Here is a 66,608-nt window from a genome sequence, read left to right on the forward strand (position 1 = left end):
TGTCTCTTTTTTGAGCAGTGTACAATGAGGACAAAACTAACAGGACATTGAACGGAGTAATTATCTAAGTTGGAGCAGGTGTGCAGAGAAAAACTAAAAAAAAAAACGGAAGGAAGGTGACAATAGGGGGCAAAAGAGAGTGACAGGAAAATAAAAGGGCTGTGGCCAAAACACAGAACTATCACACTTTTCTACTTGTTGTAGTAGCTCATGCTCATCACGCTCATACTTGACAGGCTGTTGTTTTTCTTACTTTTTTCACCTTACCTGGAGTTGGAATGGTGTCTGAGTTGAGCCAGATGCCGATCACTTCCACAAAATCCATCTTGAATATAAAGCTTCAATTTGCTAGGTGCACAATATGGCGGCCACTAACTTCCAGTCACAGGGTGTGATGCTTGGGACTAACTGTTGCTTCCCGGTCCTGCCAATCAACCTGGAATGTTGTCAGAGAAAGCTAGCAAGTGGAGAGAAAATGTTTGTGCGGTGTCCAAAAAAAGAGATTTGGCAATCAATGGATTGGAGTATCATAACTACACTGTGTCATACCGAAATATACGTGTTCTCCACGGTACGATTCATATGTCTTATATCTTTGATGCTACTGAAGTGCATCCAGTAGTGTCTACAGATGCGTCTGATGCTTGTGTTGCTGCTATGTCCGATGGCAGAGTGGCTCTGTTATATTTGCTGTGATGTAAAAAGTAGTTTTAATATATTTTTATGCAAGAAAGTGCACCTAAAACATAATCTGTGCAATCAGTTCATCAAGATTACGATCCTGCCTTTAAATATTTTGCTGTCGGAGCCGCGTAGACCCCCATATACTGGTGGTAGGCTGTCACTTGGAAGCCACAGCAGCAGCCTCCTTAGGCCTCCTTACAGGCCAGGTGACCTATTGGGTTTTTCCCTAACTGTTTGTCGTGGCTGGAATGTATGTAATAAAAAGTGCAGGCACCAGAATAATAAAATCAAGCATATTTTGCTTCCAGGTTTCAACATGTTAAGTTAATTCAGACATTAATAAAATGTTTCAGAGGAGTGATCATAGCAATCTGAATCAGGAGTGCTGTGTCTGTCTCCCTGCTAGCTCCCAGATCAGCTTCTATGATTTGTTGATGTGGTGTGTCAAACAGTAAAAGTTCAATTTTTCCAACTTTTGCAGCTGCTGTTTGTGAAGCATGTCACGCACCTCAGATTCTCAGAAGTTCATGAGGCCCTGCTTCAGCTGCTCAGATGCATCAAGATGCCTTTATGCGTGTCAGCCATTGACCATGATTATTGTGTTTCAGCAGCAACTGGGGAAAGAAAAAAAATGAGTCCCTGCAGTGATAAGTTGAGTCGGCTCACATTTAAATCGAGCCGCTGCAACTCAGGACGTGTTTTTGTCTGGGGCGCTTTACCAGCTCAGATGACCAGATTCGCCACTATACCAGTTAAGCTTGTATTTTGTATTCTGTATTTAGCTAAAATAACAAGTACATTTAGTATTCAAAGTTAAGTCAGTGTTTTCAACCAAAACTATGCATATCGTTTTGTTTTTTTGTAATGAGCGCACAGCTAAGTTGCTCTTCAGGGGTGTGAGATTCATTCAAATCAAAGTTGTGTGGTGGGATAATAAAGCCCCAATCAAGCGAATAATGTTGTTAATAGATACTTTATGCAGGTCCTGAAGACAGGGGGTGTAAAACTGTGGTTTTGTTTTTCAGCCAGTGAACAAAAGACATAAGATTGGGGAAGTACATGTACAGTGCATGGTGCAACCTTGTTGTAAAAAAAAATAAATGAAAAATAAGCAAGAAAGTGTTTTACAAATAGTAATATTTTATTGAGCAGGGGAAAAAACTTCTGACATTCTTGAAAGTATTTATGTATTGTATCTGATTAGGTTCTATTAGATACAGGTAAACAATGTGATACCAGTGGAATGTCAAAGAAAAAAATGGATCCATAGACAAGGAACAAAAATAATGAGTATAAAGGTATGCATGGTTAAGGTTAAGAAATCTAACTAAAATCACCAATCTAATAATTCTCACCATAAACCATTGTCTATGTTCTTAGCTTCCTAGCTAGATACTAGATTTACAACAACTAAGTCTTCCATTTACAAAACTCACTCTTCTGTCTGCAAATCCTAAAATCTTTAATCTTTCAATGTTAGTTCTGTCTGCTTTTTGATGTGATTGTATCTGGTCTCACCAAGCCAAGACTTGATAATGAGTTTCCTTAAAGTCAAATATGAAAGAAAACATTTTGAGGCATTTGAAAACAAGTATGCAGTGTGAGTTGGGACTTTCAGCTTAGATACTCTTCAGAGGAAAGTCGTTACTTGATCTCAACACTGTGGATGCGAGCTTCTCCATCAAAGCTGATGACTGAGTACTTCTCAGCACCCATGCGGTTGGGGAAGTTGATCGTTGAGCCATCTGATAAGGTCACAACAAACCCAGCTGAGGTGAATTCAATGATGATCTAAGTTTCAAAGGGAAAATAAAATAAAGGTTAGCATCAAAATTAAGTGAACAGATTTATTTTTTTTGCAGCCATAATGCAAACCTTAAACTCCTCTCCCTGCTGGAAAGGAAAGCCTCCATCCCGAACCTCCTCACACCAGTTGCCTCCTTCATAAGAGTTGCAGACAACAGCATTCTCGTCTCCATGGGCGTTAAAACGAGCATTTATATGCATGGTGACGTCCTGCTCATCAGGACCGATATTCACGGCGAAACTACAGGTTCGGGAAAAAAAAGGCATGCATGAAATTTTACCATCATAATAAGTTGTGTACATGAATATGTCAACTTTTGAGACTAAACTTTCATTTTTGAAAAAGCATACAGCCGAAGTCGCTTTGAACTTTTCTGAGTCAGGTCTTTAGGTATGCTGATATGCAGTAGGCTTATAGTGCAGAATGATTAATCAACCGCTTTTCTCTTCCACCACTTCCATTGCGCTACTTTGAACATATGCAAACTTTAGCATACTGTAAATGCTGTCAGTCACATTTTTCCAGCTTTTTTTTTTTGTTAAATATAGTCCTGTTCATATTTAAATTTGCATCTTTCCTAACGAAGCTATGAACAACTCTCTCATAAAACTTGATTTCTTTGCTTTGTGTATCTATAGGCACACTTTCAATAGAAAAGCCTGAGATCAGGGCTTTTATTGTAGATGCATCCTTCCTGGACAGATGCACCAACAGCACTATTGCCACTTTTTAATTTCTCTCCTTTCTGTAAGTTCAACAAAATGCAAAATGCTTGTGCCCTTTTGTATTTAACCTTGTCTTTGTGATCGACTGCACTATTTTTTTAAATGTATTCTTTATATTAAAAATAAACTAGTGGCCTAGTGTTTAGGGCATATAGCTTGGAACCCTGAGGTTGTGAGTTTGAAACCTAGTCTCACGTACTGCCACTTTTGGTCCCCGGGCGCCCCACATTGGCAGCCCACTGCTCCCCAATGCAGAGGTAAATTGAGATCAATAAAGTTCAATTATTATTATGAATATATCCGTTTCCGCAGCAGCTGAATGGTTCCTTTTTCACTCTGTTTAGAGGCTTTATTAAGATAAGGGATTAATACATGGTCACTCATGATAGAGTTGAATTATCTTGTTACTTGTCAGATTATGATCAAATAAATCTGACAGTACTGTGCAAGCATTTGAATAGACTGTTTCTCATTAGATCAGAATCTTCTTAATAAACTGTAGCAGAATGAACCAGATTAAGTTAAATTGAATGTTAATAAGATTAAATAGTAGAAAAACTGGACATAAATCACTATGTTTTCCCTGAACAGAGCAAAACATTAAATTTGTTGTATTTATCAGAAAGGAGTATTTGTGTCTCTATATTTTCCCCTGATGTATCTGAAACAACAAGACCCAGAATCCAAGTGGATGGGAGTGATTGTGTAAGTCTCATAAGTCCCTTTGTGGTGTGGTAGGCCTCATCTTTAAATGGGGTAACCTGGGATTGAATCCTAGTAGCAGAAGGGCATCCTAAGTAATATCTCTGCCAAGTCTATGTTCAAGTTGGTCACTTGCCTAAAGGAGCATCTACCTCCCTCACTTCAGTCTTAAGACTTCATTGCAGTCGGGATAATCACATGATACTGCAACTTTTTAAAATCCCATGACAATAACTTTTTTTGCAAATGTTAAGCAAATTTTTAATGTTATATGAATTTGATATTGATAACATGAGTCTTAGACACAGCAGCATAGGTAAATGTATTTAAATACTTACTTTGTAGAATCAGGTTTAGCTACTCCAACAATAGTCAACGTTTGTCCGACTTTGAAGGACATATTCTTGATGATCATTCCCTGCGCACAATTGGAAAGGAAGGGTAGTTAGACATTATTTTGTTCCATAGTAATACTGCACAGGCCTACGTTTCTGCCTCCACATATCTGAGGCAAAAAAGTAGGCCTGAGGTTGTTCCAATCCACCTCTCCACATGTGTCTTCAATTACAATCCCATCAACTGGCTGGACAAAGACCTCAATGTTCTTTGGCTTCACTGTTGCCAAGGAAAGTTTTGCATACTGCCAGCTCGGACAGAAACAGTAGGTGCTGCAAATCAATAAGCCCTGACTGCTGTTATTCTCAGTTATACTTTCCTCTGGAGGAAACCGCAGTAGAATGCTAACTGCACAGTAGAACAAAAAACCAAATATACAATTTAGTTGTAGTTGTTGCGACTGGGATGAGCCACAATCAGGAACGTATACTTTGTTCCTTTCATGTTGGTGTTTATTTACTCTGAGGTCTTTAAGATTTATCCACATGGAACTGACTTAAAGTATACTTTCAACAAGGATAAATTATGACATGTTACATATAGGTAATATGTGATACATATAGTATGGCATTAAAGATCTAGACATAGCTTTTCTAGTTGATTCTGTGCCGTTTCAGCTTAGAGGGAGGAATTTCTTTACAAGGAAAGATTGCTGAATCCATCGCAATCATAATATATTGCGTAAATTGGTTACTCGTTATCTCAGAGTTAACGTAATAAACTTAAAAGGACAAAAACTCATCTTAAATACGAAAACAAGATTTATTAGTAAACTGACTGGTCATTTGTATAGCAAGGGCTATACATTCTCTTAACATGACAGGGCCTCTGTTAGGCATGTGTCATAATTATCACTGAGGTTTGAATGATATGAGATTAGTTTTGGATAGGTATTAGACTGATGTCATCCCCCTGTAATCTGCAACCTGCTAGTGTTTATTACTTTATATGGCTTCATTAGTTTCAGAAATTACACAAGTAGAAGATGTGACTGAAAATGTAAAACTTTTAACATATTTAGGGGGACAAATATTTAAGGGTTTCACTTTAGAAACTCTTTAATTCCACTAAAAAAGCAAAGCTATACAGTGCCTTACAAAATGAACACCACTTGAGCTATTTACATTTAATCATATTACAGCCATAAACTTTAGTTTTATGGACCACAAGTAGGAAATAGTTTTATAAGTTAAAGGAAACAGTAGATGACTTTCAGTGTTTCACTAAAACAATTCTGAAAAGTGTAAAAGGCCATTGTGGTTGAACATTTTCCTCCATGATTATTATTATTTTATCAAGTTTTGCTCAAAAGGTTTTTGCATTATCAATATTTTGTCTTATGCCAAAGTGCATGCTGCCCTTTGGCATCTTTTTAAATCTTTCTCAACTGATTGTGTTTAATAAATTTTAGTCAGAGGATAATTACAATCTACTTCTACCAAGGCCAGCTAATGTTGATAATGGACTGGTTTAGGCTAGAAACAGCTTACTGTCTCTAGAGCGTATGTACCTCTACTCTGTGGTGTATTAATTTATGTTCACACCCTCCTTTGACGTTTTTTGCTTTTGCAAACAGGATCTGACCTGCCAGAATGAATCTGTGATGCAGCTGAAGGACACTTGGTCAGCTTGAAGACTGCTTTAGTACACCTATGTTGAAAAAAGGAGAGTCCTGATACCTCATGACTTCCACCCAATCCGATCTGAACCGAAATAATAGGTGTTACAGATTCTCTGAACCCTTTAAGGCTCATTAACCATTATCTCCTAACGCTTATTTTATTTTGCAGGGTTTGTGGAGTGGGAGCATCAGCCTTACCATGTTAGAAAGGGACAGTGGGCTATTGTTGGTCTATTTGCAACAATATGACCAAGTAGGATTAGGTCTGTTGGTAATAATAGGACTGTAAGTAATGCAAAAAAGGCGATGGAAAAATAAGTCATGTAAATATGCCAGTAGCCACACTGGAAAAACGATCTAGAAATAAGTAAAAATATCCTAAATATAGTGTATTTATCCTTTATTTGAGTAGGTAAATGTGATGGTTTGCCAATGGAATGATTATTTGTACTCTTAAAATTAGATAATTAGATATTATGCACTTGGAATAAGACAATACAATTGTTTTTTCTTATTTTAAGTGTAAATTGTCCTGTTCCATTGGCAAAATGTCTCTTTTACCTCCTAAATCCAAGAAAAATTCACTTATTTTAAGAAAAAATTACTTATCTAGATTTCAATTTTTTTCCAGTGCAAAATTCCGATCAAATTTAGCAGGGTTGTTAAAAAAATTGTAATCTGACTGAATCGGGTGGTATATGCCAGGGGACATCCAATAGGCATGCAACACTTGTAAGGATCGAGTTATTCTGGGTGAGGCAAGCTGACCTAAGTCTGCATGTATGCTCCATGTGCGCTTTGAGAGGCTGCATTCTATTGAGAATTATCCATCTGGTATGTTTACATGACATATTTTTAGGTTGATCTGACATTTTATTTCAATTATTTATGTCAACATACATTGCAGTCTTATTTAGTTTTGAGTCTGTATCATCATCATTATCGCTAACTTAATTTATAAAGCAGTTCAACAACAGCCAAAGCTGAAACAAAGAGCTGTAGATCAAAGATAAAAGAACAATGAAATAGAGAAACCTTACAATCAGTTGATAAGCTAAACATACATATGTACATACGTAGAATAAAATAATCAAATATGACAGCAACAAATAGATGAAATTAATAAAAGGTGATATAAGAGAAATTAAAAGAAAAATAAAAGTAAAATCAAGTCTGGGGTTGGGTTGAAAGCCAATTTGTAAAGATGTTTTAAAGTTTTTAGATGGGTTTTAAAAATGGATTGTGAAGAACACAATAAATGCAGTTTATTTTGGCAGCTAACGACTGATTTTCAATTCCATGTCACAGTTAGGACAGAAGCCTCATTCTGCCAACATAAAGTCCTGATGAAAATATATTAAAATCTGAGGCTGTAATGTCACAGTATGGACAAAAATAAGTTTTAAATATCACGTACCCAAGTTCCAGTAAGCATACATTTTTGATAAGATTTTCTTTAACATTATTTTATCCAGATCATCACCAAAATAATCAATAATGAAAAAGCCTTCCTTTATATCTGCTTATTTAGAAGACACCTGAGTTAATAAAAAGGTTAATGCTATTAAAACTATTTTATCATTAAGTATGTCATACCACCATATATTGCATCATCATTATCATTATTAGAGGAACTATATGAGAATATTAACACCAGACTTTTTTTTGAAGGTGTAATTGCATAGCAGGATCCATAATTTGGTTGCAGGGACTGAAGTGAATATTTTGCCCATAAAAGGTAGATAAAGAGAAACCACCATCGTTCAAAAGGTGAATGCAGTAGAAGATTCAATGCAAGGATCAATCGTTAGATTATAGATTTGCAAGACTCAGTTACATGAGCTGACAAAAAAAGGCAAACATCAGCTAATATGCCATTAACATCACTTAAGACTGCGGCACTTATTAAGTACAGCTGTGTTACAGTTGCATGAGTTCATAAATGTTGGTAAAATATACTTACTTTCATCATCTTTGCAGATAAAGTCAGTCAGATAGAGCTGAGAAAAAGGGAGAGTGCTGCAGGGCAGTGGCTCAGTGTCTCTGCACTCAGACAGATGACTATGTACAATGCAGAGTGGGAGGTCCCTCCCACTGAGTGACGCCCTGCTCAGAATACACACTGCTGCCCCTGGTCACCAGCAGGCCTGCTTAACCTTCAAAATAGCAGTTTAAAGATTACTGCAAGCCTGAGTAAAGTTCAGTAAATTAATAGATAAGCTGCTGATTTTAAGTTAGTACTTTAAAAGTGGTGGAGTTCAGAATGCCTGTGTAAGAGGGAACACTGCCCAGTCATGGACAAAAATAGAAAAGCATTTGTCACCAGGGAGACTGCTAAATATTTAGAACAAGCAGCTGCCTTGATAATCACTAACTTACAGTATGATCACATGGCAAGTAGAATTTCCAAAAAAGTTTTTTTTCTATTCCTTCACAGAAAAGTAAGAGGGAGTTTGCATATATGAGTTGCAAGCGGTTGTATGCATTTTCAGCTGAATGACTGAAACTGCCATCATTACTCCAACATGGCAAAAGACACACATGGCTCACAGAATATTACAACCTGACATTTTCCTGTTAATATGAAGAAAAGAAGAAACTTGTGAAATTAAGCATTTTCTTCTTCTTATGCAACTCACCCACCCCACATTTTCCTGTTTCAATTCTTAAAGGTTGGGCTTATCTTTGACATAGTCATGTGCCTTATGTGCAAAAACATTCATTCTATTTCTAAAATATTTAAAGTCGAAGGGAAGCGGCTGTTCCAAACTTTGCAGGTCCGAATCCTCCTGAGTGATGCCCGACTTTACACGAGTGAATAAAGTGAATATGATTGGTTAATTATCAAGGTGGCAGGATTGTTGTGTCGGAAGGTTCGCAAGCATGCACCTACGATGACACTTTAAGACCCCCCACCCCCCGCATGATTTCTAAGTAGGAGAACTCGCAACATAACAGGGTGTTCAAATACTTATTTTCCTCACTGTATATATCATAAGTTGACAGATGAGATGCACAAGTGTAAAGAAAAAAACATATTTTTTATACAAACTTTTAAAAGACATATATTGGACAAAAGGCATTGCCTCTATATTGATTCATGTACATTATATGAAAGCCAAAGATTTGTGTACAATAATATTGCAATAACATTTAAAAAGAGATCAATTATATTCCGTTATTGTCCTTATTTTAATACTGAACTTTTGAAATAAACAGTTGATTCCAGCTGAACATAAAAATTCTCTCCAATTATCTTTTCTTTTTCTATTTTAATGCAGCAACTGCATCCATAACTGGAAAAAAGGTAACAGAGACTGAAGATTTGTTGAAAACAATTTTATTTTTCTGAAGCCAGATTTGAATGATATCTATATCTGCTTCCAACAAGTTATACATTTATGTATAACTTATGATTCCATTATAAGCATTGAAAGCCAGCAGCAGTTGCAGAAAACATTTGGCAATATGTGTATGAGGTCAGCATTTCTAACTGACTTATGGTTTACTTGACCTCAATGCTAATAATGTGAGCGTCCTCCGTAAAGCTGAAAAAGGTGTACTTGTTTGCACCCAGATGGTTTGGGAAGTTAATTGTAGAACTGTCGCATAGTTTCATCATGAACCCCGTCTGTGTGAACTGAATGACGATCTGAGGTAGTGAGAAGAGCAGTAATATAAAAATAAAAATTTGGGATCACAGTAAGAATTTTACATAAAATGACAAGCCTCTCACACCTTGAATTCTTTTCCCTGCTGGAAAGGGAAACACTCATGATTCTGCTCATCACTCCAAGTGCCGTCACGGTAACAGTTGCAGACAATGGCATTTCTCTTTCCTTCCCAGTTAAAACGCGGGTTGAGGTGGATAGCCAAGTTCTCTGCATCCAGCCCTATGTTAACTGCAAAGCTATAGAGAAAAACATAGACAGTAAAAAATAAATAAATAAATAAATGACCACAAAAAACAAAGAAAGTCATATTTCGTGCATTAAAAGTAAAATAGTCACTTCTTCATGCTTAGAAACAACATTCCACTTCTGACTCAAGATGATCATTAGCCAGCAGTTATATAGTGCCTTTTTTAAGTCAGGGGACACTAAAGCACTTCACACTATATTCGGTCCTTCACTCACACATACACACTATTGGTCGCAAGTTACTGGAGCCTTGGGGTCCACTGCCATACAGAGGTACAATCAGTAGGAAATGCAGGAGAAGTGTCACAACGACACAGAGCCGGTGCTGAGGTTAGACCCCGGTAAGCTCCTGCATTCAGCACCCTGATATCTACAGTGATGACACTAATTCTCCTGATCTGCTGCTAAGGATGAGAAAAATGTAAGAATTAAAAAATAATTAAATTCAATCTTTCCAGTTATTTCTTCATTCATGCTCTTTGATGTTAATTTAGAAGAAAAAATAGAAAAAAAAAGGAGAGAGCTTAAGGAGAAAATGTGCAGACTTGATGATCGAAGAGTCAAAGAAAACTTTACTTACGTTCCGGCTTCAGGTTTGCAGACACCGGTAACAGTCATGGTTTGTCCAACTTTAAAAGACATGTTCCTTACTTCCATACCCTATGAAAATGGAGATATGTCAATTATGGGGATGATCACAATCTTACTTTATAATGTGGCATTACAAATTCAACTTAAGGCAGCATCACATAAACACTTCAATATCCTTTCTCTTTTTAATCAGAAAAGCCTTAAGTGTTACTAAAATTAACACTTTTTGGGAACTAATGCAACTGTTTGCCTTAAAAAAAATTCTGCCATAGCAATACATTTCTAATTCAAAACATGACTAAACACTGAATTTAACAAATTAAATTAACCATTTTTAAGAATACCCACCTTACTCATCTTTCCAGATGTGGAATATAAAACTAGATAGTACTGTGAAAAACTGAGTACTGTGCACAGCTATTGTGTTTCTGCCTCAGCTTCTCTAGGTAAATATACAGTAGAGTATGGGAGGAGCCAATAAACTGGTTAGCATTTCAAACACAAAGACAAATTCAAACAGATCCCAACAGAATTTTTTTTTTCCATCATTCTGAATACTTTACTGTAGCGGTAAACAAATTCTATGTATTCAACCTTATCTAAATGTAAGACACAAAAAAATTATACCGTACCTTTAAGAACTCTAATCAGTTCATGCAACAGTCACTGAAAATCAAAAATAATTAAAAGTCTAGCTTTAGAAAGTGCATGACATTTATTGAAGGTTTGGGAATAAAACACTGTTAGGCTTGATTACACTGACTAGCCATTTTGTGGAGAGAAAAAGCTAAAATAAGCTTTTTCTTATTTGCATACAAAATATTTGACTGATAATATTTTAAAAAGGGTGGCACAGATTTCACTCTCTCCTTTTTGTTTTTCTTGGGAGAAATGTGCCAAAAGCTGCTCTATCATCATCTGCATTAAAATCTGTTGTCTTGTTTTTCACTGAACATACAGCGGTCATTATCTACTAGTGTTTGGATAACAAATCACATCAGGTAACTTGTCAAACTTTATCTAAGGGAGATACAAACTTTCTCAGAAGTCCCATACTTTGGCTGTAACAGTTTCTAAAACAGATCCCTGGCTGTTTTAGACATTTTTCACATTTATTGCTTCACATGTTGTTCCAATAAGGTCGGGCTTATTTTTTGCATTACACAAAATAGGCTTTTAGAAATAATCTGGAATTTATGTACTCCCAAATTATTTTATTAAGATTAGTCCTAAACCTACAGTTTCAAAAACCTATAGGATTTGCAGATCATAATTTAATCTCTATTTCTTTGGTATAATTTGAGAGGACTTTTCTCTGGGCTGAGAAAGACAGACAGATAGACAGACAGAGCTTTATTTCATGGGTTTAAAAATGTAATTATCCTGTGACCCTTGGCTGATTCAAAATGCAGTTTCTTTTCTTGTGAGGCAATAAGTATAAAATAAATTGGTTTTATTGAATCTCTTTGAATAAAGATCCAAAAAACATTCTATGATGCATTTAGATGTAAAATGTGATGCCTGTTTGCTTTAAAAAAATACACTGAAAGCAACGGCAAAAAATGTGTCCTTTTTTTTCTATAGATTTTCTTGGCTTTTGAAAATACCTTACAAAAAAATTAGAATCCAAAATACTTTTGATGACAATGGTCCATGCTTCGAAGTTAAGCTAAGTACATTTTGAAGAATTTCAGAACAGTTGTGCAGTTTGTAGTACTGTTTCCTTGCAGTAAGCAGGTTCCAGGTTTGATTCCTGGCCAGGGGTCTTGCTGTATGGAGTTTGTTCTCCCTGTGCATGGATTCTCTCTGGGTACTCTGGCTTCCTCCTACAGTCCAAAAACATGACTGTTGGATTAATTTGCATCTCTAAATTGTCCTTAGGCGTGAGTGTCTGTGCATGGTTGTACGGCTGTGTTGCCCTCCAACAGACTGGCGTCCAGGGTGTACCCCACCTCTCACCCATAGACTGCCAGAGAAACACAGCGAGCTTGATGGAACAAGCAAAAAAAAAGATTAGATTTCAGCAAGATATATGACCTGACATAAAAAGCCTGCATGTGTAGATATGGATCTCTAAAAAATGTTCACATAACAATGGTTTGTTGAGTCTGGAAGATAGGGTTGTTTGAAAGATTTTCAAATGTTATCTGATTCCACTATTGTACACACAGTTTTTTTTTTTGTCCTAACATATGGGGACATTTCATTTACATACATTAATTTAGCCTTAACCTAAAGTGAATGACCTTAGCCCTAAACCTAACCCCGACTTAAAGAAGAGGACTTAACCAACTGGGGACCAGTTGACTGATCCCATATTGGAAAAAAATGTTGAGTCATTAGTTATAGCAATATTTTAACCTACCAGTGAAATTAATTTCTCATATTGAAGGAACAACCCTACTACAAATTGTGGAAAGATGGATCTGATAGTGGAAATGACTACATGAAATAATTTTTAACAAGAGCTTAGAATTGAGGTTTTGTCTGCGTGAATATCTCAGAAGTACAGTACCATTATAAAAGTGTTGGCCCCTTTACATACTTCTGTTTTCTTCTTTTAGTCAAAGTTTGTTGTTTAAGATAATAAAATTACTTATGTTCAATCCAAGAGACCTTACAAAAAACAAGGGCAATGACGTTTTGAATAGGTTTCATCTTCAGACAAGTTTTATGTATTTAATCATTTAAATTATCCTGTTAACCTTGGCTGGGAAAGTCCTTGAGAAAGTCTTTATTTGTAATGCATTTGCTTTACTAAATGACAATAAATGTCAAATAAATTGATCGAATTAATAGTATTTCATAAAACATACTTGGATGCATTTAGAGAATGCATTTAAAGAAAATATATGACCTGACATGAAAGCCTGCATGTGTAGATATAGATCTCTAAAAAAAATATTTATATACAAATGATTTGTTGAGTCTGGAAGTCTAGAGTCTGGAAGATAGGGTTCTTTAAATAGATTTTTAAACTGTATCTTATCTCATTGATCATAATGCAGACACACGCAAGCATTCTTATCTTGGTATGACAACCGTGTGTTGTTTCCTATTGACTTTAACTGATTTTCTATAACCTAACCCTGACAATAACCCTAAACCTAATTTCAACTCAATTCACACCTCAGTCCTAAACCTAACCATTACCAAAAAGCAAAGTAAAAATGGGCAAAAGGCCCTCGCTTTACTACAAACTCTCCTCACTTAATGGAAATACACAAATACAAATATGTGAGCTGCATATTGAACAAAATTAAACAGTAATCTCAGATTTCAAAATCTAATACTAGTGCTGTGATAAACTGATTGTTTGACTGTAGTCATATATATGACAGACAATGCAGTGAATCTGGAGACAAAAAAAAATGCAGTCCCATGTTGGAAAGAAATAATTGTTGAGTGGTTATTTATCTGGTTTATCCCAGTGATGTTCTAACTTATGGGTAAAATTAACTGCTCATATTTAAGGAAAATCCCTGTCATACTGTGGCAAGATGGATCTTATTATGGATTTATCCACATGAAATAACCATAAAAAAGAACCTAAAATTGAGGTTCTTTCAGCGGGAAAATTTCAGAAGTACAATTCTATGATGTAAGTATTGGTAAGTAATGCCTTCAAAGTGACAAACGTTGACAAAAGCACACAGAAAAAGGTCCACACGTGAGTTGGAGGGAGGCTGTGTGCATGTGACGTTCACCTGCCTATATGAACTCTCTAAAACACCTGAGCATGCTTCTGATGAGGTGGCAGATTTTGTCCTGAGGGATTTCTTCCCAGACCTGGACTAAAGCATCCACCACCTGCTGGACAGTCTGTGATGGATCATGACACCAGATGTACTCAATACGATTCAGGTCTAGGGAACAGGCGGGCCAGTCCATTGCTTCAATGCCTTCATCTTGAAAGAACTACTGACAAACTTCGGCCACATGAGGTCTAGCATTGTCCTGCACCAGGAGGATCCCAGGGCCCAACACACCAGCACAATACCTAATCACAGTCATGCTACCTCTGGCGAGCACATGGGGGGGTTTGTGTCCCTCCAAAGAAATTCCATCCCACACAATTACTCACCCACTGCCAAAATGGTCATGCTGAAGGATGTTTTAGGCAAAAAACAACTCTCTAAGGTGTCTCAAGACTCTTTCACTTGTGCACACTGTGAACCTGCTTTCATCTGTGAAGAGCACAGGAAGTTAAAGGACGATGTTGTCTGCTAAATTTTCCACCTTCTTGTTAGGGCCTGAGGATGATGAAAGTGAGATGGTCGACAAAACTCGTGCCCCACTATAATGATTCCTGAGAATCCTATCTTGAATAAAATTGTACAGGCTAATGAATAACAAACCTGGTTGGGCTGAGTCTGCTGAGGCCAAGCTGTAAACTTAAGACATGTGCATGTGTCTGTAAATATGCAATGTAAAGACATGCACATTTTTGGCCCGCTGGAGGTCATTTTGCAGGTCTCTGGCATTGCTCCTCCTCTTGCACAAAAGTGGAAGTAGCGGTCCTGCGGCTGGGTTGTTGCCCTCCTACGGCCTCCTCCACGTCTCCTGGTTGTGCCTATGGCCTCTAGACACTATGTTAATACAGAAAACCTTCTTGCCCCAGCTTGCATTAATATACCATCCTGGACGAGCAGCACTACCTGAGCCACTTGTGTCCTTTGTGGAGACTGTCTCATTCTACCACGAGTACGAACGCCGGATCGGACCCCCAACCACTGCGATGAAAGGGAAGCCGGTTAGAGGGCGGAGGACCACAAGGAAAACGAGCCAAGGAACGCAGGCTCCTTCCGTCCTTCCCCTCAGACCAGGGAAGGAGGGAAGGACTCAGCATGCTGTGGTGTTGGTGGCAGGAGATCAGAGACCGCCGATTAGGGGCAGCAGCAGGAACCAGAAAGACTCGGGGAGGATGGAGAGCTCGAGAGGAGGACTCAGCTTGGGGGTTGTTCGGGAGGAACCTTCAGGAAGGCAGCTTGAGCACCCGGAAGGCAACTTGGGAGACACAGAGGTAAGCGGTTAGCTTGGAGGTAACTTATCTCGAGAAGGAGACAGTGGCCTGCAGTCATACCACGACTGGTAACACTCTGGCGTCCTCCTGCTGTCCGCACGCCGTACTTGTAGTGCGGCTAGGTGCTGCTGAACCGGGTGTGCGTGCCCCGCCCACCAGTCAACTGGAAACACCTGCGGAGGAAGCACACAGAGGCAGAGCCAGAAACAGCATGGCTCTGCTGACTGAGTCCTGAGGTCGAGTTTCTTGCTAATTGCCATTTCATAGAAGTTTGATTTAATAAAAGTGGATTTTGGGTGGGTGGGGCGACAACCTAGCGCCCTCTACTGGCCAGCCGCAAATGCGCTAAGCTATCCCTATTCTTTCTCTCTCTCCTCTCATGCTTGCAGGTTGACAGTTACCTTGACAATAAAAGCCTTTCACCCTCATCTCACCACTTGGTTCCATATCCATTTTAATGCTGTCACATCAAATATATTCTGTTTTATTGGTAATTGTCTATTGTTGGATAAAGTGAAACTTAATTAATCTGAATCTTGCAGATCCTGCACATCTGCTGTTTTACATTACCTTCACTGTTAACCCAATGGATAGCTTTCAATGTATTAGTGAAGCCAACCTAATTAATGGAATACTATCAAATATTGTATCTCGCTGACTCATTGATTTTTCTATTTTACACTGGTTCTTTAATGTATCCACTGTTTATTTCAGTAGGTTGTAGGGTTCCTGTAGTTTATTAAGCAGAGTATTAGGTTAATAAAGAGCCCCTAGCTAAACTGTGGTATTCTTAGATAATTTTTATAACAGTGACCGATTGTCTCTAAGAGCTGAAATATCACCATTTTGAGTTAACAACCTCAACAGCTAAAATACTTCCCATGTGTTTAATGATTAATAACTCTGCTTGAAATTATAATCCAGGTTATTAACATTTACTGGTGATGAAGACAAGCTGGGTTTCAATAGCCAATCCAGATGTTCAACCTCAAAGGTAATTGCGTTAACAACACCCCGTAACTGAACAAATGGGCAGTTATGATCATTTGACCAAGAATCCCATTATTGCTTACCCAAGATTGTAATAATTAATTAATTAACTATAACCCCCAGTTATAGATATCAATACGTTTATTATTTACAATGAGGTAGTACCCTTCCTTAAAAGTTTACAGACCAGAGACTTGACTTCGACAGTCTTTTCAAAGCAGAGCTAAGTAAGCATTATCATTCGTCTCCTCCTCTTTTTCAGTATCTGCTGCTGACTTAATGCAGTTTTAGGGTTAGGGTAAAATCAATGTGGATTATAATGAATTGTGTAAAACTGAATATGAATCACAACTTGTAAATGTTATTAAACCTTTGTTACCTTTGTTTTGCATTGGTGCTGTGTAAATAAACTCAATTAAAATGAATACTCAAATTGAAACATTTTACTACCTGAACAAAGGCAGAATACATTTTTGACTGTCCTGGTTTTAGTGGTACCGGTAATGTCTTTCTGGATTTTTTCTTGATGTATCTGAAACAATTCAGAATATTGTATTCAATCTGAAAACCAGTAGTTTTCCTTCAGATTGTCCCTCTGAGCTGTGTGAGCTAAGTCGTACCGAGGTTCAGGTCCCACTTGAGTCAGCAAGGGCATCCAGTGCAAAACGTCTGCCAACTCTGTGTTAAGTTGTTACCACTTGTTATGGTGACCCCTGCATAAGGGAGCAGGCAAAAGGACTCACTTCAGTCTTATGACTTTAATGGAGCAGGAATATGCACGTCACCGCAACTTTTTCATTTATATATATATATATATATATATATACATATATAATTTTTTTTTTTCATTTAGTTGAATTGAATTGGGGTTTTGAAAAACACAGTGGATTTTTTATTGTATTTATTGTTTATATTAAAGCTCTTCTAGGGTGGGGTGCTCTGGGCCAGTAATTTCTATTTACACTGTGATGCAGCCATCAGATTATTTGAAGTGTTGATCTATGCTTATTGTGTATGTTCCACCCCAATAAAAATAAAAAAGATAAAATGACATGGCAGACATAAAAGCGTACAAACATGCAGAGACAAATGTATTTTAAATACTCACTTTAAAGCATTGGGTTTAGCTACTCCAACAATAATTATTGTTTTCCAACTTTGAAAGACATGTTTGTGATGATCTTTTCCTTCACACGATTGGAGGAGAAGAATAGTCATAGATCATCTTGAGACAAAGTAAAATAGCAGAGTTCTTGTGCCAGAGGCAGAAACATAGTCCTGAGCTTTCCCAAAGCCACATAATCACTTTTATATAGGTTTAATCCTGTAAACTGGTTAGGCAAAAAAATAATGTTATAATGCTGTTTGACAGAGGCTAAAGAGTAAAATAGGAGAAGCGCTGATGGATGTTATTCTCAACATAACTCTCCTTTAACTGGAGAAATGTGGAACTTAATTTTTTTCTCAGGTTAGACAATGACTAACTTAACAAAAAGTAACCAAAACTGGGAACAAGAAAAACATATGTAATTACTCCAGCATTACTTTGAAAAGAATCTTAAACAGCCCTATAAAAATAACCTTAAAGACCAAAAAAATTACCTAATGGTCAATCCAGAGTAAAATGGCAATATAATCTTCTGATTTAAAATGACTTTGCCACATTAAGATTCACATTATGAGCTGTGTTGATGTTTACTCTAAGAAAACCAAACAGATCATGAATTCGAAAAAAAAAAAAAAAAAAAGGTCAACTGACTTGGCAGGGAGAAACAAGAGTCACAAGGGCTAAACATTCTTTTAATATAAGAGATACTCTGTTAGGCATGTGTTAGAATTACCACGGAGGTAAGAATTGGATAGGATTTCACTTTTCACATTTAGTCATATCACAAACTTTAATCTAATAGAAGTTACAAGTGGGAAGTTGTTTAATAGTGAAAAAAAAGATTAAAAATGGTGTTTTTGTAATCAGTTTCAAGGTTCATAATTTGCTTACATGTTTTATTGTGAATAATTTGCTCATAGTAAGAGCCATCTAAAGAGAGACTGGTTTGTCAAAAGGTGGATTCAGCAGAAGGTACCATGCTAGTTAAAGCATAGATATGCAGGATTTTGTTAAATGGGCTGACACAAATGGCACAACAACTGCCATTTTCCCATTTATGTGACCTAAGTCTGCAGCTATTACTTATGAAGTACAGCTTGGTACACAATCAACTTCACAAATACTGATAGAAATGTACTGACTTTAATCATCCTTGTAGATAAAGACAGTCAAATAAAGCTGAGAAAAAGGGAGAGTGCTGCAGGGCTGTGCCTCAGCATCCCAGACAGCTGACTGAACAATCCAGAGTGAAAGGTCCCTTCCCCCTGAGTGACCCTCTGGTCAGCAGTGCCAGCTTAACTTTCAAAATAATGATTAAATTATTACAGCAAGGTTTAGGGAAGTTAAGTTAACTTATTGATAAGTTGCTAAATTAGGTTAGTAGTTCAAATGTGGTGGAGTTCAGAGAGGGAACACTACCCAGAGTCATGGGCAAAAACAGAAATGTATTTGTCACCAGGGAGACAGCTAAATATTTAGTAAAGCCAGCTGCTTTGGTTCTCAGTAACATACACTATGGTTGAGTGGCCAGCAACATTTCCGAAAAAAAAACATTTTCTTCCTTTACAGAAAAAGTGAGAGCTTGCATCTCTGAGTCACAACTAATGTGCCTCACATTTTTAGCTTTATTCAATATGTAAAGTTCAAATAGAAAGGAGTGCATCTACAGCAGTTTTATTGTGTGTGATGTAGATTATCGTTTATTTTCTCTATGTTGCTGATCTAAATTGGGCTAAAAATGCTCCAAGTCTTAAAATTGAGAGAATTTTACAGTATGCTGTTTGCCTCAAGTGCCTGTAGAGCAGACATGTGACGAAACCCAGCTGTGACGTCAATATAGTCAAACTTCTTTGAGCGGGTGTATAGAACCACTTCTTCACGCATTGTTAGGCAATGCGAAAGGATAGTTAAAACGTCATTACACTGGGCTATTGAACTACTGCTAATTGCAGGAATAACTTTGAATCGGGAAAAGGAATTTTTAATTATCCGAAGGACCCGGCTATGTTCGGATCACTTCACGGCTGATTCTTTTATCATCAATCCTGCTCTCACAGCATCAGTTGGATTCAATATACCAAAGTTTTAACGACTTGTTTTCTCTGTTGTATAGCTTTAATAAAGTGCCTGATGGCAATAAAGCTGATTCAAAGCATTTTTTATTTTCTATAAAATATTTTATTTCATTAAACATAAAACCTAGCTAGTTGCACGGTTTAGTATAGTCGTAGCTCCTGAAGGATTTCAATATCATTATGGTCCAGGCTCCAGAAGAACCACAAAGGATCACAGTCAGTTACCGAAGGCGGAGACCCACACCTCGAACCCCACCGGCCTGGAGCCATGAGCCGGACCGGGTAATAACCACATCCAAAGGGCAGTGTTTCCCACCCGGACAGCAGAGAGGATCCGGTGTTTGGACCGCTCGCTGCAATTGGATTACTGAGGGACAGCCTTCCCTGTCCAGGCACAGCAGCGCAGCACAGCCTACTATTCAGAACCGCAGCACAGCACACAGGGCTCCAACACTAACAGCAAGCCTTCATGCCTGGCCGTAGCAGCAGGCTGCCAACGAACCAAACCCAGCCACCACAGAACCAATCCGAATCATGTGATCCCCTCTTCAAACAAAGGTTAGACTCTAGTTTAAACTAAATCCACCGGCTCTGCATAAAATCAAAGAACATTTAGCAACCGTGATTAAACCAGCGAGCATGAATAAAACCACCAAGACTCTTATTGCTTCATATTTGTCCTTGTTTAAGGATAAAAACTCAATCACAAAGGTAAATAAATATTGACTTGCTATGTAAAATGGCAGCGCCATGGCAGCAACTCAGTGAGTCATGTGACCGAATGAGGAATTTAGCATCGTCTGCTATCTTAGTGCATTATTTTATGCTATAAACAACAAATTGCTGGAAATTTTTTCACTTGGGATGCATTTAATTTTGTACATACTATCAAATGAAAAACTATAAGTATTTGTTTTCTATTGAAAATTTCTTTACTCAAAGAGGACAAAAGACTAACAGAATTTAGCAAGATTATAGTTCTTTCTGAATAAGAAGCAGAAACAGAAACTTGTGAAATATGACTGGCCATTTTCTTCTTCTGATGTATGCTGCGAAAAATTCTAATCTAATTAAGTCATTTTTTCTTCAAACAAGTTAATTTTTTCTTTAATTGAGGTGGTAAGTGTGACACATTGGCAACAGAACAAGACAATTTACATTTAAAATAAGATAACAAAAACAATCGACTAATTTTCTTATTTTAAGAGTAAAAAAAAACATTCCATTGGTAAATCATCTTATTTACCTATTAAAAAAACAGCTATAGTCTTAAAGATCTATCAGTAAACTGTAAACAGATAGGAGGTGTTTGCAATGGTATATTTTGTCTTGTTGAGATAATATTGAAAGTTCAATATGATGATTACATTTTTCAGCTACCCTGTGTTTTGCATTAAAAACACTTACTGCTACTGTATAGCATAGGTCCCTTTTCCATAAAAACAGTGCCCAAACATTTTGAAGCTGAACTGTACTGCTCTCCAGTGTCAAACAGGGGATACTGCAAATACATTAAATCCACGGGCATATAATATTATAAACAAAACAAAAATGCTAATGTATGTATGCTTTGCTGTGTGTTATAAGGTGGAAACATAAAAACAGTGAGGTGGGGAAAAAAGACGGAATTGGGAAAAAAAATTAATTTCTAAATGAGGGAAAAATTGAAATCGTTCACCTGAGTGAGAACAGTAGGATGCAGAATATGGCATTGCTATCACTGCCTATGAAGGTAATGACGTTAACAGATGCCCAATCCATCAGAGAAAAAATAATAACTAAACTTAGAACAAAGCAAAAATTAGAATGACCAATACACCTTAAAATCCTATTGACAGTCATGTTTAGCTTCTTCCATTTTCTTATGATTGCTCCAAAAGTGGATATTTTTTCACCAAGCTGCTGGCCAATTTCCTCTTAGTCCTTTCCAGCCTTGTAAACATGTAAGAATTAGTCTCTAGTGTATTTGGACAGCACTTTTGTCTTGGCCATGTTAGTAGTTGGATTCTTACTGATTGTATGGGTGAACAGGTGTCTCTATGCAGCTAACGACCTCAAACAGGTGCATCTTATTTAGGATCATATATGGAGTGGAGATGGACATGTTGAAGTCAGACTAACAGGTCTTTGAGGGTCAGAATTCTAGCTGATAGGTGTTTAAATTCTTATTTGCAATGCATCATATAAACAAATAGTAAAAAAGTCATATATTGTGATTTCTGGATTTCTTTTATTTTCATTTTTTTTATAGATTATGTCTCTTACCCCTCCATGATCTCTAAGTGGGAGAACTTGTGAAATAGCAGGGTGTTCAAATACTTATTTCCCTCAATTTAGCTGGGCTGCAGCCATCAAAATCATTGTTTATAAATGTTGTTTTTCAGTGTAGTTCTGTTTCTCTTACAATGACTAACTGTATGTGCTCTCTTTATTCTCTGACATGGGAACTGGCTTGGACCTCCTCTCCTTGGTGTGTCTTTCCTGGACATAGAGTGTGTGGAACAGTTACCTTTTGTATATCTGCTTCTTTTTGTATGTCTGCTTCTATTTCCTTGAACCCCAGTCAGCCTAACCAGTAGCCTGGTTCTGATGGAAGCTTCTTCTTTTCAAAAAGGGAGCATATATATGTATATACATATATATATATATTTTTTTTATGTATATATTATATATATAATCCATATTCTAACCTTTCTGTATAATCTGTATCTAGTTTTCATATTTATATATTTTATAGCCTCTTAAAATGTATCTGTTTATATAATCCATTTATAGTCAATACATACATTGTTTCTGTATACATGTATATAAATATTTATATCCTGTATAGCACTTATGGATAAATGCAAATCACATTTCTTTTCTTTGTATTTGTGACAGTGTAATGACAATAAAGTTGAGATCTAATTATAAGTAGATGCAATCAGCTGGTTTTCAATAGATAGAAAACTTTGAACCAATATGACTGCATGATCTGGTTGAATTGTTTCTGTAAAGTGCCTTGAGAGGACATGTGTTATGACTATGTAAATAAACTGAATTGAATTAAATGCAAACACATATTCACCTTACATAGACCTGGACACAGAACATATACAGTTAACATAGACACATGGACAAATTATATAGACATTACATATACATCTTACGTAGAAAAATATTCAAGTACATACATGTAGACAACAATACGCAGTGGTGTCAAAAGTACACACATTTGTTACTTAAGCAGAAGTATAGGCACTGCAGTTTAAAAACACTCTGGTAAAAGTTGAAGTATCAACTTGACCTCTTTACTCAAGTAAAAGTGAAAAAGTATGTTCTCCAAAAACTACTTAAAGTATAAAAGTATAAAGTAACCTTTAAAAAAAAAAACAGCCAGATGCCACTATATGAATTGAAAGCTTAATTTTTCAACTATTTTGAAAAATTCTTTGAGATAAGGCCAAGGATGAGGGAGGACTTGTTGGTCTCCATCTCCCGATATGCTTTCAGACATTTCAACATCTTTTTCTGAATCCAACATTGTAACATGGCATAGACAATTCAAATTTTCAGTTTGAAGAACACCTGCTTGCTTCTGATGATTTCCTTTAGCTAACCAATGAGTGTTTGCGTTATATGACTCATCCAATTACACTAGTTTTCACTAGATGTGGATGGCGCCAATGAACTGCATTGGATGGCGCACATGATGTGAATTAAATATTTATAAACATTAAACCGAAGCAAGAGTAACAAGTAACGTTTGTTTTAAAAAATTAAGGAATAGAAAGTAAAAGATACTTGTGTGAAAATGTAATGAGTAGAAGTCAGAAGTAAGAAGAAAAATAAGTAATGGAGTAAACTCATGGAGAAGCAGCATTTAGTTCCTATGGTCCACTTATCTGGAACAAACTTCCAAGAAACTGTAAAAGTGCGGAAAGCCTGATTTCCTTTAAATCAAGACTAAAAACACATTTGTTTAGGATTGCCTTCAACTGTTCTAGTTAAACAGTTCAACTGTAACATCATTAGTTCAACTTTTTTTATTTTCTTTAGGATGTTCTTTTTTGTTTCCGCATTATTAATTTTATTTTTTTCCTACTTGCTTTGATTCTGTTTTATTTTCCTATATTTCAATCATGTAAAGCCCTTTGCATTGTCTTTGTACTGAATTAAGCTATAAAAATAAATTTGCCTTGCCTTGCCTAAACTATAGATAGATACCTAAAAAGTGTACTTAAGTACAGTAACGAAGTGTTTGTACTTTCTTTACTTGACACCTCTAAGTATACTTATATATTTTGGGAGTAATGGAACCCCATAGGATGTGCTATAGAAACACACTTATCTTTAGAATAACATTTCTCAGTAGACGTATGTAATAATTTGTTGTGTAGACTTGTTACAGGGTTATTACAACATTTCTGTGGCGCTGCTACCTCCTTTTAAAGAGGCTGGCTCTAACTTTAATGATATGAACAATCCCCCTTTTTTCTATTGGTCCGCTGCTAGCAGAGAATCAATCTATTTGTGAACACAGGGTGAAAATACGCCTATTCACTTGATAGTTATTAATATTCATGAGGTGGTGGCTTTTTTATGTTATTTGAAAACATTTCGAATAAAAAGCCTTGTTATTAACCGGTGTGTCGTTATTTTTTATTACATGTATTTAGCTTGTGTAGCAAAGACGGGGTTAAAACAATTTAGTCGCCAGCTGTTGGTGTGTTTCATAGCCAGTCGTCGTCACACTTTGCACAGTCTGAGCGGCATTTAATACTAGACAGTTGGCATCGAAATGGCATCATTAGCGGCGGGGCTTGAGCCAGGTTTAACAACAGGAACGGGACCTCTGGCTGACGCTTTAGTCCCCGCCAGTATATTCGCTCCAGACCGGGGAGGATGCGGGGAAGAGGACGGCGACGAGATCGACGAAGACGGGGAGCTGACCAACGGCGAGCCCGAGGATCGGAGGATCGACTGCAGCAGCAAGGTAGCGCTAGGCCTCAATGTAGCATTGCTAATGCTAACGCGGTTGAATGAATGAAAATATGAATTCTTGTTATGCACATTGCATTGTTACCACCATGCTTTGAATCTAGATATATTGATCAATATTAGGTTTGGTCACATGGGGTTCAGGGATAGCGATATGTTGAGCTTGTTGCCATTTTTTTCTGACGTTAACTGAAATAGTTAGCCTTGTGGCTAACATTAGCTCCAGCTGATGTACTACCTTAAACCGGCATAGAGAGATGATTTAAATGCAAACAATAACACGTTTAACAAATGTTACACGGAAATAATATCCGAGAGTCTGGACAGATACGTCTTTTCTCACGACTCAAATGGAGTCATTTAACATTTACACTAAAAAAAAACCCAGCTCATAAATCAAAATACAATACCGTGTGTAAACATTGCATCGTATGCTGTTTTGTACGCTCACACCACTGATGTTGCAGTCTATAAACAGCTCTAATTTAGAACCCCGATTTATGAAATGGACACGATATGTGACATGATGTAACCCTGATTGTTTGCATGCAAGCGACAGAGCAATAAAGGTATTTCCTGGAAGCTTCAGATTACCTATTACTGAGGTGTAATGCCATACTGCAAAGATTGCACTGTGTTGCATCACAAATAGAAATATTCTGCTTACTTTATTCCTGGTAAAAAATGCGTGACAAAAATGGCATTCCATTATCCTTTTGCACCTATACTAAAGCATATTTATACACAATCTTCATGTTCTGGTGTACTAATAAGTAATAACACATTTACTTAGTATATCAGTGACAATGTATTGATATGTCTGATTAAATAACCAGATATTATTGCTTCTTAAAATTATACATTAATTAGTGAATTATACATTTTTAAAGGATTTAAATACATATTTTATGCACTGAATTTAAACTATCCACTGTTGTAGTTCTGATGTATCTGCAGTCTCCTATAGGTGATATTTTTTAGTACTGCTGCTTTCCTTTTGGACTACCTAATGGAACATGATTGTAAATATAAGAGTTTTAACAAACTTTCCTCAATCTTAAGGTCGTTAAAGATGAAAAATGTAATCCATGTTAAAGAGTAGTGCATTATAAACTCCTGTTAATAATCTAAATCAGCTTTCCCTGTAGTACAGCTTTGCAGAATGGAATATTTTGTGTCTGTATCAGATAGCCTGAGTAAATGTGCAACAAAGTAGTTCATGGGAAAAGTGACAGCTGGGATTCTGTTTGTGAGAAGATTGTTTTTTTGCACTCCCTTTCCCCAAAACCATCTATCCATTTTCCAACACTCTTATCCCAGCTGGGTTCACGAGGGGTGGTGGTGCCTATCTCTGTCTATGGGCGAGAGGCAGGGTACACCCTGGACAGGCCGCCAGCCTATCGCAGGGCATTCCCCAAAAACATTTCATTTTATTAAAGCTGTTTATATGTAGCCCTCCACTCTTGAACAAGAACACACTTAAATCAATTCTGCTTTTATTAATCAGTATTTTCTGTTTGTTTTCTTTTTTCTGGAACCCCATCAGTCAGCGCTTGTAAGCCCAAATGGGGAGCAGTATGACTCATTACTCCGACAGCTTCGGGATAGGATGGAGGAGGGCTGTGGGGAGACAATCTATGTGGTTGGAATGGGCTCTGGTAAGAAACACACAACTAATCTGTCCGTTACACAGCATTCTGAGCCAACTAAACCATTTTTTTTTTAAACTTACCCCTCATCTTGCAGTTTATAAACACTTTTTTAATGCCCTATTGCATAGATGGTGGTGACTGGGGTCTGGATGAAAAAGATATGGAGGCCTCGGTAGCAACAGTCCACTCTCTGTGTGAGCAGCTGGATTCTGACCTGATCCCCCTTAGAGAGCGCACTGAGGCTGCTGGAATGGTGCGTGACTATCTGATTCGGAGGCGTGTGGGTGAGCTGGACTTCCTGGAGGTCAGGTCAGTAGTTGACATGTCAGAATTTTGAAGCTTTGTCTCCTCAGTTATAGCAGGATTAACCAGTGATTGTCTGGTGTTTTTAAAGCTACTTTGGTGCTTTTGTGTCCCACCCAGAGTTGCAGTGGTGGGGAATGTGGACGCCGGTAAGAGCACTCTGCTGGGAGTGTTGACACATGGTGAGCTGGACAACGGCAGGGGTTTTGCCCGGCAGAAGCTTTTCAGGCACAAACATGAGATGGAGAGTGGCAGGACCAGCAGCGTGGGCAATGACATCCTGGGGTTTGACCAGGAGGGTCAGGTGAGGGCTAGATAGGTGTAGTCTGGTATTTGGAATAATCACTTTCAAAAAATCAGGTCCATTAAAAACCAGTGCTGCTATTTTTAGTCCAGTTACTTAGTAAACTGTTCCATTTTAAACATAATTACCCACAAGGAGTGTAATGACAGATGACAGATATATGTGCTGAACATTTTTGGTAAAGACCTTTTTGCTGAGTGTGCATCAAATAGATCCGATATTGTTAAAATTTAACACATGCAAAATATGCAGAACAAAGTCCAAAACACTACGATGAATTTTAAACAGCAACAGGAAACAGACCCAGCTCCCAGGTTTCTGCATTATCATCAGCTTGAGAACATGATGGGTTCTCATTCACCCAGAGTGAAAATAACATGAACAGTGGAGTTTATTTTAGAAGTTTTCAACAATGCCTACCTAGACCTACATTACACTGGATACGAGCATAAATATCGTTTGCACTTAAGCCTGGTTTGTCCTCGAAACATTGAACTACGCGTTGACAGTAATGGAATGGCGCCCTGACACTCCTCCAAATCTGTCATGGGCAGCGCGCATCCTGCTTCATTCAGAAAGAACAAGATGTAGTCTTTTTACACACAAATAAATCCTTACTTTAACAAAGGAAGAGACTAACAAGAGAGAAAAACGACTATAGAAAATTAAGAGAAACATTAATGTGAGTTTTAATGTAAGATTGTCTACATTTATTGGTATCTGGAATTTAACAGTTTATCAAATTCCTGAAAAGTCCTGAACATTAACAGTGGTTTCATTGTTGTATAATGTTAGTAACTCATACAACGACGTCTGATAAAAATACAAAAAAAAGTTTTTGAGTATAACAAAATTAATTGATTACAAAAAGTTTCTCTAGACTTAAAAATCTTACAACATGCTAACCAGCCACCATCCACAGTTTGCTATGTGTGGTGTTTACCGTTTTCAAACTTTTATTACTGACTCACCAGTTTCCTGTGCGTCCCCAGGTTGTGAACAAACCTGACAGCCATGGAGGAAGCCTGGACTGGACCAAAATCTGTGAGAAGTCCTCCAAAGTCATTACCTTCATCGACTTGGCCGGTCATGAGAAGTACCTGAAGACCACCGTGTTCGGGATGACTGGACACCTTCCAGACTTCTGCATGCTGATGGTTAGACAGTGAGGGGCATTAGTGTTTGTCTGTTTGCCTAGATAAAAAAATAATAATCAGAAGTATTTTAGGTTTAGATTTCTGATGCTTATTGTTGATTACCTGTGAAAGTGTAAAACTAGACTGAAAGCTACCAATTAAAAACAGAAAAACTGATTTTCTTTCTTTCCCTCTGTCTGTTTCACCAGGTGGGCAGTAATGCTGGTATTGTAGGAATGACCAAAGAACACCTTGGCTTAGCTTTAGCGCTAAACGTGCCGGTCTTTGTAGTGGTTACTAAAATAGACATGTGTCCAGCCAACATCTTACAAGGTTAGTTTTCAGGTATTCCTAACATATTATATAAACATTGTGCTGATTATATTCAGTTAAAATTTATTTCCTTTTTAAAAAAACTAAACATACATCTAAAAAAAAAATCTTTTGTCCAACAGAGACCTTGAAGTTACTCCAAAGGTTATTGAAGTCTCCTGGCTGCAGGAAGATTCCGGTCCTGGTACAGAGCAAAGATGATGTGATAGTCGCAGCCTCAAACTTCAGTTCAGAGAGGTATGGGGTATTTCTCTCTATCTGCACGACTAAAATATCAACTCAGTCATAACTAAACGCCTTGCTTGTAATCTGTGTTTTCTGCCCAGGATGTGCCCCATCTTTCAGATTTCCAATGTAACTGGGGAGAACATGGACCTGCTTAAGATGTTTCTCAACCTACTCTCCTCCAGAACATCTTACAGAGACGATCAGCCTGCCGAATTTCAGATAGATGATACCTATTCTGTACCGGTACCTGAAGCACAGCTAAAATTTCATTCCTAGATGTAGTTTACAGTGGTAATTAAACTAACCTTACTGAAATAGTTTTAAGTGCTCACTGAATTTTCACCGTGTCCTGTTTCCTCTCCAGGGAGTGGGAACTGTAGTATCAGGAACTACCTTACGCGGGCTCATACGTCTGAACGATACTATGCTACTGGGTCCGGATCCTCTAGGAACCTTCATTCCTATTGCTGTTAAATCAATTCATCGCAAACGAATGCCAGTTAAGGAGGTTAGAGGTGGACAGACTGCCTCGTTTGCTTTGAAAAAGGTTGGAAAGAATAAATGCTCCATGTTATCTATTAAAACATGTGATTTGTGAACCTTCTGTAGTAAAGGTGTTTAGTCTGGTTTGCTAAAGGCTTAAAAAATGCTATTCTCTCACTTTTCTCTAAAGATCAAACGGTCGACTATAAGGAAAGGAATGGTGATGGTGTCGCCGAAGTTAAACCCTCAGGCAACTTGGGAGTTTGAGGCTGAAATTCTGGTTCTGCATCATCCGACTACGATATCCCCCAGATACCAGGCGATGGGTGGGTAATAGTGTTACTGAGAGGCTTTATGCACACATTTCTACCTATACATATACCCTTTATTTATTCCGATTTTATATTTGATGCACCAACAAAAAGCAGTTCATAAATGTCAAGTAGAAAGAAAAAAATGTACAATGTATGATTTTATTTTTCACAAATTAAAATCTGAAAAAGTTGGTCCTCTGTATTCTGCCTTAGTACCACATCCCTTCATTGCAACCAGTGACATTGAAAAGAAGCAAAGGAATACAAAATACAATGAAGTAATATAGTTCTAACATGAAAGAATGTAGAAAAACATTTTATAAATGTGTTACAAAGGAATTTGTACTGGATTGATTCATTAAAGTGTGCGTCTTTCTATTCTTTACCTCATACAACAATCAGTCCATTGTGGGAGTATACGACAGACAGCCACCATCTTGTCCATGAACAGAGACTGCTTAAGGACAGGGGACAAGGCTTCAGTCCACTTCCGCTTCATCAAAACGCCAGAGTATCTCCACTGTGACCAGAGACTGGTGTTCAGAGAAGGCCGCACCAAGGCTGTGGGAACAATCACTAAGGTAGACAGGTTCCGCCGACTCATAAAAAAAGTGAAAATCAAGTTTTAAATCGTCTTATTTCCTCTCCCTTTCAGCTGTTGCACTCTACTAATAACATGCCATCTAACTCCAAACCTCCACAAATTAAAATGCAGTCCACAAAGAAGGTGCCTCTTAGGAAAGAGGATGGCACCATGGCAACTGGCGACGATGCAGCAACGATAGCACAGCCGGCTGGCTCCAGCACGTCACAGCCGGTGAGTCAACACAGATCAACAGACACACCCAGTCGCTTGAAGCTTTCACACTTTATGCAGATTTCTTCCAATCTTTGGAAAGCAGTGATCAATTCTAACTCACTAATATCCTTTGTCTCCCCATCTTCTTATTCATTTAACCAATGCTGACTCATTTGTTTCATCCCAAACTTTAATTTTGCCACATTGCATCACATATTTTTTACTTTGCTTGCGTGGATGAATCCAAAGGGGGAGGGAGATGATGACCCTCAATTAAAAGAGGGTAACAAAGAGAACAAGGTAAATGTGTATGAACCAGAAAAAACAGGACAAAATAAAGTGCTGAAGTAAAAGCTCTGCAATTTGATGTGTGCACGGTCTCATTACTACTTTGAAGGGGTGTTCCACCTAAACCTGTGTTTTCTGTTCTGTCCTTTGTAGCCAAAGTCTGGAGGAGGTGGAAGGAGAAGGGGTGGCCAGAGGCACAAAGGAAAAGGCCAAAATAGCAGCGCCAACTCAATGACAGCACCCTCCTCCACAGCAACAGGAAACTGCTGAATTGTTGGAATTTTTTTTTTTTACATCTCCATCTATTAGTTCACAAAGTGTCATTCCACAACTTTGACAGATGTTTGAATCGAGAAGATTTAAAAAATCCTGCCTGTTCATACCAAGTTCATCTTTGTTTGTTCTGAAACAAATGTTATGCATTTCAATGTCAGCTGCCTTTACAAATTAAAAAAAAGTAATGAGGTGTTAGAGGTCAGTCTCAGTCAGGATGAGGTCCCCCCCCCCTTACCTTAGTGGAACCGGCCTTTTGGCTGGAGACAGCAGAAGGGCCGTGCTTCTGCAAGTGCAGCTATATTCACTTCCTCCTGCATCGACTGTGTATTAATGACAAAGTTGGACTATTTATACTACAAATGTAAATTAGGTGTAAAAAATTCAAATTTGAGTTTGTAAAAATTGTATGCAAATTAAAAAAAACTGAATGTAGCAAAGGGGGAAAATGATTGAAACAAGTTTAAGCTATACAAAATAAGCTGTGGCATTATTTTAACCCTAGTTATTTATTTGGCACAACAGCAGTACATTTACTCTTAGATGGTTGGACTATATTTAATCTCACTTGCACTCTTAGATTCAGTAGTATTTGTCATGCTTTAACTGGTGGCTACCTTATACTAGCATTAATAAAATAACAGCACAGTAAAGCAGTTGCTAATGATTCCAATGCTTTTCCTGTTAATCTAGTACTCCTGTGTGGTATGGCCTGTTGCCGTTTGTGACAATTTCAGACATTTTTCTGCAAAAAGAACAATAAAAATAAAAAAATAAAAACTATACAGCTGTGTTTCTTTTAAATTTTTCACAATGATTTCCATCATCCATAAAAGAACTAAAATGGGTAAAGTCCTTTCCTACTTAAAACTACCAAATTACTGTTTAAGCTTAATGCCTTTTTTGGACCTAGGAATGGGAACATTTTTATTGTTGGGTATGTTTCTAGTCAAGCTAAACTACTAACAGCATTTGCAGTAAAGTCGTTTTTAAAAAGTTAATTATATTCAACAACAGCAGGAAACATACTTTCTCACTCCAGCCTTGTGGCAGTGATGTGCTTTACAAAAGTTTGCTGCCCCACATAAGGGGAAATAATAAAGTGACCATAAAGTCACATGACGATACACTTGACAAGAGAGCATTCAAGTCCATTAAAACCTTGCTGTTGAAAATGTGTGGGTGCAAAATTGGTTAAAAACATTTTAGCAGACTACTACTATGCTAATTTCTAGTGTAATGTCAAGGTTTCAAAGGTGCAAGAAACTCTTGAAAATAAAGAGAAAAGACAATGAAATTTCCCAATATGTGCAACTTTTAAAAAAATCATCTTAATTATACCTTTTACAAGTGTAAAGTACCTAAAGGCTTTTTACTATGTTACAGTTTAATAAAAACAAAGTATTCATTATATATTATTTTATTGTAACATGTAATGATGTAACACAAAAAGTAGCTACATTATTTTAAATGATACAAGTGCGTTTTGTACTACCCTTATTAAGGTAGTAGACACAGTTCATGATCTGTGGCTGACCTGGCACATGAAACAAGACAGTAATCTGACATGTTTAATGAATTTTAGAGTACTGAAGAAAGTAACATTCAAAAATAGTTTCTCTTTACAGACTTATGATTAGGAATGTTCCTTTTTGGTACTAAAATGTAGGAGTTGACAGCATGGGGAAGTGAAGGTCATTTTAAAACATTTTTTAGATGATCAGTTATGGGTTTTGCACTTGTAATTTATCCACAGAAGTTAGTGTTAACAGGTTCTACTAGTACAGATTATTCTGTACAACATGGAAGTTTTGTCTTGTGGCATAACCTCTGATGCAGGATTCAAAGAGAAATAAAGTATGCACCAAACTTTAGTCTGTACAAAACAGATGAACATTACTGGGTTTCAGTCGTTACTTTGGCGCTCATGACCAACGGGAGAAGATGTTTTTAAATTAGATGTGGATTGCAACCAGTAGCTGAAACACAAACTAGAATGCAGCCCACTGCTCAAGTAGAAAGCAAATGGACCTCTTTAGTTTCTTAAAGACATTTAGTCTCTTACACATAATTCAGATCTGAACACGGTTGGAAGAAACATGCAGTTGTTCTGACAACATTTATAAGCCCGATGCTTCAAGTTATTTTCAGAATGAAAAATATTGTTTAGCTGAGAGGTCAAAGAAACAGCAGAGGTCCTGATGATCTCTACTGAAGCACTTCAGATTGATACGTCCAGGATGACTGAGAATCTACACCAGCGTATCATGGGGTAAAGCTGTGTTCAGCCATCGATATCCCAGCTAAAGAGATGATGTTTCACCAGCATATCCTGCACCCCTTCTTTTAGTGGTTTTTGCTCCTTCTCCTAAAACAGACAAATAAAAAAAAAAGAACAATTTGTTATAGAAAAAGGTAAAGAGCTGAGAAGTTACTAGCACTATTCTATGTTCCTACTATGGTTAAGTCTTTCTATTCAAACAATCAAAATGTTAACAGACCAATACAAAGCTGTGAATACTAGACAAAGACAACCTCAATTAGACTTCGTTCCAAAAAGATTTAGGACTTTTATTACTCCATTTTCCCTATAGGCTTCCATATTTCCCCCAGCAGGATGGTGTTTGGGCGCTCTCCTTGCCATCACACACAGCACTCTGAATTAACAGAAAATATATACTTTGAGTGCCGCCTTTCATATGCTAGCTGCGCCTTCCACGGCAAGTTAGCGTGAGATTTGTGGTACCTTTAGTGCCGGGTTGTCCATTTTCCTTACATAGGTTTTATAAACAGAGTGATTTCTAGTTTTAAGGTGGTTAGCCACTAAAAATTAGTACGAGACATCAACTGCTAAATATAAGGAAACAGTAGAGTGTTAGTTGTTCATTGAGATTAAAGATTAAAGCCAATTCAAGGTATCTGCATCTCTGAGGATAAACTGAGTGTTTTTGGGGACTGGTAAATAATGATGGGCGGCAATTTTTCTAAATTTAATTTTACATTTTGGGGCCTATGGTGTTTAGTACAAAATAAACAGAAAGTAAAGGAAATGCAGGAGCAGAAACTGTGAATTGGCTTTAGCTACCATCTATTTTTCAGCCACCACAGTCTCAAACAGGAGGTTACCTAGAGATCCCAACTAAACAGGTGATGCTGAACCAGCACATCCATAACTTCTGCTTTCAGAATAGCAGATTTCTGAAATGGTATGATGACGTCAACGGTTTTCCTCCTGAATGCAACACACTGTACTGATAAAACTGATTTGCTGCTGTATGACGAGCAGTTTAACTCACCACTTTTTTGTCGGGCAGCTCACTGTCCTGAGAGAGACTGAAGGCAAACTTTGACAGAACCCTGAGGGCACAAACATTCAAAATGGGCTGATTAATAAAAAAAATAAAAATAGAGTACACTTTCTAAACATTAGGTGTTTAGAAAAAGAAAGGGTAAAGTCTAAATGGAGATGTGATGATGAACCAACTCCATGATTTATTGATATTTTATTAAGATAATAAAAAAATGGGTAAAAATAAAATGTTTGCAATCAATACTAAAACTATAGGTACGTTAAAATAGAACACAAACTGGCAAACAAGGTAGCTGGATCTATTTTAGGTTTGTTGTCACATGTCTTTAATACCTGAGCTCGCACTTGATCTGCACCCAACCAGGACTGCGAAGGAATGACCATGGATGATACCATTTCTCTACAGCAGCCATGCTCGAGCATAACACCTCCAACCACAGATGAAGCACCTGCTCACTGTAAAGATGGATGCATGTTAAGCAGGAGATATTCAGAATTAATTGTAAAAATTATTTACATTTCAAACTAAAGAGCTCAAGAGGGACTCACTTAAGGCCAACACAGACAAGAGATCTGAACTTGACATCCATCTGAGCATGAACAGAGTCATGGCTCATGTTTACAGACTGCACTGCCTGGGAAAAACAAAACAAAAACAAAGAGAAGAAACTAAGTTCTCCCTTCAAACTTTTAGCTATAGGCCTAACTTTAATACAATACATATATGAATAAAACAGTGGAAACTTTAAGTAAAACTATTTACAAATTCTTCTATATTAAGACTCAAATTAACCATTTCATCAGTCAGTGGACCTATTGGGTCCTATGCATACTCACTCTGTAGAGCAACTCCTCTGGTGTAAGAACTTTACCATCTTCATCCAACCTGGTAAATAACAGACGCTGTGATGAAAAACTAAATTCTGTAACTTATCACAGAATACATTCAAATGCTTCAACTTTGTTACAACTGCAAATAAAGAAATATCTATAAAGAACCTAGTTTAAAGACTGCAGTGATTACAGCCAATAAAGCCAATTAATGTCAATATATTTTGTTGACAAATCATGTTTAATATTTCATCCTTTTCAGTTTCCTACTATTTTTAAAGGTCACAATCCAGTTTTCCTCCAAAGTGCTTTGTGTGCAGCACATGTATGTGTGGGTCTGAAGAGCTCGTCTGCAGCTATTGGCTGCCTCTGTCTGCTATTTTAAAACAAATATGACAAATGGGGAATCTGATCACTCCCGAATGAGTCGAACCCTAAAGTGGTCTTCAGCATGGAATTACTGGGGATGATAAATAGAGATCTGAACGTTCTATGAGGTTCATTACAAACAGCAGCGGAGTGCTGGAGAATCTGCAGATACCGACCCTGAGCTGCTACTTTTCTCTTTTTGCTTAAAGTTTGACTACCTGAATTTGTTAATGTGCAAAACTATGTTCACCATGTCATTCTATCTCATTTTAATCACATTGATAATATGATTACCATTTTTTCCAAAATGATTAATAGAAACACTATCAACTTATTTAGAGCCCTTATCACTTTTAAACAGAAGGAGGTTTAGCAGAAAGCTTATATTTAAGGTTGTCAAACAAACAATGTGTTTTTAGTAAGAAAACTATTTAGTATAAACCCTTTAAAAATTTAAAAGCATTCATTATAAATAAACATTTATTTTACCTGTATGTTTTGCAAAGCACAAGTCTGGAGTAGACAGAATTAAAGTCCCTTTCCACCTCACAACTAGCTGCCTGAAAGAGGGAAAAAAAAAAAGCATAACAGAATAATGTATTCCTATTTTGTACTTGACAAAAGATTTCATTAATATAGCCATTAGAAAATTATATCATAAATTTACCTCCTCTATGAATAACCATGGATGGCAAGGCCCTCCAAGTATGGAGGGCTTTTTTAATCCATGCTGAAAGATGGCCTTCAGAGCAGGACACAGAGTTCCTCTGACAAGGTCAGTCACCGCCTCTGTCACTGAGTCATCTCCTGCTAGCGAGTACTGGATGCAGGCAGGTTCAACAGTCAATGAATAGCAAGAGACAGGGGATAATAATCAGGTGAACAGATGCTCAAAGCCGTGTACAGCTTATCTATGGACTTCCGCATCAGACAAATTACCTCCTTGCTTCTTTCATCCAGAATCTCGACAAACTTGGCTGGAAACCAACCTAAAACAAGAAAGAACAAATGTTTAATGGTAAAATAAACCCATAAAACACTTCTATACTATAATGATACAATACTGATAAAAGTACACACCTCTAAGGCCATTGAGCTCCCCGACCCAACAGTGCTCATCTTTTTGTGAGATGATCTAACAGAAAGATAAGGTAGAGTAAGGAGCACAAAGGAAAATGATTTCATGCATAGAAAAAAAAAAAAAAAAAGGAGGATTAATCTCAGTATGGCTCACAGTGATGATGTCATTCTTTCGGAAGCCCAATTCATCATCATCGTGACGCTCAAAGTCCAGCAAAGCCTTTGCCCGTCTCCGTCTGTTACGAGACACCACCAGAAAGTTTTCATGATCTCGTTGGTGGCTCTCCATGGAGTAATCTGGGGTCAGGTCCTGGAGAGAAGAAGAAAGGACCCAAACTCGATAAGTGCACCAACCCATCAGGACACGGGTTGCAAGAAAATAAACATATTTCCCCCAAATATTCAGGAGGGAAACAATGCATGGTTGAACGTTTCAACCTACAGTGTTGGAATGCCGGGGGTCTAGACAGTGGAAGTGCTCTGCAGTACGAGTTATAGCCTCCCTTAGAGCAGCCACCAACTCAGTCTGCTTAATATTTTTGGATTTCAGGGCTTCAGCCTCATCTTCCCCAAACAGCAGAGATGTCAGTGTGGACTTCCTGCGCAGCGACTGCCTCCTCACCACCTAAGTATCCACAGAAACAAGATGACCTCTCAGAAAAGCAGAGAACATCACTAAAACAGCAAATCAGGTTGTCCAACATCATAAAACAAACCTTGTTGAGGTTTGTACTGATTGTTGAATTGTTGCCGTTGTTCAGCTGTGCCTGCTCATTGAGAATATAAGCAAGGTGCTTGTGACGATGAGCCTCCAGAGTTTCCTGGGTTAGCGTCCCTGCTATCCTCATAGCCTCTCCTAGAACTGCAGGCCCATCTTTTAACTGACTTGGTAGGTCTGACAGGGTGTTAAAAATAGATGCAGAGTTCTCTGATGAAATAAGCTCCTCCTCCTGCAGGAAGAAAACAAATAGAGAATAACACCTAAACTTGACAGACTTTAATTTTCAACCTTTGGTGGAAACAGTGGAAAGTGTCCTAGATGAGTTGATGCATAATTCATTTTAACCAAGGAAAAATAGCTGTGTGGTGGACCTACCTTAATTTTCAGCATACCCAGTGTGACCTGGAAGAGCACAACCGAGCCCTGATAAAAGAGCAGATCCCAGATCCTTAGAAGCAGACGGATGTCAACCACACTGGCAAATGATGTCAGAAACCAGTGCAACGTGATTAGAGACATCTCTGCATGTAAACAAAGGAAGGTGTTACAATGGGAAGAATATGCATCATTTACTCATTTAATTCCAACTGAACATTACCAATGTCATGCTCTTGGAGGAGGCGGTCCAGAGCAGGCAGGTACTGAACAATGAGCTGCCTGAGAACCCTCTGATCTGTTTGGACGCCCAGCAGGGTGGAGGAGAAGTAAGATGGAGGAAGGAGGTCCTCGATCAAAGCACACATCATCCATAATGCGTCCTCCTCTTCCATAAAGAGCAGCAAGCAGGAAACAACCTGATTTAAATGATAACGTTTATGTAGATTAAAAAAAAAAAAAAGGGAGAAAAGAAAAAATAAGGCATAAATGTGTGGATGAAAAACAACAAATGCACAGCTGGGGAAGTGAAGTTATGTATCTCACCATGCCAGTTCCCTGACAGTAGCCAATATCCGGGTAGAGCCATGCCAGGCCTCTCAGGACCCGTCTAAGTCTTGGGACTCCGACGCTATTAAGAGTACTAAAACATGCATTGGTTGGCATAGTCCGTAACAGGTCCTTTTCAATCTGTGAAGCAGAGTTTAAGAATCAACATATTATCATTTCAAAGTTTCAATAATAATCAGTTTATAATACCACTGTTATATGGAGCGAACTCAAACTAGAGAGCAGTTATTGACTAACAAATAAACCAAAAACAGTAAGAGGAGAATGATCAATACTAGATCAAATGGGATTGATAAGGCTTTTGATAAATGTTTTAGTATATCATTTAAGATGTTCTTATTTAGGATGCATATATTTGTCTGGGAAATGGAAGCTTTGGGGTTTTACTTGTTTAGCTGTGCTGGTGTCATCATTAGAACAGTTCTTGACGATTTCTTTGTAGGAAATTTCAGAGGTCCTCTTCTTTTGCAGTGCTCCAGACAGACGCATCCATAACTTGAACGTGCAAATATATATATATATAAAAAAAAAAAGAGAATAGGATATTTAGTGGGGTAATATTATCAACACAAGGAGAAGCAGTTGTTAGCTAAACATACAATAGCTTTAACTGGGCATTAGCTCCTAGTGCCCTATGTTTAGTCAAAACAATATACTTCGTCTACCTGTGGCCTCATGCTGTGAGGTATGCCACCGAGGACCAAGGACCGCAGACGCTCGGACCGTGGAAGGACAGGATCGATTAGATCCCAGGTTAGGTCCCCCACTGTGTGGTTATGGGTGAACTCCAAATGTGCTTGCCAGCGGAGCCGCTGCTGGGGGTCTTCACACTGGGGTGAGCCTTCAGTGCCCAATCTTATTTTGGGTTCCCCATCGTCTAAGAAGGAGAGAGCACAAAGTCCACAATTAGTTAGGTTTATCTTCCAAAAAATGTTACACCAGGAAGTACTTTTTTAAATAAAGAAGATTGTCATACTGGATTAAGAAATTGAATTAAATATGGAAACAGCTAAATGATAGAAGCTTCCACATAGAAGATAATCAATGAGTGCGATACTAGCGACATGACAGGGCGTTTTAAGGTAATCTTTTCTTTCTATGCAATGTGCATGTATGTACATAATTAATTAAAAGAAAATAGATTAAAAATACAACTGCTTGGTTTGTGTGCTGCTCAACACTGAGAAGAATAACAGTAAAAGCCAAATAAAAAAATAAATACATAAAAAAAACAGCTCTTGTTTAGAACTCAAAACAAGTGTTTATTTTGTAATGACATAAAAACAAAAATAAAAAGCCTTGCTTAGAACTTTTAAGTGTAAGCAACATGAACTTCCAGCAAATAGTAGCTGAATGAATAAACTAAGCCTATACAAACGAACATTGTGGACAAGGTCTTACATTGGACATTTTATTTAACATAGGCCTTATTTTGTGTACATTTTTTACAAACACTTCTTTGAAACAGACAAAGTTAGGCTTAAAATGATTTTGTGACATTTTTAATTTACTTGAAACAATGTAAAAGAATGATACATTTTAGGTAAGAAAAAAAAAGTACACTTTACGGAACAAAAGAAAAATCATTTATACCTTTTATTTGTCGGTTTAACGTTAATGTTAAGATTCAATTCTTAGAGGTAAGAAAGCTTTCTTTCCTTCAAGACTGTTTGAGCCTTTCAAAAATGCTAAAATAACTTTTAGTTATAAGAAAATCATGAGTGCTGGTCTATAACTGAAAGACTACCAGGAAGTATGAATACCCCAGTGAACTGTACATGCATGTTATATAAAGCAAGTTGCAAAAGCAACAGAAGGTACAGCTGGCAAAATGTATAATCCATGTAAATTTTACCTGGCAACACAAAAAAGGTGCCTAGCCTTAGATTTTTAGCTCTTTAGCAGACCCATTCATTTTGACGACAAATTAAAGTATAAAGAAAGCATTGATACTAAACTGATGTTAAAATGTAACTAAAAAAAAAAATATTGGATAATTCAAGAGAAAAAAAAAGCCTCTACAGCTGCAACTGTGATGGTTGAAAATGTATCTAGAGGAAGAACAAAACATGTATTCATCTCTTAAGATGAGGGGGGAAAAAAGTAAAAAAAAACTAAGATCACATGGGCTTGGTATGTGTGATCTCTATTCTGTGGTACAAAGAGAATTCTGATTCAGGGGACTTTACCAGCGCTGCTTGAAATAAATGTTCTCATGTGCTTTGCTGTGTGAAAATAGTACCTTCAATGTCTATCCTGAAGCCAAACTCATCATACTGTTGTTCAGGCTGTTCTGCAGGATCTTTCTGTTCAGACAAAAATAATATAAAGTTTCACATTCCTGCATATCAAAGTGCCAAGATAAAACAAATAAAATATAGGAGAGAAAAATTGCAGATGACAGCCTGTTATATAATACTGTTGGGTTAGGAAGAAAAAAAAAAGGTTTATGATGAAATTAAAGTCAGACTCATACCTGATGATATTTGGCTAAAATGTCCTGGGGCCACATGCTTGGGGTGAGAGCAGAAAAGGATCCACCAGGAGCTGGGGTGTACGTACCTAACACAGTGAGGGGACAGAACATGTCAATCAGAAAAACACTGAAAGTAAAATAAAAAAAATAAAAATAAAAAAAAACCACTGGAAAAACAAATGCCTAAAATAAATTATTAATTTATTGATATATTCAGGGACTGATTACCAGACATTTTGTCGCTTGACTTTGGTCACCAAGATAGACAAAGGATCATCCAGCAAAGATGCATTAGGTCAGTCTGTGAAAAAAGAACAAAGACAATGACTGCAAAATTATGTTAATTCAGAAGCATATGCATAAAAGACAAAGAGATAAGAGATAACACAGTAAAGAGCAAAAATTAAAAATGAAACCCTAAAAGGCAGGTCATGTGAGGCCAATTTAAAATCTGTTTTATTTCATCTACGGATTCTAGATCCTCGATCAGAAGCACAGTTACATAAAGTTTGGCAAACCAAGTTTCTTAACAACTGGTTCTTTGACAACAGGAACCTTTAAGCTCTGTCTGTCCAACACAAGCAGTTTGCAAATTTTTCCATTCTATGATTGTACAGGTTTGTGAATGAAAACTACTTTAAAGCCAAGTAAAATCAGGTTAGATTATAAACTGCAACTCTAAAAGGGAACTCACCAATATGCAAACACCATGCCAAAGTGATTCATTCTAGCAGCAGGCTTCTAGCATCTGAAGGGGATTTAGGAGTTAAGAGAGATGATAAATCAATTTGAAGTTGGGAGGAGGGCCAAATCCTTGCAGGGAAGCTCTGTGTGTAACTCAGGGGAAATGAGAGACTCTAGAGCCTATTTACAGCAACATTACTAGTTTACTCATAGGCCAAATATCATAAATTATTACTGCAAATTAAGGAGGTCCCGATCCCATACTTATTTCAGAAATTAAGTCGAAATCAGCTCAAAAACTTTATATCAGAACATACTCACATGCATCTAAAGTCTCTGATCGAAACAGCCTTATAGAAAAACTCTGCTCCATCTGCTTTTGTATGGGTTTTATGTAAACCATTGGTTAATAATAAAATAGGTCAGTTTTTCCTCATACCTGTTGCTGTTGACTATTGTTCAGTTTGAGTAATATAGCTAGATAAAGCTTTTTATAACATTCCACAATACAAAGTAATTAATAAAAGTATGATTCAAGCTCTTATATTATTGGGTAAATATCTGTATCCATCAATAATACAAGCTGAAAAATTGGTATCAGAATCAAAAAGTTGTGTTGACAAACTTTCCTGCTGGTGAAGGGCCAGCTAAGCATCCAGGTAACTAAACAAGCGTATTAACAGTTTAAATTGCTACTCTTTGAATCAATTAGAAAAAATTTATCATTTGAAGCATCTAATAGATGTAATTATTGATTTGCTATAATGGTCCCTGACAGGGACTCCCTTATGACATCTACTGTACTTATGTCTTTTTTTTTTTTTTTAAACAACTCTAGCACACAAGTTACATCTGCTTAGAATTTCCTTTAAAAGCACATATAAAGCCAAATGATCACAATTCGTAAAAATAACTTCAATAAGGTTTTATTCAGTTTAAGTGGGGCATGTGTATGAAGTTGCATTTTCAATTCTGTGTTCATTGAAATGTTGGACTGCAAAAGGTGACCTGAATATATGTACAATTTTCTGAAAATAACTGTATTTGCCCCTGATATGAGCAGGAAAAGAAGATGAACTAGAACAAGAGAATATGACCTTAAAATAAGATTATTACATATAATGCACTTAAAGATAATAGAGTTTTTTCTTTCATATTTCATATGTAAATCTTAGTTGATCTGCACATTGTCATATATACCCACTCAAATCAAGATACCAATGCGGCATTGCTACCTATGGACTGCAGAAGATAGTTAAAACATCAGCGTTGTTTGGTGGTTTCATGTAACGTAAGAGGTTCCCTTTTCCCAACCAGAGCCCCTGCTCCCAGAAATGTCTGTGCACGCCAGTGTAGCAATGAGAGCATGGTTGCAATATGTGACACAGCTTCAACCAGACACATGTATGCAGATGCAACTTAAAGAGCTACTATTTGCACATAAATCAACATTTACTACTTAAGATTATCTAGTAAGTATTTAAACTCTCAGATGTGACAACATATTCATAATAATTCTACCATCTGGAGCTACATTCCCTTACTGCCACACAAACAGCACTACAGATCAGCTGATCTCTCAACTGAAACTCAGGGGGAATCAGGCTTTTGTTGTTTCAGCTCTAAATCTATGGAGTACTTTGCTGATGCAAAATTAGAGAAAGCCTCTCAAAGACATTTTTAAATCTGTGTTTAAGCCACAGCTTTTCTCTTTGGCATTTGAACCAAAATGAGGTGTTAATCGATTTTACTTTCTTGTGGTTAATGGTGTATTTTATGTTGCTACTTCTACTTCAATTATTCATTTCATTTTTTTTTTTATAAATGCTTATTTTTTACTTTCATTAATCCCTCTGGTGCTGTACTTTGGCGCCTTTTTTCTTTTTTTTATTTCTTTTTATTTTAAGTGCTTTATAAATAAAGTTAGACACTTTTTTCGACTAGGTACAGATTAAATCCCTGGGTTTTTATCTATTTAATTGCTTTAAAGTTTAAACAAAGTTGTGCAGAAAAAGCCCAAATTTGACTAAAAACACACCAAAAAAAAAACAAAAAACATTCCAACAAACAAAAGACAGTATAAAATAATAGTTGCACAACTGTTGATGGTTCCAAAATATATACATATCTACTTTTAGTTACGATGCCAACACCAACATGAATGTATTCTGCACCAAAGGAAATAGAGTAGACAGAAGTAACTTGAGCAAAACATTAACAGATAGCAAATGTAGGGGAGGGGCAACACACTCCATGGGATCTTAAAGGATGGTTGCTGAATGCACATGAATCAGCCAACACATGTACGCATCAGCTGATAACATTACAAGAAAAAGAAAAAAACAACCACTAACATCAACCGGATATAAGCCTTGGTTAATGCATCTCTACTCAGTAAAACGTATAATCACACATATAGTATATTTTCCTCGCAATGTATTGGGAAAATTAAGTGTATTCATTTTGGAAACATTTTAAATGCTGACCCCTCTCTATTTACATGAAATGTTAGTTAACTTAGATGCTGGTACTTAATGCTAGTAATCAGAAAGATGTTTCTAGTTCTAGTTTTCTTCATACATTAACTAATTATAAGAGACAACATATGGAGAAAAAAAAACATGACATTACATTGTGGGATATTTAGAGAATTTATTTTTATGTTTGAAATGGAGGATCTTAAGGATATTAGGTGACAAATCATCTTCCTTAGCAAAACAGTATAGTGTGCAGAGCAAATTTGCCAAAAATTTTAGAGAAATCCAAAGCTTTACACTGCTGTTTAGAAGACTTGAAGCAATATTCTCTGAAAGGGGAGAAGATTTGACTTGGAATAGTTTAAAGAGATATGATACATTTGAAAAACCTGAAACCAACATCTCAGTTCAAACAGGTGTGGCCTTGTTCATCTATGTTTGCAGATATTGGTCAAACACTGCGCCATACCGACAGCAATTACTACATCCTGGTAAAAAAAAAAAAAAAAAAATGCTGTAACTGTAAGCGGTGATGTAACCTCCAGATTAAAGAGTTTATATTTCCCTGAAACCAGTCCAGCAGGCCATGCCACAGCTTTTCCGCACACCTCCTCCAGATGTTCCTCATAGTAACCCAAACACTGGTGACTCATTTTCCTCATAGACACGTGTCACAAAAATATTTTTGTCTTCCATTTCCTCAAAAAAAGTAAAAAACTGAAAGTTTTCACTTACAGAAAGCGGTTATAATACTACCTTTAAGTTTAATACTAATCTTTATAAATAGACTAAAACACACCATTTAGAATAAGGATGTCAAATGAAGTGCAGGAGACAAACAAGGAATAAAGGAAACAATAAGAGTAACAAGGTAAAAATACGACTGTTGTTTATTACCTAGCGTAGTTTAATCTAATTTGTCAGCTGATATATTACCGTTACGTCAAGCTACAGCTGACGTCAGGTGCACAAAAACACCGCGCAACATATATTATCCACGCTGACATTTGTCCGCTGATGGAAAAAAATAGAACAAAACAATTGGTGCAGTAAAAAATTAAAATAAAATGTTCTTCCTGGAGAACACTCCAGACATTACAGAGACGAGCGTCACTATTTAGCTGCTAGCCATACATGCTAAATTTAGCTTAAGCTAATAGTTGGAAACAACAGAACAACATAGCCGGTCATTTTTACTTACCGCGATATCTTTTGCTGAAAAGACAGGGATGGTTTTGTGTAAAATGCCGTCTGTAGTAGAATATGCAAAACACCATATCGCATGGCTATCACTTCTCATTAATGATATATCTACGTTGTGCACCTGCCAAAGGCGGAGTGTGGCTTCTGTGTATTCCTACACCCCGAGGGTTTTCCTTGTTCTACATCCAGCAGCGTCACCTTTCAGTGCAAGATATCCTTCCGCGAAGGCGACTGTGACGACGTTCCATTCATTACGTATGGACAGACACGCCCCTCATTCATGCCAGTGCTCGGAAACAAACAAGTCACGACTTTACAACAGAATAGATGAATGTTATTAAAATTAAAATTGACATATCGCCAAAGATATTTTGCGGTTTATATTTGATAAATCTGCACAGGTAAACTGTCATTTATATTTTCCTTATAAGCATCTGAGCGTTTCTTTGAAAATTTTTGCTCCTAGGTGGTTGCTTGTTTGTTTGTTTTTAGCATTTTCATTTCCAATTTTGTTATGTTTAGAATGCATATTACACACACAGACAAAACAACAAATAAAAAAAAAATCTTTAGTCTATTTTTCTTCTCTCTTTTTCTTACATTGTTGTGTTGAAAATAATAATAGTCGTCAAAAAGATGCAAACTCATATATATATATATATATATATATATAATTGCACTGATCAGATAAAATAAAGAGCCATAGGACTCATTTTCAGAAAGATTGTGCTGTTATATTCTTGATACTCAACAGGAGGAAGGCCAATTCTACATTCTGATTGGACAATCAGCACCCAACACAAACATTAATAAAGCTTCTTTTCAGAGCTTTTCTATGATAAAAAAGAAATAAGCTCTCAAATGGGTAGTTTTTATTATAATCTGTATCTTTTGTTGAAGTGTATGAAAGCTTTGATCCTACCCTGATTCAAGATTTTTCAGCTACACAGTTTAGCTTGCTTTACCCCAGAAAGCAGATACCGGTATACAATAAAACACAGTTGTGTTTCTTTTTCTTTATTTAACCTTTATTTAACCAGGATAGATAGATCATTTCAAGTTATCTCAACCTGGAAAGATGCTAAATAAAGCAAGTTCAATCAGTATGCAGGCTTTATTAACTGGATTGGTGGCAAATGTTGGCAGGTTGATATGTTCCACGATGTCAACTACTTTGAAGTAGAGCACAGTGGGATATTAGAGTTTATACCTGTTGCATAATGGTTACAGTTTTTAGTGGTCAAGACCAGTTACATAAAGAAGGCAAATTAGTTATGTGAGATGAAGGAAGATTGACAGGATCTGTTAAAACTGCTGGCTTTGGTCCGACTTTTTTCAAATTAATTACAGTCATAACTAAGACAACCATTTGGATATATCTATGAGAAAACCTTGCTGAATACAGTGTATGTTGTGACACAAGGTTCCTATGAGGCTATGAGTACTTGGCTTGGATTGATTTCCTATGACTACTAGCCTTAGTTTATACATACATATATATATATATATATATATATACACTATATTGCCAAAAGTATTTGCTCACCTGCCTTGACTCACATATGAGCTTAAGTGACATCCCGTTCCTAATCCATAGGGTTCAATATGACGTCGGTCCACCCTTTGCAGCTAGAACAGCTTCAACTCTTCTGGGAAGGCTGTCCACAAGGTTTAGGAGTGTGTTTATGGGAATTTTTGACCATTCTTCCAGAAGCGCATTTGTGAGGTCGCACACTGATGTTGGACGAGAAGGCCTGGCTCTCAGTCTCCGCTCTAATTCATCCCAAAGGTGTTCTATCGGGTTGAGGTCAGGACTCTGTGCAGGCCAGTCAAGTTCATCCACACCAGACTCTGTCATCCATGTCTTTATGGACCTTGCTTTTTGCACTGGTGCACAGTCATGTTGGAAGAGGAAGGGGCCAGCTCCAAACTGTTCCCACAAAGTTGGGAGCATGGAATTGTCCAAAATGTCTTGGTATGCTGAAGCATTCAGAGTTCCTTTCACTGGAACTAAGGGGCCAAGCCCAGCTCCTGAAAAACAACCCCACACCATAATCCCCCCTCCACCAAACTTTACACTTGGCACAATGCAGTCAGACAAGTACCGTTCTCCTGGCAACCGCCAAACCCAGACCCGTCCATCAGATTGCCAGATGGAGAAGCGCGATTCGTCACTCCAGAGAACGCGTCTCCACTGCTCTAGAGTCCAGTGGCGGCGTGCTTTACACCACCGCATCCGACGCTTTGCATTGCACTTGGTGATGTATGGCTTGGATGCAGCTGCTCGACCATGGAAACCCATTCCATGAAGCTCTCTGCGCACTGTTCTTGAGCTAATCTGAAGGCCACATGAAGTTTGGAGGTCTGTAGTGATTGACTCTGCAGAAAGTTGGCGACCTCTTCGCACTATGCGCTTCAGCATCCGCTGACCCCGCTCCGTCAGTTTACGTGGCCTACCACTTCGTGGCTGAGTTGCTGTCGTTCCCAAACACTTCCATTTTCTTATAATACAGCTGACAGTTGACTGTGGAATATTTAGGAGCGAGGAAATTTCACGACTGGATTTGTTGCACAGGTGGCATCCTATCACAGTTCCACGCTGGAATTCACTGAGCTCCTGAGAGCGACCCATTCTTTCACAAATGTTTGTAAAAACAGTCTGCATGCCTAGGTGCTTGAATTTATACACCTGTGGCCATGGAAGTGATTGGAACACCTGATTCCAATAATTTGGATGGGTGAGCAAATACTTTTGGCAATATAGTGTATATATATATATATATATATATATATATATATATATGTGTGTGTGTGTGTGTGTGTGATGTTGTCTTTTTTTTTGTATTATATATTTATTTTTTTGTATTATATATTTATTGAAGCATGAAGAATGAGAGAGAAAAATAAATCTCCCTCCATAATAAGGAACAAACCCAGTTTTTATTCTTGTTGAGATAGATACAGAAGGTATACAAATATAACATGTTTTAATATATAACTGGATCAACCGATTTAGCTGAGATGCATAATTTCCTGAACCTGTGGTGAAGACTGATCAAAGAAAAGTAACATTTGATGACATTTTTTTTCAGAGCTTAAATAACACATGATTTTTACCCGTTTTAAATTTGATAACATATCCTGAATCCAGTGTGTAGCCATGTGTGGGGCACCACTGTTCCATTGCAGAAGGATTAGGCAGTATGCTATCAAAGCAATAACCTTGTGCTCGCAGACTGCCCCACTCAGGCATCGGTCTGATGAGGTCCATTGGAGCAGCGGTCCCCAACTTTTCTTGCACCACGGACTGCCATATGTCAGACAATATTTTCATGGACCGGCCGGGGGGGTAAATACGATCAAGTAAAATGATACGACTGGCATAATATCAAATACAAACAGGATAAAACTCACCATTATGTTGAATTAGTGGGAACCCTGAGCTTGCTTCTCCGAAACAAGCCGGTCCCATCTAGGAGTAATCGGAGACAATGACACACCAAGTGTGCTCCTGATGTCCAGTCTGCTCCGTAGCTTTGTTTTGGTTGCTGTAACCGCAGAAAATCCCACTTCACAAGGATAGGATGTTATAGAGAGGATGAGTCTTGAACTGAATTAACCTGTGTCAAGAGGCACAGATGCACCGACTGATGTAATTGGGAGAGAATACCGCAATTTTTTTTATATTTTTCAAAATAAAACATCACTCAGACTCTGATAAATTAAATGTATATATACTTTTTTCTGTGCGGTCCGGTACCAAATTCTGACGGACCGGTACCGGTCCGCAGCCCGGTGGTTGGGGACCGCTGCATTGGAGAACCAATGCCAAAAGCCAACAGCCTAATTCTAACTATTTTATTATAGTATGTTGGGGAACAGTTCATTTGAAAAAAAGCCATAAGTATACATACAGAAATAGATACATTCTTCAATTACATATTATTTTATGTTTTTTTTTTCTCTTTAAATATTTGCATTAATTCATATGAAGGATACTTGTAAAGCCACATCTTTACCAAATTGTTCCTTAAAAAAAAACATTCTCTGCCAAATCTGGTCCAACAGGTGGGCACTAAAAAGGAAGCACAAAGTACAACAGTCTGATGCCTTCTTCCACTCTTAAGAAGCAGTTTCATGAAGCCCAAAGTCCTTTAATCTGAATTATTGCTTGAAGGAAAATACAAGACAACCTACATTTTTAAAACTTGTTATTAAATCATAAAATGTTTAACTAGCTTTCATACACTTTACAAATTGTGTAAACTCTATAATACATGTTTCTTACTCTTCTTGAGAGGAAATCAATTTTAATCTGAAGTGATAATCACTTGTATGTTTCTCTAGCATTAATCGTTGCATTTCCCCCTTAGCTCCTGCCGCCCTTCTCCTCTCTTATGCAGTTGACATCTGCTCATTCAAAGGTTCTTCATGGTCCCATAAAAATAAATTCATATTTACCATCTTATCAGTCTCTGTTACTCAAACTGCCTTACCTTTGCGTCTTTGTGCTGACGCATCATGTGACATTCTCCGCTGTTTAAATCGCCTTTTGAGTCGGCATGCTCGGTCTGCTGCAGCATGCCAGATTGACTCACATCATTAAAGATGCTGAAGCATCGACCTTGCCTGCAGTTTGCGCTGAGGGGTCCAGGCACTTTATTTACCTGACATATCAAAATGGTGTGGGAGGGGCTTCATCATGTGTTTTGCCACATCTTTCCTTTTACCTCCCTTTTTTAAATTGTCTGACTCCTTTTGTAATTGTTTTAAGAACCATTTGCAGTACCAAGGAAGCACTGAACCTTGCATTGTAATTAGAATGATGTCAGATAGAGCAAGAGAAAACTGGAGGGAAAGATGCTCTGGGAGGAGTAAGAAGACAGAGATCGAGGAATAGAAAGCAGAATACTGGATTAGAGATCAAATAAAAGAAAATGGTCAATGGATCGAAGTGGAAAAATAGAGGATAATGATACAAAAAATTGATCATTAAGATTTTTGTTACAATACATGCATGGTTGGAAATGCAATATTCCTAATTAAAGAAGGACAACAAAAACACATTCTTAAGAATATAATCCAAAGACAAATCAAGGTCTTATTAAAAAAAAAAACAAAAGAAAAATATAGCAATACAAGAAGCTAATTTGCGTCAGTCTGTTTTATGTATCAAAGAACAATGTCCTCTTTATGGTAAATAGGTAAATTAGTAGCTTGCACTAAATTCAAATGAAATCAAAGACATCAAGAGCGACTTATTCAAGGCAGTTCAATTTGCTGCAGTCATGCAGTTACTTTTGAGGACAGAAGATAGCAGTATTGTGTTGCACCAAAGTAAAAACATGAACTGACAGTAAAAGGGAAAATGTGAATATATGAAAGAAAAATGAATATCTTTATATAATAGTTTCTACTATAAAAAAAAAGATATATCCAACAGTCACAACAGACTTGCAGCTTTCTTATCTTTATATATACATTCTCATATTTCATTTGCATATTGCATTTAGCAACTGGAGCCTACAGGACACCATGAAAACACATGAATTAATCTGCACATCTCTGCTGTCATGTTGGAGTTTCAGGGCTGCCTCTGAGCACAGCGCATGGGTTTATGTAACGGGCATGATGTGGCCTCTGCCTTTGACATGTTTTAATTCATCAATGCAAATAAGCTCAGGCTGGGTCAAACAAGGCTTAGATCAAAAGTCTCTCAGACAGCTGTTTTTTTTTTTTGGTCTCAGGGGGCTTCTCTTGGGACAAGGAAGATTACAGTTGAAGGGTAAGGGGCTTCTGTGGCTACACATTGAAATGGCAAGTCATTTCTCATGGGTGCTGTAATGGAAGTGGTATTTTGTGAGTTTTATGTCTCTGCTGCTTGTCAAGTTAAACATCACCGCTAATTGAATAATAGAAGAAACAGGTTTTAAAGTTAAATACACAGTTGTACTACATACTGTAAATATGAAAATAAAAATATGTTTTTCATTATTTTATTTTTATCTATATCAAAATAAATTTCAAAAGGATAAATAAACACGAATAAAACAATCATTCAAAAAAAATATATTAAAACAGCTCCAAAAAAAGAATAACTAAATTAATAAAACACAGACAAATTTTGTCACACCTAAGTTCGTAAAGCTTTTTTATTTCTATGGCCTAACCCGGACCGTAAGCTTAAGCCTGTCATGGTTTTGGTTCCGTTTAAGTTTATCTTTGAGTTTTCATTGGTTTTGTTATTAAATCTTCAAGGAACCACTTGAGCTTCTGATTTTGAGTCAAACTTCCACCCCACCATGACAAACCCTAAGTAATTAGCAATACATACATAACCCTAAATCATATATCATGAGGTGTCTAGGGAAAGGGAAGTCCAAGACTCACTTCCCGGATACAGATGAAGAAGACGCATACAAACATTAGTATAGAATATCATTACAATTATTTCACTGTAAAGATATTATTATACCAACAGAGTTGATATAATGTGATGAAAAGGAGGTGAGACTGACATCGTATGCAGGGGTCTAAAGGGGCCGCTAAAGCTGGAAGAAAGCCGAAGTCAGAATCTAAGACGTTTTTATGTCATCTGTCTTCTCTCACTTATTCCATCAGGGTCATGGCGGGGCTAGTGCCTATCCCTGGCAGTCTAAGGGCAAGAGGTGGGGTACACCCTAGACACGTCAAACTTTCTGTTGCTGGGCAACACAGAGACACACAACTACACACACTAACACCTACGGACAATTTAGAGATGCCAATTAACCTAACAGTCATGTGTTTGGACTGTGGGAGGAAGCCAGAGTACCCAGAGAGAACCCATGCATGCACAAGGAGAGCACAAACTCCATGCAGAAACACAGAGTCTAACCCTTTTTTGCGCCAACGTGCATTCTTATGTGAGATATACAACACAGGGCCAGTAAGTATAGATTATTGATAATAAAACTGCAGATTCTGTTTTGGATGCATATAAAAGACGGACATTATTGCACAGTACCCATAAAACAGATGCAGTAATGCTGACATGACAAAATACAGCTCAGGGAGTAAACTCCACTGAAGGAATCTTGGTTCCTGTAATGCAATAAAGGCATTGCTGTGTGGTATTCTTTACGTCTGTAATTTCATTATATTTATTGCAACGCTTGCAAGAAGCGTGGACAACCATGTACAAAAAGTACAATTATACAGCTGCTTATGTTTGTGGTGTGTGCTAAGATCAACAAACCGAAAGAATGAATATCATGTTAATTACTGACTTTTAATTATTCATTTTAACAAATCTTTTTATATAGTTTATAATAAATTATTATATAGCATCACTAATTTTTGAAAACATGTCTTAATTTTTTATTCTCCTAAACCCACTCAGAGTTAAAAATGATAAACTAAGGCTCAAATATCAACATATACCCTTAGCCATCAACAAGCTTCTAACTAAATTCTGGCTTAATTTACTTATTTTTATCAAAATTGATGGATTTTCTCTAGACTGCTTTCTTCCCTGGCTCAGAGTACGCTTTTCCTTATATTTGCCAAATTTTCAGCAAGGCAGATGTTCTGCATTAGGGAGTCCAGCATAAGTTCAGCTTTTCATGAACCACCAAAACTCAAGCCTATTAACAACTAGGAAACAAAAACAGCGACTTAAGTTTCCTTAATAGGAGCCACATTTGCTCCTGTTTACCTGCCTGTGGAACCATTATGAAACCATCACTCTTCTTGTTAACCATATCCGGGAGACTGAAAAAAAAATCTGTTAAAATGAGAAAAACAGACAGTAATAGTAGCCAAGAAACAAAAGAGGGAGGGTGGTTGGAGAAATGGTGGGAAGAAAACATAGGAAGAAAGAGAGTGGGGAAGTAAAAACGTATTATTTCAATGTTAACAACTTGTTTTTTAAATTCAGTGTAATTACCAGCACCAGTAGCTGTGCAGCCCTATATGCAAGAACAAACCAACTATAGATTCTATAAGCAGGACACAGAGTGGAAAAACACCCTCTTGAGGATTTACAGCAGGGGCGGGCAACTCCAGCACTGGAGGGCTGGTATCCTGCCACTTTTAATCAAACAACTGAATTACCTCCTCAGTTTTCAGTGGCTATGTCCAAATGTCCACCCTAACTCCTAACCCCTTAATCACTACATAGAGTGGGGACTATATAGTGGAATTAATTGTGAACTCACTTAACCGACCATTTGGACAGATGATCACTACTTTTCGCTCCCCGTTGGTCACATGATTCCAGCTAACCACACGGTGCCTGCGCCATCTTTGTTCTTTTTTATCCCCAAAACAAATCACATAATATTTGTGAACAGAGCTCTTGAAAGCATTCGGAGACATATCTGCTTGTTTAGTGACCATTGATGCACACTACTTTTCAAGGTGCTTTGTGAGTCCATACTTTTTAATTCGCTAGACATTCGGGCATATATAATGCTCTATATTGGGGTTAAGGTGGACATTTGGACATACTCAATTTCTTCAATGTCCTCTGAATGACCAAATCAGATTAATGAGGTCCGTTGAACCAAGAACACAACAAAAAATGCAGGATAACGGTCTACAGGCTGACAATCGTGATGAGGGACAGAGAGAGGAATTCCACTCGAGCTACATTTACAGTGAAAATCCTGAAGGAAACAGTAACCCCCCTTGCTAGCTAGATTTATATGACAATAAAATTACAGAATACCACTGATAAACCTTACATAATCTTTGTTAAACCTCAAAGACATGGTATTCAGTGCAATATGGGGTGAATTGAGTTCCTTAAACCAACATTTTCAGAAGAGAATCTAGTTTTGTTGCTTTTTTTTTCTAATATTGCTCTTTCTCTTTCCCCAATTCATCATGTAGCAAGCTATAGTGAAACAAATAACACAAGTTCTGATTTCAGTTATTAATTAGACATAAAGACATAGGTAATTAAATTATTCTAGGATCTATTTGATATTAGACATTTTAATCTATTAAAAAGAGCAAATCAAGGAATCAAATAACAATTTACTTCGCTGTTAGAACCACATATCAGATTGAAAATAAATATAGCTAATCTACTCTAAAATGTATCTTATAGATTCAGCACTAACAAAGAGGCAGTTGCCAAAAGTCTAAGGTCTATGACATTTACTTTACACACAATTAGTTAAAATCATTTCTTTGCGGAATGTGTCAAACTGCTTCGATTGCATTAAAGTTCACACTTTCTCTCTTGGAACCGATAAAGTTATTTTATAAGTAGAATGAAAGGTTTAAAGGATGCCACCGAAATCGAGAAGGTTCCTGAACGAAGCAACATACAGATGATGTGGATCTAAGCTTTTTTTCATTAGCATTAAAATGTGAATTGTAAATTATTCAGATATCAGGATGACACTACTGGTGTCTGCAAGTGTGCATGTGGATAGTGCATCTATTCAGTCAAAGACAGGGCTGCTTTCATTCCCTGTCTACAAGCGTATCCCTTGGAATAAACAAATAAAGAATAAAACCTTCAAAATATGACATCCATGCAATAAAACGGTGCTTGTAATCCTTTGAACAGGACTGCAAATATCTCATTATTTTGGGGGTTACATATTGTGGTGCTTTATTAGAATACTGAAGCTATAACATGACTCAACTGTGTCCTTTTTGCTGGTTTGTAGCAGTCAGGAGGGCAAACATAATTTGACATAGTGATAGACACAGATCAAAGGATAATGCAGCAACACTAATCCTCCTCACCTCTGATCACTCGCTGCATGTGCTCCCCATGACCTTGGTATAATTCTAACAGATTTATTAATCCGACTTTTTTCCCCTAATATATATGTATGTATGATTGCAGATTAAGTTCACCCTGACAAAGATGTTCAAAGAGCAAAAGATTTGTGTGGCGGCTTTTTGCGTTCTATTTATTCTTCCTTTTTTTTTCTTTTCAAGAATTAATATCATACACTGCACATAAAAATATTTTTTAATCTACCACCTGTCTCTGTGTATTAAAAAAATAGGTTACACAAAAGATGCTATGAAGGAAAAAAAATAAATAAATAAATAAAAACATGACTTACAGCTACACATTTATGGTTCCTATCTGTGACTAAGTGCACCCCAAGAGGATGAAAGAGCAGTATGTTTTTAATCCATGTGCTAAATTATATCACACATAATAATAGCTAGTGCTCAAACACCTCTGTAGTCAAAGTAATGGCTATAACCATTCAACAGTTTTTAAAAGAATGTACCTCATATCAAAACCTAATAGGTAAAAAGCATGAGAATAATGAAAATGTGTGGGCGGAACACCATCATTCACTGAAGCTGTTCTAGGCTAAATTACTAAATGCACGTTTATGTGACTGTGCTCCTGCATCAGACTATGTTTTGTCTTAGGTCTCAAGATATCATCCACTTCTAATAAATAAAGAGGTACTTGGATGTCAAAAACCTTACTATAGATCTTCATGAATTTTATCTAAGCTTAAATATTAGAGGGCTGTGTGACTATCATTATTCCAACAGGCTGAAAATCCATGTCCTAATATTTGCCTTCTACTTTAAATTCAATTTCAAGGTTGCTAAGCATAAACAACAACAGAAAAGACTCTCATATCATCCTTAGCCAGGCTGGTATTTAGTATTTTATTAATTCAATGAGGATTCAAGGCTATGGAAACAAGTAAGAAAGGAAAACCTGAAAAGACTACATTTGTTGTGCAATAGTGCATTTCCTGTGGGGTAAGAAATGCTACTAAAACATCCCAAGAATGGAATATAATCGATCCTTTCTGAATGGCTGTTCATAGTAAAAATTACTTTGAGGCTGCAAGGGCTTGTCCTATGTACTTTTAAGGCTTGTGAGAATCCAAGATAATCAAGGTTGGTCCCAGCTGTCAGTAAGAAAATAAAGTTGTGTAAATATATATCTGTTTTGGTTGTAATACTGTTGGCATATAGATCCTATAGATTGTATTTTTATAAAAATTATATCTTTGTCAAGATAAAAGGCTTTCATGTACAATGATTTCAACAGTTACATCATGTTACCAGCTGTTGCTTTTTTTAGTATAACCCCAAAGCTGCGACAGCAGAAGGTAACAGAGTAATTAAATTACTCTACAAATGTTTATAGAGCTTTCCCATCTGCAAATCTTTGTTGTAAAATACAATAAAACAAAACCTAAGCTACTCAGTGATTGATGAGAAAAAAAAAGACTACATGAGCACTCCAACCCTGGTCTGGAATTAAACCCTGATGTTATGGACTGCAGGAAGAGATGCTCCCCTCTCTGCTAAAGGATGCTTTGAAGAAACCCCGATCAATCTGATAGTTATTTGAGCTGTGTGCTAACACTGCAATGCTAAATCCCTGCAATTGCCTTCAGCATAAAAATGAAGTGCAGTACAAAGAACTTGTCACCGTTATGTCATATGACTGATCTGTGGCTGAAATTTTATTGAGATAAGTTATTGACTCTGAAAAAAAAAAATGGTGAGGCTCAGTAATCGAATGAATCTAATCATGTAGAGCATATTGAGCATTTGCCCTCCAACATCCAAGGGCCTTTCTTGTTTTTTATCTCATTTCAAATGTGTGACAGACTCGGGATAACTTCTAGAAATCCTGGTGCCAACCAGAGTTAATTAATGGAGTAACTTGATGGAAGACTTTTTTCTTCAGGATAACAGCTATCTGACTTTCTAAAGCTAAACCAGTGTGTACCCCGCCTCTCACCTATTAACAGCTGAATATAGGCACCAGCACCCCTCGTGACCCCAGCAGGGATAAGAGTGACAGAAAATGCATGGATGGATGGATGGCTTTCTAAAGCTGAATATTCTGCGTATGCAGGGATTTACCCCATAAATTATTCTGAGTTCTGACTTATCCCACTTTCTGAAACAGGGCTTAGAAAAGTAAGTTTTTTTTTTTAGAGAAAAATTGAGGTTGTATGAATCGCCACCCTGTTATTTCCTTAAACCACTTAGTGGAGCTTAAGTCTATAGCAGGCATTTAGAACAAACAAACAGTAAAAACAATCAAACACTCTAGTCCAGGGGTGGGCAATTCCAGTTCCTGGGGGCCGGTATCCTGCAACTTTTAGATGTGCCTTGGGTTCAACGCACCTGAATCAAGTGCTCAGATAATTGGGAGGACTCTGCAGGAACCGACTGCATACTGGGGAGTTAACTCAGCCATTTGATTCAGGTGTGTTGGACCAAGGATGGATCTAAAAGTTGCAAGATACCGGCCCCCAGGAACTGGAATTGCCCACCCCTGGTCTACCGTAGTCAAACCACTGGTGAACAAATTACTAATAGCCTGACACTACTTCTACTTTCCTCCCTTGTAAGCCGATTCAGATAACATTTAATTCAATTCATTCAAGGCACTGTACAGTTCACCCGATCATACAGTCAAATTGATTCAAAGTTTTCTATCTAAGGAAAACTAGTTGATTGCATCGAATCATTGACTTGCATGCAATCCCTCACACTAAGCATGCTTGTAGCGATAGTGGAGAAGAAAAACTCCCTTTTAACAGGAAGAAACCTCCAGCAGAACCAGGCTCAGTGTGAGTGGCCATCTGCTGAGGCTGACTGGGGTTCAAGGAGACGGAAGCAGAGATACAAAAAGCAGCTGTAAAAGGCGGCCCCGTCCAGGAAACACACAGTCAGGCAGACGAGCTACGAACCAACTCCCATGTCAGAGGTTGAAGAGAGTGCATCCAGCCAGTCACAGTTAGAGAAACAGGACTACACTGGAAAACAGGCCGATCTCCAACATCTATAAACAAGGGTGTTGATGGCAGCAGCACATCCTATTTCTCTCCAGGTTGGTTTCACAGCCAAACAGGAACAGAGGAGGCAAAGCTACTATGAGAAAAGGCAGAGAGATCATAATGTAAGATATTAAACTAACAGATTCTGCAGAGTGGGAGAATAGAGATAGAATGAAGCAAAATGATGAAATAGGGGTCCCTATGTCCTCCAGAAGTCTAAGCCTATAGCAGCATAACTATAGAGATAGCTCAGGATAACTGAACCACTCTAACTATAAGCTTTATAAAAAAGGAAAGTTGTAAGCCTACCCTTAAAAGTAGACAGGGTAACAAAGCCCATTGAATCAATTTTAATTCTAAACCACAAATGCTCTTTTTTGCTTTTTATATAACAACATAACCAGTTTCAATCACAGACTGCTCAAGTAATTACTTTGTCTGTAACTTAAAAAAGATTGACAATAAAAACTATTTTGGAAATAAATTATTCTGTTTTACAGCTTCTAAATATTTAATGCTACTGTACTTTTATTTTTTTTTTATTTTTTAATGCTAAATTTTTTGAATAACTATTGCCCAAGCCTTGTTCCATTGGACCATAAAATATGTTCCCTCAAAAGTTTGGGGGTTGGTTCAGGGTTAATAAACTTTACACCTTACATATTATACTTGTACATTGTAAGAAGCTAATATCTTATTTCCTTAACAGTTTATTTATCCTCTATAGCAGGCATCCTTAGATACAGTTCTTGTGGACCGCTTTCCTGCACCTTTTATATGTGTCTCTGCTTCAACACACCTTAGTCAGATAATCAGGTCATTAGCATTACTCTGGACAACTGTTGAGACGGTAATTCAGCAATTTGATTCAGGTGTGGAAGCAGAGACACATCTAAAATGTGAAGGACCTTTAGGGCTGGAATTGCGGAAGCTTGTGCCTTTTGCTTAATCATTCATGTTGTCAGTAGCTGCAGTGGAAAATAAAACAAAGGAAGACAAAACTGAACACAGCAAGAGACAAAGGTCCCATTAAATCGATTAGAGTGTCAAATTTCATTTATTTTAGTAATTCAGTCAAAAAGTGAAACATATAATTAGATGAGTTAAAAATGGCTGATGATTTCAAACTTTCATTTCTTTTATTATAATAATTTTATAAATTACAGCTAAAGATATTTAATTTCTAAGATAAGAATACTAGGCCTACATCAAATACATAAAAACTGTTTTTAACACAGAAGTATGGAATCAGTGAAAAGTGGGTGTATACCTGCTAGAAGGGTTTTGATATTAACAACTTTAAAATTCACAGCCCCAAAAAACTGTTTAGGGCTATTTATTCCCATGATCCTAAATTATTAATGAAGATTCAAATCCAATCTTTCGACCATATGGAAGGGCTTTTAGTTGGATTCATGTCAACTAATTAGTTTGGATCAATTGACATTTAATTAAAGTTCAACACAGTTCATCATCTCCAAAGTTTGATAGGAAATTTACTAAGCAACATCTTGCAATGCCATGCCTGAAGAGAAAATTATATATCCATGACATCTTAGCCTGCCAGTTTTCACTAAACTCTCCTTGTCTAATATACATGTCCTGTTGCAAATACTGAAATCACACTAAACTATTGGAATAGCAGACTTGTAATATAAATCTCAAAGAATGTTTTGAAGCAAAATTATCTGGAACTGATATATTTTTGTTGTTGTTTTGTTTTGGATGATACTAATCTCACTCCAGATTTAAAGATGTACTCCAAACAAAGGTCTTGCTTTTCCCCTGGAAAACATACACAAAGCCCAACATTATAATTAAATGTTTTCCTACGGTTTTATACATGATTCATACTATGATGAAAATGGTTTATTTCATTTGAACGATGTGTATCTCATAGTAAAAATCAATTGTCAAAATCAATTGCAGCAGAAAATCTAATATTCCTCCTTTTTCTTTTAGAAAGGCTGCAGGGAGCTGCATCTGTGAGACAAGGGTATAGGAATGTATGAATCCCTTACTGTTGCTGGGTTTGTGTCCTGATCCAATGAATCATTTTTCTGAATCCCAAATCTTGTTATGTATCTTAAAAAAAACCCAAAAAACTCAGTAGTGTTAAAATTGCAAGTGTTTTATTTTAATTAAATCTTTTACAGCACTCATATGAATCATTTTATGACTTTTTAGGAAAACAAGATTAGTGATCTGAGACTTCCTGCTTGTCAAATGGTTAAAACAAGAAACAACACATTTTATTGAGCCTCTTTTAACTGTAGGCTGAACAAGGAGTTTTAATTATTTGTTAAAAACAACATAAAATCTTTGAAATGCTATGTTAAATACCTGTATGAAAGAATAGAACCTTGCAGGCATAATTTTCCGTAAAAATGATGCTGTTTACATGACAAGTTATCTTGGCATAAATATTATTTTCTGTCTCATAATCACAATTTGAAGCATGTGCCATTTGTTAAACTCTACTGGGACTTAATCTGGAGAGTCTTTTAGTCAATTTATACTACGATCGATTTTTTAAGAAACAAATACATTAAATTGCTTTGGCTTAAATATAAAAGGATGTGTAGGATCACTACCCACCTACTGTTCGACATGATGCAGGTTGGGTTAGGCTGCTGGTATGTTTCTTATCTAAAGTTTATTGGAACCTTTTTAGAAAGCATGGCAAGATAGATTGTTCAAATTATCATCCATCCGTCCTTCCGTCCATCCATCCTGCTTAGCCGGAGTACCCGGAGAGAACCCACACATGCATAGGGAGAACATGCAAACTACATTCAGAAAGACCCCAGGCCGGGAATTGAACCTCAAACCTAATCTGTTTGCATCTGCAAAAATTTACTTTAACATGCTCAACGGGATAGTGATCCAACTCATATGGTCACAAGTACACAAAAAAAGGTTCACATAAAATGAATCTTCCACCATGGCCACCACAGCACACCAGCTCAAAGCCTATTGAAAACCTGTGGAGTATACTTTAGAGAAGACCCAGAATTCTGTTGGATGTTTGTGTGCTCCAGTATTGCTAAATGTTATAGAAAGAAAGCAAATTCATATCCTATTAGTGAAAGGACGTCGAGTAGTTGGGGGTGCCAATATGCCTTCCATTAAGTTTAATTTCTCAACACTTTTTCTGTACAATGTAAACATACAGCACATGCGACTGATGTTTGAAGGCCTTGGTTCAGCTTTGCCGAGTTCAAATCCTTATTATACTACTGTATGTTATCCCTCCTTCTCTCTCCTCCTGTTTTCCATGTTTTGACTTTTAAAATAATGGCAAATGCAGCAAAAAGTTGTTTTAGTTAGCTTTTTTTTTCTACATCAATGCAATCATCTATTATAGATGCAATCTATACAAAAACACTGTTTTATTCATTTGCACATGTGTGAATGTAAAAACACAGGATGTATTTGGAGCTTAAGTGAAGTCCATGTTCTGAAAAGAAAATTGAGCTGTTTTGACTGTATAGAGGAGACTTTCTAGGAGGGTACTAAAAGAGATTGTTCAGTGTGAAAATGTTAGTGTGTAAGTGGAAAGAAAGCAGACTTGGAGCTTTCTAGTGTTTTGCACTACAAATCCGCTACAAAACAAAGGAAGCAGCCAATAACTCACAGCCATTAGTTGTGATAATGAAACACTAACAGTGTGACAAACAACAGCATTATTAAAAAAAACACCAACTTTAAAATTGATCAGCCAAGATTTATCTAAAACCCTGGGTGCAATTTGGATGCAAATGGTTTTTAAAAATGTTTCCAGTGGGGATTCACTACAGATGCTTCATGGAAAGGCATCCCAGTGGGTGTGCAAGTTAAATGAGAAACTGAAATGTCTTCTGGAGATAAATCATAATTCCACTGCACACGTATTAAAGAAATATATAATTTAGTCAACAAGTATTAAAATAAACATCCAAACTACCACTAAGTCTGTGCTTGAGATTTTTTTTCATTCATATATAAACAGCATCACAAGTAGCCCTTTGAAAACATCTGGAATCAGATTTACAACATTTTCTTGCATAAAAAAGACACAATTTGCAACCTCCTGGAATGATATAAAGCAATCAAAAGGTGGTTAAACCATGATGTGCCACCATCTTTGTTTTGTATACTAAACTGAAAGTGTTTTAGGACACTTCTAAAAAGCAGCGAAGACACAAAAAATAAAAATAAAAACTTCAACAGACCATCAGAATTATTAATCAATACCCCTTTAAAGATCACAAAAAGCCTGGCAACTTGGAATGAAACTATAAATAATTCCAGACTTTTTCTTGGTATGATACATTTTATCACTCCTGGAGACTGTCAGGCTCAGCAGCTGTGATGCTGCAGCTCTGCAAAATAATAAGCAACACCATTTGTCACTATAAGACAACAGTTCAACAATGCTCTCGTAATACAAACATGATGCTGAGGGCATGAAGCTAACAATGCCTACATAGCTTGAAATGAGCAAAACTGTATTCATAAGCAGTTGGAATGTTGTGTCATAAGAGTTTCGATCTGAATGAATTAAATATACTCATTGAGTACTTTGTTCTGTACAAAGGTCAATGTGTTTACAGCAAAATCACACAAAAATCATCAATGAAAATAAAATGTATCAACTGATGGAGGTCTGGATTTGGAGTCATTACAAAATCAAAGTGGAAACTACAGGCTGATTAAACTTTGATGTAATGTCCTTAAAACAGGTCGAAATGAGGCTTAGTATTGTGTGTGCCTCCACTTGCCTTATTGACCGGGAGGTCCCTACAATGCCTGGGCATGCTCCTGACAAGGTGGTGGATGGTCTCCTGAGGGATCTCCTCCCAGACCTGGACTAATGCATCCGCCAACTCTTGGACAGTCTCTGCTGCAATGTGACATTGGTGGATGGATTGAGGCATGATGTCCCAGATGTGCTCAATCGGATTCAGGTCTGAGAACCAGGCAGGCCAGTCCGTTCCTTAAGTGCCTTCCTCTTGCAGGAACTACTGACACACTCCAGCCACATGAGGTCTAGCATTGTCCTTTATTAGGAGGAACCAAGGGCCAACCACACAAGCATATGGTCTCATAAAGGGCCAGTGGATCTCATCCTGCCACCCCACGCTTTTACTGACCCTCTTCCAAACAGGTCAGGCTGAAGGATGTTACAAGCAGCAGATCGCTCTCCATGGTGTCTCCAGACTCTCTCATGTCTGTCACCAATGCTCAGAGTGAACCTGCTTTCATCTGTGAAGAAATTTGCTAACCCTGGTGTTCTCTGGCAAATGGCAAGCATCCTGCAACGTGTGTGGCTGTATCAGAACACTCATCTGCCATCCTGGATGAGCCGCACTGCCTGAGCTTCTTGTTGTGTTGTAGAGTCCGTCTAATTCTACCCTGAGTGTGAAAGCGCCACCAACATTCTAAAGATACCAAAACATCAGCCAGAAAGCATAGGTACTGAGAAGTGGTCAGTAGTCCCCATCTGTAGAGCCAATCCTTTATTGAGTGTGTCTTGCTAACTGCCAATAATTTCCACCTGTTATCTATTTCATTTGCACAACAGCATGTCAACTCGATTCTCAATCAGTGTTGCTTACTAAGTGGGCATTTTGATTTCATTTTGGTTTGATTTAATTGAATTTATATTGTGTTGTTTACCTCAAACCCTGATTTTAGAATGGACAGGTGTGTGGACTGCACACATTTGCTTCCTGTCAACAACAGGTTTCAGTCTTCATAGTCTCCTCAGACCTCTTGCAAGTCAAATAAAGCTGTTAAATCAATTTAACAGTTTGTACAATCTTTTGGCTAGATTCACTGTGTCACAATCATCTGTTTAGAAATTTTTTGGTTCTGTTTCAAGTTTCTCTTTAAGTTTTCAGTTACACTTATTTATCTTTCTGTGTTTTCCAAGTCATTAGTTTCATATTAATTTTGTTTCATTTAAATTTTTTTCTAGTTATATTTAAGCCCTTTTGTATTTGTGAGTTACTCTATGTTACCACATGGTGCCAGTCCCCTTTCTTCTAGCCCCCTTCAAGATCTTTCTGTCCACACCTGCTCCCAATTAGTTGATTACTCCATTCATTGTTATGTTTGTCATAATATACTCCTCCTCTGTACAGTTTACTGGATTCTCTTCATTCCTTATGTTTGTTTCCTTGAGCGTTTCCTAGTTTTTTGTCTTATTTTTTTCTGAGTCCCTTGCTGTTTGTTTCTGGATTATTGCTTTCATTATTATCTACATCTTTATTAAATCTGCAAGACATCATCTCTGACTCTTCAACTGCAATAGGCTCTATGCACAGCTCCACTACTTCCTGAATTTAATGCAGCTCCTTTGTTTCCTGTCTTTCATGATTGGATGCACTGATTAATCCAGGTGTGTATGACCTAAGTAACTGGCCAGACACACCTGGATTAATCAGTTCGTCCAGTAATGAAAGACAGGAAACAAAGGAGCTGCCTTAAATTCAGGAAGTAGTGGAGCTGTGCATAGAGCCCATTGTGTCCACTACCAAACTCCACACATCCCTGACAGACTGCTTTTTGTTAAAAGCCATTCTGCATTTAACTAAACTTTGGCTGAAATACTGAATAACAAAAACTAAAAGAGATTAAGAAGCCTTGCAACACTTCACAAATTGTACAAGGTTATGATTCTGTTATGTGATTTTGATTTTGATGGCTGTATATTTACTATTAATATTTTTTAAATGCAGATTATAGTTGGCCATGAATAAATATTTGAAATGTTCTGCTTTGAATTGTTCTTTCTCAACCCTCTACCAGAAAAAAAATAAAAAAACGTTCTATGACTATGATATCTGATTTTACTTCCACCTGACCAAGATGATAAATACTCCTTGAGCTTTTGTTTTTTATGATTGAAGGAAGGGGTTTATAACTTAGAACCATTAAGGCATTAATCACATTATTCATTAAATGGAATTTTCCACATTACATGGACTGCATGCAAGGTTTTGCCTAATCATTTGATGCTTCATATTCATTTTAAATCAGGGAATATGTCTAAAGTTACAAAAACATGCTTTAGTTAAAGCAGCATTTTTAAATCTCTTGAGATTGACTGAATTTGAAACATCCTTATCCATGAGTAGGTAGACCACTCACAGAAATTATGTCAAATTTAGCAAGTTGCCCTTTTCTGAAGCAGTAAGTGCCTTCTTTTTCATAGCAGTATTGCTACCTGAATTTCATAAAAAATGTATGTCTTTCTTTGACTATTCTGCTTAGAAAATAAAATATTCATGGCATGTGTTTTGATAAATAAATGAAACCCAGTGTACAACCATACAATGAAATACTCGTGTGCTTGTGTACAAATTCTCACAAGGATGCAAAAGGAAAAAGTATATTTACGAAAAAAAATCTAAAAAAAAAAATCTCACACCAGAATAACAGCTACTGAATATTCTAAACATAACTGTAGAATCACTTTAGGAATGCATGTTTTGGTTTTTGTCCATGGAATCTGTTTCACTGCAATGTAAACCTAAAATGTTAAATGACCTTCGATGCACATGGCTTCCACTGTAAGGTTGTCTTCTTGCTTCTTAAGAAGTGAAGTTCAAAAGGAATAATGCATCTAAGGATAAAACTACCGCTAACCCTTTTGATATGTGCCGGTGTGTCTGCATGCATACTGAATAACTAGGAGACTATAAAAGACATGGAAAAGCTTTTCTGTGTATCATATACTGACAAGCACTAACACAAAAAAGGTGTTGCACAATACAGGCAATCCCCATTAACCAGAATAATAGTGTATAGTATATCTATCTCAATAAATTTCGTTTTTGGAGGGTGATTGGTTATATTCAAGTCTATATTTCTGATTATTTTGATGAAAGGTTTAGATGTAATAAAAAGTTAAATGTAAATAAAAAGTAAAAGAAAAAGTTCAATTATTAAGAATATGGGAGGAGTAGCGGCCTAGTGGTTAGGGCATAGAGCTTGGAATCGTGAGGTTCTGAGTAGCTTAGAATCATGAGGTTCTGAGTTGAAGCCCCACTCCCACAGACTGCCACTCTGGGTCACTGAGCAAGACCCTTAACCCCATCCTGCTCCTGGGGCACCCCATGATGGCAGCCCACTGCTCCCACAGGGGATTGGTTAAATACAGCTGTAAATTTCTCCTATGTAGTTTAATAAAGTTCAGTTATTGCTATTAGAAATTAGTTTATTCAAAAATGTAAAATTTAAATAAGTCAGAATAAAATATCTTCCTCTTTTATACTTAAGTTAGACATCATCATTTGAAAGACCACTGACAAACAAGCTCAATATGAAATTATTTAAAATCTTATGCTCTCTGTTTTATTTTTTTATTTTGTTTTTATTTATCTATATTATTAATTAATTGTTAATTGTTAGTTCATTTAGTGGTGTTTGTATTTATGCTTTTGTGTAGCACTTTGGACTTTTTTTTTTTTACAGTCCTACCTAAGTAAAGTTGGATTGGATTAAATAATATTACTGTATTTAAGTTTTGAATGAAAAGTGATGCAGCAGAAAATTTTTGACAAACAATGACCACTTATGCAAGAGTTGCTACTGCAGGCCTCATGCCTAATTGGAAAATTTACAGGAGAGGCAGTTTTAATCAGTGAGTTATCAGCCACCCGTCATAATCTTGGCACTGATGTCATTCGTTCATTTCTGGATTATTGGTTCCTTTTTCATGTTCTCTCACCTTATCCACCTGTTTCTGTTCCTATTTAAGCTGCTTGTTTCCAGCCATCAGTGCCAGATTATGCGAGCTGTGTGTGACAAGTTCTCTAGCGTACCCACTTGTGTTTTTGATTAACTGATCCTGACTACTTTCTGCCTCTGGACTCTTAAGTTTTGCTTTCCTCTGTGCCAGTATGTTTCTGCCGGTTCTGTCTTCGGATTGCTGTTTGGATTCTGCCTGTTAACCATCTTGGATGCATTCCATGACCACCGTTTGGATTCCCCTTCAGTACCT

At 37.1% G+C, this 66,608-nt stretch overlaps 4 protein-coding genes across 7 annotated transcripts; 1 reads left to right on the forward strand and 3 right to left on the reverse strand.

Annotated features, from left to right (window-relative positions):
- Positions 1 to 1,804: 1,804 nt before the first annotated feature.
- On the reverse strand, positions 1,805 to 8,099 carry LOC107099564 (beta-galactoside-binding lectin-like). The gene is made up of 4 exons (XM_015397741.1): positions 7,899 to 8,099; positions 4,257 to 4,336; positions 2,560 to 2,731; positions 1,805 to 2,475 (listed from the first exon to the last, which is right to left on the reverse strand). Exons 1-4 carry the CDS (start codon positions 7,905 to 7,907, stop codon positions 2,329 to 2,331), a joined length of 408 nt encoding a protein of 135 aa, XP_015253227.1. The 5' UTR covers positions 7,908 to 8,099; the 3' UTR covers positions 1,805 to 2,328.
- Positions 8,100 to 9,100: 1,001 nt separating this feature from the next.
- Positions 9,101 to 10,877, reverse strand: LOC107099565 (beta-galactoside-binding lectin-like). Its single transcript, XM_015397743.1, has 4 exons — positions 10,795 to 10,877; positions 10,436 to 10,515; positions 9,674 to 9,845; positions 9,101 to 9,587 (listed from the first exon to the last, which is right to left on the reverse strand). The coding sequence occupies exons 1-4, from the start codon at positions 10,801 to 10,803 to the stop codon at positions 9,441 to 9,443; spliced, it is 408 nt and encodes a 135-aa protein (XP_015253229.1). The 5' UTR covers positions 10,804 to 10,877; the 3' UTR covers positions 9,101 to 9,440.
- Positions 10,878 to 24,237: 13,360 nt separating this feature from the next.
- gtpbp1 (GTP binding protein 1) lies at positions 24,238 to 30,909 on the forward strand. Of its 2 annotated transcripts, XM_015397751.1 has the most exons (14): positions 24,238 to 24,617; positions 26,169 to 26,280; positions 26,403 to 26,583; positions 26,698 to 26,881; positions 27,874 to 28,038; positions 28,227 to 28,350; positions 28,473 to 28,587; positions 28,677 to 28,821; positions 28,943 to 29,125; positions 29,252 to 29,387; positions 29,778 to 29,956; positions 30,031 to 30,192; positions 30,424 to 30,474; positions 30,616 to 30,909. In XM_015397751.1, exons 1-14 carry the CDS (start codon positions 24,423 to 24,425, stop codon positions 30,730 to 30,732), a joined length of 2,049 nt encoding a protein of 682 aa, XP_015253237.1. In that variant the 5' UTR covers positions 24,238 to 24,422; the 3' UTR covers positions 30,733 to 30,909. The 2 variants fall into 2 exon arrangements, with proteins under 2 accessions (XP_015253237.1, XP_015253238.1); XM_015397752.1 differs by lacking the exon at positions 30,424 to 30,474.
- A 1,224-nt stretch (positions 30,910 to 32,133) lies between these two features.
- Positions 32,134 to 45,024, reverse strand: sgsm3 (small G protein signaling modulator 3). Of its 3 annotated transcripts, none has more exons than XM_015397749.1 (22): positions 44,830 to 45,024; positions 40,696 to 40,768; positions 40,468 to 40,553; positions 40,234 to 40,297; positions 38,657 to 38,868; positions 38,379 to 38,486; positions 37,968 to 38,111; positions 37,645 to 37,840; positions 37,422 to 37,567; positions 37,042 to 37,275; positions 36,768 to 36,950; positions 36,480 to 36,635; positions 36,326 to 36,380; positions 36,185 to 36,234; positions 35,913 to 36,065; positions 35,735 to 35,805; positions 34,883 to 34,931; positions 34,595 to 34,680; positions 34,379 to 34,501; positions 34,032 to 34,092; positions 33,862 to 33,933; positions 32,134 to 33,103 (listed from the first exon to the last, which is right to left on the reverse strand). In XM_015397749.1, the coding sequence occupies exons 2-21, from the start codon at positions 40,700 to 40,702 to the stop codon at positions 33,862 to 33,864; spliced, it is 2,256 nt and encodes a 751-aa protein (XP_015253235.1). In that variant the 5' UTR covers positions 40,703 to 40,768; positions 44,830 to 45,024; the 3' UTR covers positions 32,134 to 33,103. The 3 variants fall into 3 exon arrangements, with proteins under 3 accessions (XP_015253235.1, XP_015253234.1, XP_015253233.1); XM_015397748.1 differs by lacking the exon at positions 33,862 to 33,933 and adding an exon at positions 41,162 to 41,215 and having other exon boundaries at positions 32,138 to 33,103; positions 44,830 to 45,012; XM_015397747.1 differs by lacking the exon at positions 33,862 to 33,933 and having other exon boundaries at positions 32,139 to 33,103.
- Positions 45,025 to 66,608: the final 21,584 nt, after the last annotated feature.

Source organism: Cyprinodon variegatus, unplaced genomic scaffold (genome assembly GCF_000732505.1).
Source record: "Cyprinodon variegatus isolate N-32 unplaced genomic scaffold, C_variegatus-1.0 Scaffold884, whole genome shotgun sequence".
Classification (NCBI taxonomy): domain Eukaryota; kingdom Metazoa; phylum Chordata; class Actinopteri; order Cyprinodontiformes; family Cyprinodontidae; genus Cyprinodon; species Cyprinodon variegatus.

Coding starts and splice junctions, on each gene's coding strand:
- LOC107099564 (XM_015397741.1), bottom strand. Junction 2,732..4,256: donor GCTAAACCTGATTCTACAAA/GTAAGTATTTAA, acceptor CCGAACCTGTAG/TTTCGCCGTGAATATCGGTC. Junction 2,476..2,559: donor AGCAGGGAGAGGAGTTTAAG/GTTTGCATTATG, acceptor TTTGAAACTTAG/ATCATCATTGAATTCACCTC.
- LOC107099565 (XM_015397743.1), bottom strand. Junction 9,846..10,435: donor TGCAAACCTGAAGCCGGAAC/GTAAGTAAAGTT, acceptor TTTTCTCTATAG/CTTTGCAGTTAACATAGGGC. Junction 9,588..9,673: donor AGCAGGGAAAAGAATTCAAG/GTGTGAGAGGCT, acceptor TCACTACCTCAG/ATCGTCATTCAGTTCACACA.
- gtpbp1 (XM_015397751.1), top strand. CDS start 24,423: ATGGCATCATTAGCGGCGGGGCTTGAGCCAGGTTTAACAACAGGAACG. Junction 29,126..29,251: donor CCTCGTTTGCTTTGAAAAAG/GTTGGAAAGAAT, acceptor TTTTCTCTAAAG/ATCAAACGGTCGACTATAAG. Junction 29,957..30,030: donor CTGTGGGAACAATCACTAAG/GTAGACAGGTTC, acceptor TCTCCCTTTCAG/CTGTTGCACTCTACTAATAA.
- sgsm3 (XM_015397748.1), bottom strand. Junction 37,276..37,421: donor TGGGTATGCTGAAAATTAAG/GTAGGTCCACCA, acceptor TTCTTCCTGCAG/GAGGAGGAGCTTATTTCATC. Junction 36,066..36,184: donor TGGATGAAAGAAGCAAGGAG/GTAATTTGTCTG, acceptor GCCTGCATCCAG/TACTCGCTAGCAGGAGATGA.